This window comes from Gossypium arboreum, chromosome 8 (assembly GCF_025698485.1).
Source record: "Gossypium arboreum isolate Shixiya-1 chromosome 8, ASM2569848v2, whole genome shotgun sequence".
NCBI lineage: Eukaryota > Viridiplantae > Streptophyta > Magnoliopsida > Malvales > Malvaceae > Gossypium > Gossypium arboreum.
The window spans coordinates 11,552,317-11,624,405 of record NC_069077.1 but is presented as its reverse complement, the minus strand read 5'-3'; the positions used below and the strand labels follow the sequence as shown (position 1 = coordinate 11,624,405).

The 72,089-nt window shown below is 34.8% G+C and overlaps 3 protein-coding genes and 2 non-coding genes across 5 annotated transcripts; 1 reads left to right on the top strand and 4 right to left on the bottom strand.

The window, feature by feature from the left end:
* Positions 1-12,062: 12,062 nt before the first annotated feature.
* LOC128279709 (small nucleolar RNA R71) lies at positions 12,063-12,169 on the bottom strand. Its single transcript, XR_008269906.1, has one exon. It is a non-coding gene; the product is annotated as a small nucleolar RNA R71 (small nucleolar RNA).
* A 26,325-nt stretch (positions 12,170-38,494) lies between these two features.
* Positions 38,495-39,775, bottom strand: LOC108468317 (uncharacterized). Its single transcript, XM_017769206.1, has 3 exons — positions 39,335-39,775; positions 39,067-39,222; positions 38,495-38,953 (listed from the first exon to the last, which is right to left on the bottom strand). Exons 1-3 carry the CDS (start codon positions 39,773-39,775, stop codon positions 38,495-38,497), a joined length of 1,056 nt encoding a protein of 351 aa, XP_017624695.1.
* Positions 39,776-41,604: 1,829 nt separating this feature from the next.
* On the bottom strand, positions 41,605-42,629 carry LOC108469408 (21 kDa protein-like). The gene has a single exon (XM_017770296.2). It carries the CDS (start codon positions 42,621-42,623, stop codon positions 41,757-41,759), a length of 867 nt encoding a protein of 288 aa, XP_017625785.2. The 5' UTR covers positions 42,624-42,629; the 3' UTR covers positions 41,605-41,756.
* An 814-nt stretch (positions 42,630-43,443) lies between these two features.
* Positions 43,444-60,578, bottom strand: LOC108468316 (CENP-B homolog protein 2-like). The gene is made up of 5 exons (XM_017769205.1): positions 60,482-60,578; positions 52,596-52,740; positions 49,306-49,323; positions 47,726-47,743; positions 43,444-44,626 (listed from the first exon to the last, which is right to left on the bottom strand). The coding sequence occupies exons 1-5, from the start codon at positions 60,576-60,578 to the stop codon at positions 43,444-43,446; spliced, it is 1,461 nt and encodes a 486-aa protein (XP_017624694.1).
* Positions 60,579-70,060: 9,482 nt separating this feature from the next.
* On the top strand, positions 70,061-70,166 carry LOC128280325 (small nucleolar RNA R71). Its single transcript, XR_008270505.1, has one exon. It is a non-coding gene; the product is annotated as a small nucleolar RNA R71 (small nucleolar RNA).
* The last annotated feature ends 1,923 nt before the right edge of the window (positions 70,167-72,089 follow it).

Sequence of the window (72,089 nt, the reverse complement as noted above, 5' to 3'; positions counted from 1 at the left end):
TTCTCTCTCTTTTTCTAAGAAATCTCATTTCAATTAAAACTCCTTATTTTCACATTTGACCTCTAATTTAAAATTTGTTTCAATTTAATACCTACTAATATATATATTTACTAACCCAATTATTATTTTAATTAATTACTACGACCCTAATTTTGATATCTACCTCGAGCCCAAGACTTAATTACCGGGTTCTACTAACCTCGTTTTTGGGGTGTGAGAAAGATGGTGTCACAAACTAGCTCGACATCAACTTAGGATTGATAACACTACAATGATAAATAATTGTATTCATTTACTAATCTTTATATCATGTATCCGTATGTTTAAATTTCATTTTACTTACATTTTAATCTATTTTATGTTATTTTAATATCGTACATATTTCATGTATTATTATTAATTAGTTTCAAATCATAAATTTTATTATTTATTTTATGTTATTTTTAAATACAAATCAATATTTAAAATATGTGTTTTCTCTGAGCATATGCGTATGATGAAATTTTTAATTTTTTTATTAATCTTACTAATTTATAGAAAAGAAATCAATTCCAATAGTATGTTGTCAACGCACAAGGGGGAAGGGGTTAAAGTTTATTATAAGGTTTGGCATTGGGCTTAGAAGTTCTTTTATCTATGATAGGTGAGCCTAGGTACTACTTAAACATGATTTGTAGGATATTGAGATAACGTATTCTTGCTCTCTATTTTGTTGTTTAGTTCTTATTTTTCTTTTTTCTTTGTTCTTATCCTCTTTATAGTACTCATTGGTCATCTTCTTGTTTTGATTACATTCACAAATACCATATTTTTTGAACAAAAAAATAAATTTAATTCACAATTTGACCTCTAAAGTATACTCGTTTCCTAGTTTAGTACTTAAATTTCTTTTTCGCCCCATTTTGATACTTAAAGTATTCTTCTATTAATAGTTTTAATTTAGTCTATTTTTAACACACTTAAAATAACATTTGTTTACTTTAACCATTAAGATAGCGTCACATGAATTTTTTTTTATAAAAATATATAAAATTTCTTTGGCTGAAATACTTGGTCCTTTATCTATTCAATCTAATCGGTCTCCAAACTTGCTGATGGGCATGATAAGTGATTCTATAATCCAAACGTTCCATACCTAACACGAGTTAATATGAAGATAGTGAATCTCCACAATAAATTTTTGAAGTTGTAGAAATACAATACATGATTGTGCAAACTAGACCAAAAGTCAAATATGCATCCTCTAATAAAGAATCATAAAATTCCTATATATTTGATCATACACTTTTCTATATTTATTTTTATTGCCATTCATTAAACAACCAAGAAGTGAAAAATACCCAGGAAAGAATTCACCTAGATTTTGTTTGTCATTATCAATCTAAATTATGCAATTTCTTCACTTAGTATCTTGATCCGTAGAAATTCCTAAATTATGTTAATATCTCTATTCAAGAATAAGAGCAACTGACTCTAGGTTGATTAATTGGAATTTCTTTCTAATAAAAACCCTTATTATCGCATTAACTCGATTTATGGATTCCCCTATTAGATTTGACTCTAATCCGGTAGATTTATGAAGTCCTATTTCTAGGATTGCATGCAACTCCACTCAATTATGCTAGATCTACTATTAAATAGGGTCTATTCCTCCTCTAATTTAAACACATCAAACATGGATTAATAACCTATAAATATCAAACCAAGAATTAAGCACATATAATTGAAAATAAGATATAAGTATTTATTGCGTAAAATAAAAACCAAACGACATAATTCATTATAGGGTTCATCTCTCTAGGTATTTAGAAAATTAGTTCATGCTTGCAAATAAAAACATCCCAAAGACAGTATAACTGAAAGAAATAAAAAAAAAAAAAACTCATTATAATCTCCTGAGAAATCAACTGGGAGTTTTCAATCTTGATGGAAATCTACTTTAGAATCGACTTCAATAGTGATTTTCGAGTTGTTTTCTTGAGTATTCTATGCCGACCCACTCTTATCTTCTTATTTTTTTCATATATAGGTCTATGACTACCCAGAAACCCTAAAAATTGTGTTTTTCTACTGTTCGAAGTGTAATTCACAAAATTGATACGGCCCGGCACATGACTGTGTGGCAGCCTATGTGGAATGGTCTGCCTGTTTAGCTCCTGTAACTTGCTTTGATTTTTTAGTTTTCGATTGTTTTTTCGCTTCTTTTACTCCCAAATGCTCTTCTAGGTATTAAAAACATGAATTTAAAGTATTAGGAGCATAAAATTTATCATTAGCATCGAATAATCACCCAAAAATGCATTAAGAATAAGACTAAAACTTGTTACTTTTGGCCCTTATCAATATAATTTGCATGCCATAGGATAGGAAGAGTTCAGGGTTTTGTGAGTACGTGTCAAAGAGTGCTAGGCACCCAATTCGTCAGTTTTACTGGCCAGCACAGGGCTCAATTCTTTTCTATGGTTTATCCATCAGGCACTAGATGCCAAACTTTGGTGTGTTGGTTGGATCCACATATCCATGTCTGAGTTTGAGTCACATTAATATAAGAAGTAAACTATAAACTCAAAATAATGACTTGATATGGTAATGATTTGAAAATGGGAATGCTATTGAATAACAAATGTGATGGAATGGAATAAAATATGGAATAAAATGTGGATTGGAAACTAAAGTAGTGAATGGATATGTATTTAAGGAATGATGTTTAATTAAGCATGAAATGAATTGAACTATAATTGAGATAATATTGCATAGTATCGTTTATTTTAACTTGAGCATAAAAATATATAATATTTTACTTTTATGTTCGAATTATAGAAATACCATTGAGTTATTCTTAGTGTATCGTTTTATTTTCCATGCGTAGGTTAGGTACTTATCAGTTAGATAGTCTACTTAGCATTTTGATCGCGAGATTTCGTGATAGGTTTTAAATATTTATAATTACTCGTTCTTGAACTAACTATTATCGTGATGTAGGCAAGTGTACCTATCGAACAGTAGTATAGTTTTAGCAAGACCGGATTGTTGAACCCAAAGGAACTAAAAGTACTAGTAATGACTATCTTTTTATTATCTAGCCTAAGAATAAAAGGGGTTTTATTTGTTTTAATTAACTAATTATCTAAACTAAGAACACACAGAGAAAAAGAATTGGGGAATTGCTTTTGGGAAAATCGATTGACTTGAGATAATACCTAAGGAAAAATCGACCTAGACTTTACTTGTTATTCTAGCTTCGAACCGGACGATTTATTGATTCAACTTGTTCCATAGAGATCCCTAAGTTATGTTATTATCCCTATTCAAGACTAATAATGTCTAATCCCTAAATTGAATAATCGAGACTTTTCTCTAAAACACTCTAGGGTTGCATTAACTAGATTTATGGATCCTCTTATTAGGTTTCACCCTAATCCGGTAAAATCTTGTCACCCTATTTCTAGGCACGCAATCAGCTCCGCTTAATTATGAAAAAAGTACTCTTAGACAGGGTCTATTCCTCCTCTGAATAAGAGCATGTCTTGAATCAGTATCCTGGGATATCAAAACAAGAATTAAGAACACATAATTAAGAACAAGTTAAATATTTATCATACGATTCAGAAAATAATAACAAGATTCGTCTTAGGTTTCATTCCCCTTAGGTATTTAGGGGATTTAGTTCATAACTAAATAAGAAAACATCTCAGAAGAATAAAGAATACAAAACAAAAAGAAAACCCAAAACTCCTGAAGGGAAATTGAGGAGAGATCTTCAGTCTTGATGATGAATCCGGCTTTTGAGATGGATCAATCGGCTTCCTTGGGGTAATTCCTTACCCCCTATTCTCCATCTCCTATTTTCTCTTCTTCTAGGGTGTATTTATAGGCTTTGGAATGCCTAGAAGCTGTCAAAAGTGGCCTTTTCCGAATTGGACTTAACTTGGGCTCGGCAGGGACACGCCCGTGTGCGATTACTTCAGGCCGTGTTTAAGCCTGTTAGAATGGCACGGGCATGTGCTATGCCTGTGTGAGTAGTGCTCCAATTCTACCTGATTGACACGACCGTGTGGTCTGCCCGTGTGAGGAGGTCCAGGCCGTGTTGATTTCGTACTTTAGCCCATTTTTTCCGTTTTTGGCCTGTTTCTTGCTCCTTTCACTCTCCTATGCTCTCCTAAGTGTAAAACATGAAATTAAAGCATTAGGAGAATCGAATTCACAATTCTAATGGAACATCATCCATGAAATGTGTTAAACATGGGGGAAAAATATGTATAAAATATGGTTTATCACATTTAACAACCATTCCGAACTCAACTGTCGGTGAAATGTTCTTTTGATCTTGGTATGTACCTAGGATGTTTTATATATATATGTAATGCTTGTAACACCCCAAGAATTTGATTGTTGGCTGTAGAATTTTATCGTAATTAAGTTTTTATATTTGTGGTTAAGTTATTCATTTATGTGTTCGAGGTTAAGGGTTTGAGTCACTTTTTTGAAAGATCCTGCTATTTTATTTTGATCGAATCCCTATCCCAGATCTATCAACTTAAGTTTAATTCTGTATAAATTTATGTCAAGAATGAGCCTGTTAGTTCGATGGTTAAGCTTCTGTATTTTATTTGGTCCTGTGTTCGAGTCATGATACGTGTGATGAGAAATATTTTACTAACCGTCAGAATTTTGGTTATTGATTTTAGTAAAACATTAGTTACATTCCCCTTTCTTTTTTTTTTCCTTCTTCCTTATTCTTTTCATTTTCTTTGTTTCAATTTGTCATTTTCCTTATATTTGGATTTGATAATTTGCAGTTGTGTATGATTGGGGGTTCACGCTATCTGTCACATTGATTGGAAAGTAATGGAGTAAGTTTTGTCGTCATTACTTATTCCACCAAATTTCTGTTGGTTTTGTTAACGTGTTCAAATTGGATATTTTTCTATTGTTACACTTGAATTCTTTGTTAAGTGATCGTTGATTTTCTTTTAGGCATAGATATCGAAGGTAGAGTCCTCATGCGCATTAAGATACTAGATTACGTACTACATGTTATGCTTGTTAAATTCTGGGTTGCTTGGAAAAATTTCTAAACTAAGATTCAAAAGTTATGTTTTGAGTGATTTTTGATGTAACTCTCTAGATTTGACTTTGTTACCTAGGCCGGATATGGAGTGTTACATTTAGTGGTATCAAAGCTAAGTTTACAACACTCGATCTGTGTTTTGGGCTCCTATTTTTGTGTTAAGAAAAAAAAGATGTTTAAAAGAAAACAAGCGATCTGGGTCATTCTAGAAACTAATTTCATAAAAGACAGAGTATCCGACGCTAAACCTATAAGTATTTTTGTTTTTTTATTATGATTTGTTGAGGCACTGTAATGATTGAACTATTGTTTGGTTAAGTGTTCTGATATAAATTGGTAAGAGAACTATGATAAAGTCTCTAAACTGATCTGTGTACTTTAGATTTTGTAGATAAATTGATATTATGAGTTCGTACAGTAGTCGTGGAAATGATTCTCGTGGGCGTCATGGACGCCAATGAGGAGCTCAAGTACAGTAATCCTTTATGGGTAGTATTCCTAATTTGGAGACTAATGAGACTGTTGGTACTCCTACTGCTGAGACGGGGTCTCAGACTCCGACAGCTAGGGACGACGTACTGTCTCAGGCTATGATTCGAGCACTAGAGAGGGTCACTGGGACTTATTCTGTATCTGAAGGCCGAGGGTAATTTATTGAGCGACTCTGGTCAAACAGTGATGAGTTATTCAAAGGTGTCATTAGAGTCTCCCTTATTGTGGCCGAGTATTGGTTAAAGGCCACTGAGCATATTATGATCGATATTGATTGCACTCCAGCACAGAAATTAAAGGGTGCTGTATCTCTACTCCAGGGCAAAGCCTATCAGTGGTGGTTTACTGTTGAGCAAGATGCTCAACCCGAACAGGTTAATTGAGACTACTTTAAGAATGCCTTCCACAGTAAGTATGTAGGGATGAGGTATGTGGAGGCTCACCTAATTGAATTTATGAGTTGGTGCGGAGTGAGAGATCTATGGCCGAGTATGAGGCCAAATTTTTTAGATTGAGCAGGTATGCTTGGGCTTTGGTAGCATCTAATTATGATAAGTGTGTGAGGTTCGAAGAAGGCTTGCATTATGATCTGTGAGTTCTAATAGCTCTTCAGAGGGAGCTAGTTTTTGTAGCCTTGGTTGACAATGCTAAGATAGTGGAGGAAGTGAAGTACAATGAGTGCGAGAGGCGAGATCGAGAGAGATGTCAGTGTAAGGTTAAAAGAGATTAGGGCCCTTCTAGTTCGAGGCAGTATCCTAAGAAACAGGTGAGGTATGAAGGGCCTCTAAGGACCAAGGCACCAGCTACAACAACTAAGATTCAACTTTATAGTGATCGTGGGAGGCACCACCCTAACAAGTGCTGGAAGAAATTTGGAGCTTGCCTTCATTGTAGGTCGATGGAGCATTGTGTTCAAGATTGCCCTTGTCGACCAGCTCAAGTGCCCGTTGCAACACAAACTCCAACTCCAGGTCTCGTTTAGCCTCTAAGAGTAGCTCAACAACAACTTAGGGGCCGTGGGATGGTCAGGGGTGATAACAGTTCTGGTAGGGGTTAAAGAACACTAGGTAGAGATATGGGTCAGATTGGGGCACGATAGCTTGTACTGGTCTATGCAGTGAGATGTCGTGAGGATAGAGACTACGCCGACGTTATAGCAAGTACGTTCTTTGTTCATTCTGTTTCATATTTTACTTTGATTGGTATCAAATCTACTCACTCATACATAGCTAGTATTATTTCTATAAACCTGAATATATGTATTAAGAATACTGCTAGGGAGTTTTCTATGATTAGTCCTCTGAGTCAATTAGTTCAAGTTGATAAGGTATATAGACGGGTTTCGCTAGAGACTCAGTATGTGGTATTTTTTGCTAACTTAATGGAGTTGCCTTTTGCAAGTTTGATCTGATTCTGGGAATGGATTGGCTCGAACATTGAGTCAGTTTAGACTGTACCCCTAAGAAAGTTACTCTGAGAATTGATGAACATAGTGAGATTGTTATGATTAGTGAGCGTCGAGATTAATTCTCCAACATAATCTCTACCCTTCTATAAAGGATATTCGTACTATAAGAGACTTTTCAGATGTATTTCCTGGGGAGTTGTCAAGAGTACCTCTAGATAGGGAAGTTGAGTTTGGTATTGATCTATGGACAGATATTGCTCCTATGCCCATTGCACCCTACCACATGGCACCGAAAGAACTTGTGAAGCTAAAAGCTCAACTTCAGGAACTTTTCGATTGAAGGTTTATTGGACCGACCATATCTCTGTAAGGAGAATCGGTAATTTCTGTTAAAAAAAAGATGGTATGATGAAAATGTGTATAGATTACCGTTAGTTGAACAAGTTGATAATAAAGAATAACTATCTGCTATTGAGGATTAACGATTTATTCAATCAATTCTGTGGAGCATCTATTTTCTTTAAGATTGACCTCCATTTTGGTTACCACCAATTCAAGGTTAAAGAGACTAACGTGTACAAGATTGTCTTCAAACATTACGAGTTCTTGGTTATGCCGTTCGATTTGACAAATGCCTCAGTTACATTCATGGATTTAATAAATCTAGTATTTCAACCATATTTGGATCAGTTTGTTGTAGTTTTTATTAATGAAATCTTGATTTATTCCAAGACTGAGATTGAGCACGATGAGCATCTTCGTATAGTTTTGCAAACACTCCGAGAAAAACAACTGTATGCTAAGTTTAGCAAGTGTGAGTTTTGGTTGTAGGAAGTTTCCTTCCTGGGGCATTTTATGTCTGTCGAAGGAATTCAGGTTGATCTCAAGAAAATTGATGTTGTGGTCGAGTGGAAACAGCTGAAGAATGTGTCTAAACTTTGTAGCTTTTTAGGTCTAATAGGTTATTATTAGAGGTTTGTTAAGGGATTTTCTCTGATAGGAGACTAAGCTATTGTTTAAGAACACCTTGTTTGTATAGTCTAGCGAGCAGCAGTCAAGCTTCGAAAAGCTCAAGTCAATTTTGACACAAGCTCCTATTTTGATTTAGTTTAAATTGGATCGGGAGTTTGTGGTTTATAGTGATATGTCACATATCGATCTGGAATGTGTTCAAATGCAGGATGATAAAGTGGTAGCTTATGCATCTCGGCAACTTAAGACGCACAAGGGCAACTATCCTACATAGGATCTGGAGCTAGCTGTTGTCGTATTTACTCTAAAAATTTGGAGGCACTACCTGTATGGTGAGAGCTGTATCATTTACACCGACCACAAAAGCCTCAAATATTTGTTAACTCAAAAGGAGTTAAATTTTAGGTAGCGTAGATAGGTTGAGTTGATTAAAGATTATGATTGCACAATAGAGTATCATCCCGGCAAAACCAATGTAGTGGCCAATGCTCTCAACCATAGAGTAATGTCAGATACGAGAGCAATGTTTTCTCGCTTAAGTTTGATTGATGATGGAAGTCTTCTAGCTGATTGCAGGTTAAACCGAGTTGGGTTGATAAAAGACGTTATAAACAACTAAATGATAAGTCTCTAATTCATCACCTGCATCACATTGGCTCGAGTGAAACTTCTGTTTTAGTTTGAACAGTGACAAATTTTTGTGTTTTAGGGGTCGGATTTGTATGTCTAATGACAAATAATTGAGGCGATCGATTCTACAGGAGGTGCATAGTAGCCCTTATGCTATGTATCCTACTGGAAATAAAATGCATCGGGACCTTTGAGAACTATACTGGTGGCTTGGTCTGAAACGAGAAGTGGCTACTTTTGTGTCTCACTATCTGACATGTCCAAAGGTTAAGGTAGAGCATCTGTTTCCTTCTAGGTTGCTTCAGTCAATTCAAATTCCTCTATGAAAGTGGGAGCACGTGACGATAGACTTTGTTAGTGGATTCCCTTTAAAACCCACTAAGAAAGATTCAGTTTGGGTTATCGTTGATTGATTGACCAAGTTCACTCATCTTCTTCCTATCAAGATAGATTACTCACTATAGAAGCTTGTTAAACTATATGTTTATGAAATCGTGAGACTACTTAGAGTTTCAGTCTCAATTATTTCATACAGAGATCCGTGTTTTACTTTGCAGTTGTTGAAGAAACTTTACTATGCGCTAGGCACTCTATTAGATTTCAGTACAGTGCATCACCCTTAGACCAATGGATAGTTTGAACTAGTTATTCAGATTCTATAAGATATACTTCGGGTTATGTGATTGACTTTTGGGTAGTTGGGAGGATTATTTGTCGTTGGTTGAATTTACGTACAAGAACAACTTCCAATCTAGTATTTAGATGGCGGGCTCTGTATGGTCATAAGTGTTGTACTCCTCTGTGTTTGACTGAGTCAAGTGAATGTCAAGCTTTGGGTCCCGAGCTAGTTTATGTGGCCAAGAATACTGTGAAATTGATTCAAGATCGACTTAAGGCTACTTACAGATTTAAGGAGAAAAGATATCGAGTTTTCTATAGGTGATCGGGTGTTTCTAAAAGTGTCTCCGTGGAAGAAGGTTCTCCAATTTAGAAGTAAAGGCAAGTAGAGCCCGAGGTTCATTTGACCTTATCGTATTCTAAATTAAGTCAAACCTATTGCTCATCAGCTAGAATTACCTCTTGAGTTGGATGGAATTCATAATGTGTTCCATGTCTCGATGTTGAAGAGGTATCGGTCTGATCCATCACACATCATTCATGTTAAGGAGATTAAGGTTCAGCTGGATCTGACTTTTTAGGAGAAACTTGTTGGGATTTTAGACTGAGATGTCAATGTACTAAGGAATAAACTGTCCCTCTGGTTAAGGTACTGTGGTGAAATCACGACACCGAGGAAACCACTTGAGAACTCAAAATTCCATTCGCCTACAATATCCTTATTTGTTTGAGTTAGGTAATTTGGAGGACGAAATTTCTTTTAAGGGGAGAGAGTTGTAACGCCCTAAAAGTTTGATTGTTTGCTATAGAATTTTGTCCTAATTAAGTCTCTATATCTGATAAACCATAATTTATACATATTTTTACCCCATGTTTAATGCATTTTATGGATGATTTCCTATTACAATTGGTGAATTCGATGCTCCTAATTCTTTAATTTCATGTTTTATACTTAGGAGAGCATAGGAGAGCGAAAGGAACGAGAAACGGGCCAAAACTGGAGAAAATGGGCCAAAGTATGAAATCAACACGGCCTGGACCTTCTCACACGGACAGACCACACGGTCGTGTCAATTTAGCAGGCTCGAGCAGGGCCTGAAGTAATCGCACACGGGCGTGTTACACGGGCGTGTCCCTGCCGAGCCCAAGTTGAGTCCAATTCAAAAAAGGCTGATTTTGAGGGCTCTTAGGCATTCCAAAGCCTATAAATACACCCTAGAGGAGGAAGAAAATAGGGGTATAGAATAGGGAGTAAGGAATTACTCCGAGGAAGCTGATTGATCCATTTCAGAAGTCGGATTCACCATCAAGACTGAAGATCTCTCCTCAATTTCCCCTTCAGGAGTTTTGGGTTTTCTCTATGTTTTGTATTGTTTATTATTCTGAGATGTTTTCTTATTTAGTTATGAACTAAAACTCCTAAATACCTAAGGGGAATGAAACCTAAGATAATCTTGTTATTATTTTCTAAATTGTATGATAAATATTTAACTTGTTCTTAATTATGTGGTCTTAATTCTTGTTTTGATATCCCAGGATACTGATTCAAGATAAGCTCTTATGCAGAGGAGGAATAGACCCTGTCTAAGAGTATATTTGTCATAATTAAGCGGAGTTGATTGTGCGCTTAGACATAGGGTGACAAGATTTTCTTTGGATTACGTGAAACCTAATAAGGGATCCATAGATCGAGTTAATGCAACCCTAGGGTGTTAATTAGAAAGGTCTCAATTATTCAATCTAGGGATTAGACGTTATTAGTCTTGAATAGGGATAATAACATAACTTAGGGATCTCTACGGAACAAGTTAAATGAATAAATCATCCGATTCGGAGCCAAAATAACAAGTAAAGTCTAGGTGGATTAATCCTTAGGTATTGTCTTAATTCAATCGATTTTCCCAAAAGCAATTCCCCAATTCCATTCTCTGTGAATTCTTAGTTTAGATAATTAGTTAGTTAAAACAAAAACCTCTTTATTCTTAGGTTAAATAATAAAAAGGCAGTCATTACTAGTACTTTAAGTTCCCTTGGGTTCGACAATCCGGTCTTTCTAAAACTATACTACTGTTTGATAGGTACACTTGCCTACATCGCGATAATAGTTAGTTTCAAGAATGATTAATTATAAATATTTAAAACCTATCATGAAATCACGCGATCAAGTTTTTGGCGCCGTTGCCAAGGAACTAAAATATTAGGAACACTCAATTTTTATTACTTTGGCCATTTATTTTTCTTGCAATCTAATTTTTTTTAATTTTATTCTAATTTACTAATTTTCTTTTTCTTTCTTCTGGTAGGTTTTTATAGTTTATGACTAGAAGAAACCTGTCAGGACCACTACTTTTTGACGAAGAAATTGATCGCACAGTTCGTAGAAACCAAAGAGAAATAAGGCTAAGCCTAAGATACATAGAGAACAAGCAAGAAGACGATACTCAACACCCAACTGAAGACAATCAGCTACCTCCTGCAATTGCGGCTAATCAAAATCCTGCTCCACGCACTATGTATGATAATGCTAAACCTTCTTTAACAGGAACTGAATCAAGCATAGTTAGACTTGCTGTAGCTGCAAATACTTTTGAACTGAAACTTAACATAATTCAAATGATACAACAGTTTGTTTAGTTTGATGGTTTACAGGATGAAGATCCCAACGCTCACTTAGAAAACTTTGTAGAACTATGCGATACATTTAAAATTAATGGTGTTTCTGCTGATGCCATTCGCCTTTGGTTATTCCTTTTTTCGTTGAGGAACAAAGCTAAACAGTGGTTGAACTCATTACCACGAGGGTCAATCACTACTTGGGAACAAATGACCGAAAAATTTCTATTAAAATATTTTCTGTCAGCTAAAACGACTAAATTACGTGATAATATCTCTTCTTTTGTACAGATGGATTTAGAAACACTCTACGATGCACGTGAGAGATACAAGGACCTTTTGAGAAAGTGCCCTCACCATGGGTTACCGCTTTGGCTTCAGGTTCAAACATTCCATAATGGCCTGAATCCTTCGACTCTGTAAATGGTTGATGTAGCTACTAGCGGAACCATCAATAATAAAACACCTGAAGATGCTTATGAGTTCATAGAGGAGATGTCATTGAATAACTATCAGTGGCAAGTCATGAGGACAAAGCCAACGAAAATAGTCAGTGTTTATAACGTCGATTCGGTTACTATGCTCTCTAATCAGGTAGAACTCTTGAATAAGAAAATTGATGGTTTTCTTAGTTCTTCACAGGTTCATCCAGTAATGCAGTGTGAAGCAAGTGGAGGTGGAACAAGCCATTCGGAATACCAACCTTATGGCCACAACATGGATAACGAAAAATTAAATTACATGGGCAATAATCCTCGACCTCAAAACAATCCATATAGTAACACTTATAATGCAGGTTGGAGGAACCACCCAAATTTCTCATGGGAGGCCAAGGAAATCAGTGACCACCTATGGGCTACCAACAGCCACCCTATCAACAGGAAAAGAAACTGAACCTTGAAGAGATGCTCACAAAGTTTATCTCAGTATCAGAAACCCATTTTCAGAACATCGAGACAGCACTTAAAAATCAACAAGCGTCGATCCAAGGGCTCAAAACTCAGATAGGCCAGCTTTCCAAACTAATCTCCGAATAACCACAAAGGAGTTTGCTAAGTAATACTGAACCTAACCCAAGGGAACAGCTTAACGCGATTAATGTTCAAGATGAAGAAGGATTTGTTGAGCCTAAGCCAAAACCGAGGTAAGAAACGGTCGTAAGAAAAGGTCAAGGTGAGGTAGATCACAATAAAAACAAATCGGTGAATGTCGAATATAAACCTCGTGTGCCATACCCCAATGAGACAAGGAGAGACCGCTCAGATGAACAATTTGGTAAATTACTTAAACTTTTAAAAAAATTACATATTAACTTACCGTTTATTGAAGCTCTATCACAGATGCCAAACGCAATAAAATTTTTAAAGGAGCTTTTAGTAAATAAGCGGAAGATGGACGAGGCATCGCATGTGGAGCTAAACGCAGTTTGCTTAGCTATTCTCCAGAATAAACTACCCAGCAAACTTAAAGATCCAGGGAGTTTTACAATTCCTTGCTTAATTGGTAGTTTAGATGTTAATAATGCATTAGGTGATTTGGGGGCTAGTATTAATGTCATGCCTTACAAAATGTTCAAACAATTAGGTTTCGAGAAACCCAAACAGACTAGGATGAGCATTCAATTAGCAGATAAAATTATAAGATTTCCTAGGGGTATTATTGAAGATGTGCTAGTTAAAATCGATAAATTTATATTTCCCGTTGACTTCATTATTCTAGACATAGAGGAGGATAGCAACACTCTTGTAATTCTAGGAAGGCCCTTTTTAGCAATTGCTAAAACAATTATTGATGTTGGCACAGGTGAACTCACACTCTGTGTGGGAGACGTAACAATCACCCTTCAAGCTCGCAATTCTGGCAACACAATGAAAATTGAAGGTGATCATCTAACCCATTCTACTAAAACTGAGAATATGGTATAACCTACTTTGTAGGAAATGAGTCTAAAGGAAGCACATGAATCATTCTCAAGCAATAGTAGATGACCCATTCAGGAAGATCAAAGGCTACAAATCGAGGAACTAGATGAATGGCAGATGCATAAACCGAGAACACCTGAAAAACTGAATCTACGACAGAACAAGCTCAATCCCTTTCCAAATCAACATAAGGTTGGAGATAGAGTCTTATTAGATACCTCGGATCCCCATATTGTCACTACCACATCGAATGAAGAAAACCCTCTTATGGTACTCAGGATTTTCCCATTCGGTATGATCGAGGTGAGTCATCCCAAGTTCGGCACTTTTAAGGTAAACAACACTCATTTAAAACCTTATTTTGATGAGATTAATAGCAGGAATGAGGAGTATAAACTCCTCAAACCACCATGATCAGTCAACGGAGAGGTAAGTCGAGATTAGACTATAAATAAGTGCTTCCCGAGAGGTAACCTGAGCGCTAACTGTATTAACTTCTTTAAAATTTAGTTTTCATCTAACTTACTAACAGATCGCTTGAATACAGGTTTTCCACAGGGACACGGCCAAGAGCACGGGCGTGCTTAGGGCCGTGTGAAAACAGGACAACAAATTTTCCCAAACACGGGCTATGATAAAACACGACGGGGCTGTGCGACATGGCCATGGTCGAACCTACCAAAACAACACGGGGTTGAGACACACCCGTGTGGAAGAACCATGGGTGAACCTGTTAAAATAGCACGGCTGTTCGACACGCTTGTGTCTAGCACCCGAGGTCGAACCTGTTATATTGACACGAACGTGGGTCTTAATACACGAGCGTGGTAGAAGCGAACAAAGTTAGACACGGCCGTGCGACACGACTGTGTGCACCCACATGCCCAAGGAACACGGGCGTGTACTAAATGTCAGACGTGCTCAAATTCAAAATTAGAGAATCACACAGGCTAAAATTGTGGTATACGGGCGTGTTACCTGGCCGTGTGCCCCAAAATTTATAAATACCCTACACTATTCATTGTCTTCCCCACTTAAAAACCCTAACCCTAGCTGCTACAATTCCACACGGCCTCCTTGCCACGCCCGTGCGCCGTCTCCAACTCCATTTTTGACGCCTATTCTCCTCATTCTAGCATTTGTTCACTCTTTTCTCGTTTATTCTTACTAATTTCTAGGGCTATTTATCATAATAATATGAAATTTTTCATGTTCCTTTCTTATTTTTATCATACAAATGTTATATTTAGAATAGTTATTATCTTTCTCATGTTAAAATTCTTACTCATTATATGATTTCTCTACTTTATTTGATTGGTTAGAAGTAAATATTCATGATTAGAACAATATATATACTCATGCCTTTAGTGTTAACATTTTTCATCCGTCACACATATTGCATTCCATGAAATTCGTTGCCATTTTTATGCCATATAATTGATTACTTTGATTAACTTGTTAGTCTTAGTAGTTGCTGAAATTATGATTGTTATTTACAAATTATCTTCATTTTACTTTGATCATTCCCCAAAATGAATTAATAGTTTTCGATCGCAGGTACCATGTCGTCTTCACGAGGAAAGAAAATCGTTGTACCTACTTCGAAGAAGAGGAAGGGAGCTTCATCTTCCGCGGGTCTAGCCACGAAAATTCGTCACCCTCTCCTGCAGTTCCCTCGAGGGCCTCAAGAATAGCTTTTCCAAATACTTCGGGCCCGACCATTAATTGCGGGCCGCTGCATCAACTGGGCTACCGTAGAACAAGTTCAGTTGGCTGATGCGATTTAGGCCCTCCTAACCACTGACCCTTGGGAGCTGTTCTTTGGGATCATCGAACCAACATACCTCGAGCTCACGATAGAACTATACTCAACGTTCCATCTTCAGACCATAATGACGAATTATGATGATCCCGACACAGTCCAGTTTCGCCTAGGCGGGTTAGTCCGCCAGCTAAGCGTCCTAAAGTTTGGTGCTGCACTGGGCTTATATACGGAGGAGTTTAAGGAGGAGAATGAACTACATGCTCTCACTCGCCACATACATTTCTCTCCCTCGAAGTGCTGGCACACTTTGGCCCTTGGCACAGCCTCCTACAATCCTAGCTGCTCCGAGGCATCAATTCTCCCACCATCCCTGAGGTACCTACACGCCATTTTGGCTCATACAATTACAAGGAGGCGAGAGAGCACTGGCATCATCAACACTCACGACGCCTACTTCTTATGGTGTATGTCGCACAGCCACATCATCGACCTTGCCTATTTCATCACCCTCGCGATTCAGCACCAGACAGAGCAGCATAGGAAGGGGATCATCTCCATTGGCCCCTATGTTACTCGGTTGGCTCGACACTTCAGGGTCCCCATCATCGCGGCCCAAGAATCATCCCTTACCCTCATCGGCCAGATGTCTCCACAAGACATCTCAAGCATGCTTAGCATGAGAATGATCGAGAGGCGCTGAGGAACATACCCTTCCCAATATCGTCTCGCCCAATCTACCGAGGAGGAGGCCTACGAAGACATTTCTAATGATGTCCCTCTATAGCACGAGGACCCACCGACACAACCACCACCACCCTCTCCTCCAGTTCATGCGGCGGCTTCATATGCTGACATCTCTGAGCGTCTCACTAGATTCGAGCAGCAGTGTTTTCAATGATTTGACAACATTGATGCCGCTCTACAGCAGATTTTTCAGCACCTCCACATCTCATCGCCAGACCCACCTCGCAAACCATCCAGCAATGAAGATGTTTAAAACATTTATTTGTTATTTTATGTTTTTAATTTTTATTAAAACTACTTTTTTATTTTTATTAGATTTTAGAATTTTATTTTTAATTATCAATTTCGGTTATTTCTTTAGGAGTAATTATTCTTCCTAATATCCCCTAAAAAGTTTCTGATTTTATCACAGTTATATAGAGCTCTTAAGCTCATCATCGCACAGGAACTAACAACTCCACCGACAAAGGTTCTTTACAACTGCCATGTCCTGATCGACAATGACCATAGCTACCACTAGATATAATATTCTTTTGGCACAGGACTTATGGACTAATGAACCTCTACGACCGCCAGAGTACCCTCCTCCACTATCGAACCGATTACTCTCCAAAACTCCAGTTCGAGGAATTCATCATACAGGAAGTTTCACTTCTCTTCCTATTTTATTTTTATACTCTAATATATATCTTTGTACATTGAGGGCAATGTACATCTTAAGTGTGGGGGGTATTTATTTCATTATCAGAAAAATCCCTGAATGACTACCTTGTTCTCTTGAAAAGCTCTCATATCATATTTAGGATAAATTTTGATTGATTTATGATTTTGATTGATATATCTTGAATTAAAACATAGAAAATTATGCATTGATTGTTTAAACCTCAAGACATTAGAGAATCAAACATGATAGGTTGATTTTTAAGAATTTAAAATCTTAGGTTGTTTCCCCAAAGTTTAGGTATCACTTTGAGTTGGAATTCACAAGTTTTAAACATCAAAAAGCCATAATTTTTGTGGGATTTTTGAGCCTTTTGAGCATCTATTAATTCTTTCATGCTCACTTTTATTATTGCTTTCAGTGCATCAGTATTGAACTGTTATTCTAGAACTTGCTTGATTATGCATGTCGAGAGCACACCATTTGATATGATATGTTAAAATGATTAAGGCACTTAGGATTAACCCACTCATGCCATGAAAAGCCTACCTCCACGATTAACCCCTAGTAAACCCCTTTAAGCCTAACAAGCCATTTCTTGTATTACCCTTAATATTAACCCTTAACCCATTATTATTGAAATCCCCTAAATTAATCCTTATTTTTGTCGAGATTTGAGTTGAATAAATTGCTTAGCTATGTCTTGTTCTATGTTATTTAACTTGTTCTTAAAAAAAAAAAACTATCTATACACATTAGTAATTCCATATTCTGAGAAGAAGCTCTGTTGTACACAAGTGATGATTAACTCTTTTTTCTAGTTAGGCAATTTTTCAATTCAATCTCAATTCTAACCCTTTCTTTTAGCTTGTGACCACACCCCCTAACCAAGCCTCATTACAACCCTCTAAAGACCTTTTGATTGATGTTTCATCTCAATTTATCAGTGATGGAGATTTGATTTTCATGCAAGCCTATGGTAATAATTTTTCATTATTGACTATTGAGTGCTTCATTTATTGTCCTTAAAACACCATGAGTGATTTGAGTGAATCTTTAGTGAGAATGTGAAACTCTGTGATATTTTGAATCAAAGGTAATTACTTAAATGAGGAAAGACACCTATGTTTTCAGGAGAAAAAGCTCAACTTGGAATGTTTGAAACTTTATGTTCTTTTAGTTGAATTCTCAATGTATGAGTACCTATGAATTATTTTGAGATACTATCGATAGAACTTATAAGTTGAGAAGAATTTATTTTGGTTATGAGTTGAGAATTTTGCTTGAGGACAAGTAAATGCTTAAGTGTGGGGGTATTTGATAAACCGTAATTTATACATATTTTTACCCCATGTTTAACGCATTGTATGGATGATTTCCTATTAGAATTGGTGAATTCATTGCTCTTAATGCTTTAATTTCATGTTTTATACTTAGGAGAGCATAGGAGAGCGAAAGGAATGAGAAATGGGCCAAAAATGGAGAAAATGGGCCAAAGTACGAAATCAACACAGCCTGGACCTCCTCACACGGGCAGACCACACGGCCGTGCCAATTTGGCAGGCTCGAGCACTACTTGAAGTAATCGCACACGGGCGTGTCCTTGCTGAGCCCAAGTTGAGTCCAATTCGGAAAAAGCTAATTTTGAGGGCTCTTAGGCATTCCAAAGCCAATAAATACACCCTAGAGGAGGAAGAAAAGAGGGGCACAGAATAGCGAGTAAGGAATTACTCCAAGAAAGCCGATTGATCCATCTCAGAAGCCGGATTCACCATCAAGGCTAAAGATCTCTTTTCAATTTCCCCTTCAGGAGTTTTGGGTTTTCTTTATGTTTTGTATTCTTTATTATTCTGAGATGTTTTCTTATTTAGTTATGAACTAAAACCCCTAAATACCTAAGGGGAATGAAACCTAAGATGGATCTTGTTATTATTTTCTAAATTGTATGATAAATATTTAACTTGTTCTTAATTATATGGTCTTAATTCTTGTTTTGATATCCCAGGATACTGATTCAAGATAAACTCTTATTCAGTGGAGGAATAGACCCTGTCTAAGAGTACATTTGTCATAATTAAGCGGAGTTGATTGCGCGCCTAGACATAGGGTGACAAGATTTTTTTGGATTAGGGTGAAACCTAATAAGGGGATCCATAGATCGAGTTAATGCAACCCTAGGGTGTTAATTAGAGAAAGGTCTCAATTATTCAATCTAGGGATTAGATGTTATTAGTCTTGAATAAGGATAATAACATAACTTAGGGATCTCTACGGAACAAGTTAAATGAATAAATCATCCGATTCGGAGCCAGAATAACAAGTACATTCTAGGTGGATTTTTCCTTAGGTATTATCTTAATTCAATCAATTTTCCCAAAAGTAATTCCCCAATTCCATTCTCTTTGAATTCTTAGTTTAGATAATTAGTTAGTTAAAACAAAAACCTCTTTATTCTTAGGCTAAATAATAAAAAGACAATCATTACTAGTACTTTTAGTTCCATTGGGTTCGACAATCCGGTCTTGCTAAAACTATACTACTGTTCGATAGGTACACTTGCCTACATCGCGATAATAGTTAGTTTCAAGATTGATTAATTATAAATATTTAAAACCTATCACAAAATCACGCGATCAATATCTATGGTTAAGTGTTTTGTTTATGTGTTCGAGGTCAAGAGTTCGAGTAATTTTGTTAAAAGATCCTACTATTTTATTTTGACTAAATCCCTATCCCTGATCAATCGACTTAAGTTTAATTTTGTGTAAATTTTTTTCAAGAATAAATCTGCTAGTTTGATGGTTAAGCTTCTATATTCTATCTGGTCCTGTGTTTGAGTTGCAACACGTGCGATAAGAAATATTTTACTAATCGTCAGAATTTTGGTTATTGGTTTTAGTAAAACATTAGTTATGTTCCCTTTTCTTTTCCTTTTTCTTTTCTTCTTCCTTATTCTTTTGATTTTCTCTATTTCTAATCTTCTTTTTCCTTCCATTTGGCTCTGATAAGTTGCAACTGTGCGTGATTGGGGGTTCACATTGTCTATCGCGTCGATTGGAAAGTAATTGAGTAAGTTTCATTGTCATTCCTTTCTATTACGTGAAATGTCTGTCGGCTTTGTTCACGTGTTCAAATTGGATATTTTTCTATTATTGCATTTGAATTCTTTGTTAAGTGATCGTTGGTTTTCTTTTAGGCATAGATATTAAAGGTAAGGTTCTTCCATGCTTTAATTCGAGTTAACTCCGTTGATTCTTCGGTAAGTGTTAGTTTTCATTAGAAGTTTCTTGTTGAGGTTTTTGACTTAGTTTGTTAAGTGTGGAACGGTGTGAAGTTTGTCGATTAAATCATTTAATTGGAAATTGCATGGCCATTTTCGGTTACAGGACTTCTCTGTGTTATTTTATTGTCAAAACTATAACAAATGAGTTCCAAAAACCCAACTTTTTGCAAAATTCAGATGCCGAAAAACATGGGTTCGACGCCACACGGGCCTGTGGCAGGCTGTGTAACTCACTGTTCACAAATTAGAGACACAGGGGCTAGGGACATGAGTGTGCATCCAGACTATGTGTGGATATGTTTTGTGTAGGGTCCACATAGGCTAAGGACACAAACGTGTGTCCAGGCCATGTAACACACTGTTTGTACACTAGAGCCACACGGGCCAAGGAGACGAGGGTGTGTCCAGGCCGTGTAACACACTATTTGTACATTAAAACTACACGGGCAAGTAACAAGGGCGTGTGTCAGGCTGTGCAGAGCACACGAGCGAACACACGGCCATGTGGAACCACACGGGCCAGTTATTGAAGCCGTATGAAACCACACATGCGTATGGACCAATATTTGAAAATTTTCCCTTGGGCCACAAGCATCGTTTAGCGCAACTGCAAGCCTTTTATGAGGTCCGTATGAACTGAATTAAATTGTATAACCTGTTAATCAATGATCTAAGACTGAGTACTGAAAATCTGTATGCGTATTGTGTGTGAAAACAGTTAATGATATTGATTTATTTTGTACGAGTATGAACTATATTTGAATGGTCGTATAGGCCTCTGTATTTACTATTATTGAAATTTACATCTGCATTGGGTGGAAAATTGAGCAAATGAGAAAGTATTTTGTTCTGAAATAGTGGCTAAATCACTGGTATCTGTATTCTGATTCGGCAACCAGTCTATAATTATCAGAACGTGTCTTACCGGTACTATGTAGTGTGTAGCGTTGGATAGATTTCCAATACCCTGTATGGTGTGTTGGGTCGGTCGAAGATGTTGTGTAGTGGGTGGGAATAGAAAAATTACATCCATTCTGATATGCTTTGTATTTGAGAATAATTTGGCTTACTGCCTGTTCGAACTATTCTAATCTGTTTAACTAAATGATTCAACTTTTGGGTTTATTTTCGTTCTGAACTTGAATTTGGGACTTTACTGATTCTAGCTTAAATCTATTTGAACATATAATTATTTCATAAAAGGATCATTAATTGAATTCTTCTGTTGACTGAATTATAGGTAAACCACTGACTTGATTAAGTTGATGGATTGGGAACTTGGTCATACTGCTTTTTAACTTTATTATTATTACTATCATTGACTTTTTTCTAGTAGTTTCAAGACATATGATGTTCAAGATACTAGATTACATGCTACATGTTGTGCTTGTTAAATTCTAGGTTGCTTGGAAAGATTTCTAAACTAAGATTCGGAAGTTATGTTTTGAGTGATTTTCGATGTAACTCTCCAGATTTGGCTTTGTCGCCTAGGTTAGGTATGGGGTGTTACAATGCTCATTTTGTGTCTTAATGGCATTTGAGTTTCTAAGTTTGTAAGTATTGTGTATATTTATGTGGTTGATGGGAATAATCATTTTGAAAATGTCTTGTTAAAGTAATTTGGTGATATACATGATGATTAAACAGTTGAGGTGTTATTATGCTAGATGAGTTTTTGGTTAATGCATAGTTGTGGGAATAATAGTTAATATATGGTTTGATCTCAATAGATGATAATGTTTTGGTGTATGCTTTATAAATGAAATTAAATGCTTAGTTGTGCATGTTGAGGTACCTTAATGGCTTAATGACTGATTTTTTAGGTTGTTGATCTTAAGGATATATATTTGGTTTAGATTTTGATGTATGAATTGAGTTGTACATGCATAAGATGTTTAGATGATGATTTACATGCCTTTATTGATGTTTAGGTATGTTATTTGAATTTAGGAAAGTTTTGAGCATAAGTGCATCTTTTAAAAAGTAGTTTTTACCATTTTGGAACTCAAGTATCGATATTTTTACATTTGGTATCGATACTTAACTAAATGAAAAGTTTTAAAACAAAAAAAAAATGTCAAAATGATATCAATTTTTATTTGAGTACCAACACATCTTCATAAAATATTGATACCATAAAGTAAATATTGATACCATTGTTTTTCCAAGAAAACAAAATTGAATTTTGGTATCAATTTTTGAAAAGGTATCGATTTGGTATCGATACCAACTATGGATTTCAATATTAACCTTTAAACTTTGAAATTTCTCATTTCAATCCTTTTTCATGCTTAAATCTCTCAGTTAGGTCCATGCATATTTCAAATTTTCAATATGTTTGATTGTATGTGATTTGATGATTAAGAATTGAGATTTTGTTTTGCGAAGTGAATATATATAATGATTGTTAAAATTTGTCGTAGCATCTTATTATTCGGGTTCTACAATCGGGTCGGATAAGGGGTGTTACAAAACCTTTAATTTACTGAAATAAATTGCAACACTCATAGTCTTGATTGGCTCACAACAACCAATATTTGTTTTTATTTGTTGAATACATGGATCGTTGAAAATGAAAAAACGTTCCTATAAATCATCCCACAAAGTTTTCGCATTATCATAATTGGAAAGCATCGATCTTACCTCCTAATCAATAGTATTGAGAATCTAGGACTTAAGCATACAATGGATGGTAACCCAATCATCCTTCAAGCAAGAGGGAACAAGATATGTAATGGTACAGTCAAGAAATCCAAATCTGCACTGAGAAGACAAAGTAACATGAATAACATAAGCACAATCATCGAAATTGTTGAGCTTTAATTGAATAGGAGTAATAAAGACATCAGGTCAATCTTGAGGACCCAAGAAAAATGGACAGTTAGGTTCAATTTTAGGTGGTGGTGGTGAAGTCTCACTGCCAACCATTTAGAATGATGAAAGGAAAAAATTATGTCGAAAACCTTACTCATATATAAGGTAATCTCTTAAATTTTATGGAGAGACCTTAAAGGTGTAAATATATCTATACAATAGTAGTTACATTAGAATTAAATTTCTAAAAGATAATATCGCAATTCCCACTTTCTAATGGTGAGGATAACCCACGAATTGGATGCAGTCCCCTACATGAACCCTCCACCACTCACGACTTTTCAAAATAGGACCCAACAATTGCCTGTAGCTTAGCTTCATTATAGGACTGCCTATTATCCGTAGTTTTAGCATCAACTAAATGTAGCTCGACTATGGAAATTTTTGTGTTATGATCTACATCAATTATCCAATTTCATTTTAACTTCTGTTGTTAAGGTAGCTCGTCACAATCCAACATAGTCTCCAACTCAATTCTTAGTTTATTTCAAGTCAAATAAGGTTCTTATTCTGGTATTTCTCTAAAGCTAATTGAACTCATTTTAGCCAACCCACAAGTTGCTTTTTCTTGCCGGTTATGTTCCCATACACTTCTCTATCCCATAATCTTGCTACATTCATAAATTCCTGCACTGTATCAAATAGAACGACCACTAAATAGACCAATTAATTAGTCTCAACAAGGGAATTAAAATTCTCAAGCACTAACCAACTTGTAATGAATCAAAAGGAAAAGTCGCACGTTGGTTCTCAGGTCGATTACTCCAAACAAAAAGCGTGAGATGGTCCGAATTAACGCTGCATGTGAATGGCTGTAGTTTCAGGAAATCTAGCTTCTGTTGGGTTTTTGAACAATTTATCCGGATGAAGTATGAAGCTCAGTGTAAAAATTGAGCAATAACGTAATTAATCCGGATAAAGAATGAAGGAAGGTTGAGCTTCAAAAGGCTCGATATTTGTAGGATAAACAAATAGAATTTTACTTGGTGAAAGAAAGAAAAAATTGAGAGAGTACTTTTCTTGAATGATTTCTGTTGAAATTCATTGATTAAAAAAGATGGCAAAATACCAATACATATACCAGTCATAAGCTGGTCAGCTTTAACATATTTACTATTTTTAGACTTCATTGTAACTTGCACCGCTTGACATTACAACTTGCAAATCACAACTTGCACAATTAGGTAAGCTGATCTATCAATCTTATCAGCACCGAATGTATTAAATACACTACCTACTTAGTTCTAATTTAACTAAGTTACAAAATATTACTTAAAGTAACAAAATGAAACAGAAATTGAACAGTAGCATTAACTTCAGTAGTTGCATGTACTTCATGTGCTGTAAGTACGACTTGATCTGCTTCTTCATGCTTCATCCGCATAACTTATGTTGCATGGTCTGCTCTTTGGTTGCTTTATCTGCTGCATGCATGCCAACTTGAACACTCCTCCTTAGCTTGCATGCTGCAAACTCCCATTTTGGTTCTTAAATCTTCAAATCTTAACACACTAAGGGGCTTTGTTAGGATATCAATAAGTTGTTCTTTAGAACTGCAATGAATCAGCTTCATTTCTTGAGTTTGCTCTATCTCTCTAACAAAGTGAAATTTGACCTTGAAGTGTTTTGTTCTCCCATGGAACACTGGAATTTTTGCAATTGCAATAGCAGATTGGTTGTCACAATTGATCTCTGTTGCTTCCCTTTGGTGTTGCTTCAAATCGGCCATTATTTTTCTTAGCTAAATGGCTTGGTTGACAGCTCCTGCAGTTGCCACATACTCTGCTTCAGCATTGATTCAGCAAAAACAGTTTGCTTCTTTGAACTCCAGCAAAAAATGGCTGAACCAAGGGTGAATAGATACCCTGAGGTACTATTCATATCATCTATCGATCCAGCCTAATCACTATCAGCATAGCTAATTAATTTCATGTTTTCAACTTTGCTAAACAGAATTCCATAGTTCTTAGTACCTTTGATGTACCTGAGCACTCTTTTGGCAGCTTGGAAGTGCTTTTCATTGCAGCAACGCATGAATCTTGAAAGCAAACATAATATCTAGTCTAGTGCTAGTTAAATTGAGCAAACATCCAACTAGACTTCTATAGGTTGATTCACTAACCTTCTCAAAATCGCCTTGGCTTGATAGTTTCTCTCCAATGGAAACTGGTGTACTTTTTTCTTTGCAATTCAACATGGAGAATTTGTTTAGAATTTTTAAGGCAAAAGCCTTCTGACTTAGGAAGATCCCTTGCTGATTTTGGGATACTTTCATGCCAAGGAAGTAAGACATTTTTCCCAAATCAAACATCTCAAACACTTGTTGCATTTTACAATTGAAGTCTTTCAGCATTGCTTGGTCTCCTCTTGTTACTAACAGATAATCAACATATAGAGACACTATCAGTTGAGTTTCACTACCTTGCTTTTTCACATACAAAGTAGGTTCACTGATGCTTCTTTCAAATCCAGGGCTAGCTAGATAGCCATCGATCCTGCTATACCAGGCTCTTGGAGCCTGTTTCAAGCCATACAAGGCTTTCTTCAGTTTGTACACCTTGTCTTCTTGACCAACAATTTTGGATCTTTCAGGCTACTCAACATATACCTCTTCTTCAAGGAGACCATTGAGAAAGGCTGACTTCACATCGAGCTGATGGATTTTCTATTGCAATTGTGCTGCAAAGGCAATTAGCAGCCTTATGGTGTTAAGTCTAGCCACTGGTGCAAAGGTTTCAAAGTAGTCAATGCCATACTTTTGGTTGAACCCTTTTACAACCATCCTTGCTTTTAGTTTGTTCAAGCTTCCGTCAGCATTGTGCTTGGCTCTAAACACCCACTTCACTCCAATGACTTTTCTGTTGAGTGGTTTTTCAACTAGCTGCCAGGTTTGATTCTTCTCAATCATACTGATTTCATCAACCATTACCTATTTCCAGCCTTGACGAGCTTTAGCTTCTTCAAAGCAACTTGGTTCAATAGTAGCCACATGAGCTCTTTTGATCAGCTTTAGTCTGATTTGTCAATAGTCTAGTGCCTCTGATCGGTTCATCATCAATGTCCATTTTAGGACCATTTTGATCAGCTTTAGTCTGATTTGTCACCAAAAATTCAGCAGTAGTTTTTGGTTTATTTTTATCCCAATTTTCACTTGACTTCTCATCGAATACAACATCTCTGCTCATAGAGACCTTGTTTGTTGAAGGATCACGTATCCTAAACCCTTCTTGATACTGTTGTAGCCCACCAGAATACCAGGTTGAGCTTTCTTAGCAAGCTTGTCTCTTTTTGTTGCTGGAATTAACATGAGCATAACATACACATCCAAAGACTCTTAGGTGAGCTAGTGATGGTTTGAACCTGAACCAAGCCTCAAATAGAGTTTTCTGAGCCAAAGCCTTGGTTGGGAGCCTGTTTTAGAGGTAAACTGCAGTTTTAACTGCTTTTGCTCAAAATTTCTTAGGCAAATTTCTTTCAAACATTAGACACTTGGCCATATCCATCAAGCTTCTATTCTTTCTTTCACTTACACCATTTTGTTGAGGTGTATAAGAGTTGGTAAGCTGGTGTTTGATGCCTGCTTCATCACAAAACGTATGTAACCCGGATGAAGTATACTCAGTCCCATTATCAGACCTCAATATCTTCAACTTGCAACCTATTTCAGTCTCTACTGCAGCTTTAAACTTCAAAAATACCGAAGCCACTTCTGATTTCTGTTTCAAAAAATAAATCCAGCAATATCTTGAGTAATCATCAATGAATAAGATGAAATACTTGCTACCATTCAAAGATTGGGTCTTTATTCGACCACATACATCAGTGTGTACAAGTTCCAGTCTTTCAGAAGCTCTCCACGCTTTGTTTGTAGGAAATGCTAGTCTAGCTTGTTTTCCTAGTTGACATACTTTGTAATGACCCAAATTTTTAAGTCATCAAAAAAGTAAATTTTCGGGTCTTTGATTCTGAAAATTAGATTCATAAATATTTATTAGAAATATTTACGAAGTTAAATGAGAGGTTAATTAGATTTTAGTTAAGTAAATTTAGTTTAATTAAGGTTAATTTAGTGAAAGGATTAAATTGAATAAAGTGTGAAGGTTTAATTCTAAACTATAAGAAAGCCAAGGGACTAAATTAGCAACTAGACCATAAGGTGACAAATGTGTGGTAAGTATAAATACATATGTGTTATTTTAATTGGTACAAATGTATGTATAAATATGTATTTACTTATTATATAAGTAAATAATAATATAAAGTAAATTATATTATATTATATAATTATAATATATTAATAAAATAAAGAATGAATAAAGAAAATAAAGAAATAAAACATAAAGAAAAAGAAAAAGAAAGGCACGAATAGCAAGGAAAGAAAGAAGGAAAAAGGGAAAGAAAAAGAAAAGGAAAATTTAGGGTTTGGAGATTTCAAGCTTGATTGGTAAGTCAATTTAATCCCTTTTCTTGTAATTTTGGTGTCTATAGAATCTTAGGAAGAAATACTATTTGAGTTATATTGAAATTTAGAAAATTATTGAATTTTTAGATGTTGATTAAGTTGAATAAATGGAAGAAATTAAGTGTATTTTGATGGAAATTTAAGTTAGAAGTGGTTAAAGGATTAAATTGTAGAGAGATATAAGTTTTGTTATAGTAGGGATTAAATTGTTTAAATTGTAGAATTGATGTTTTATATTGAATATTAAGATTTGAAACTTGTTTAAAGTAGGTATAAAATGAAAACTATAAGGTTATTTGAAGAAAAAGAATGGTTATGGTGGAAGAACCTAATTGGAAATATAGTAAAAGTTATACGGAAATTAAAGAGTATGTTATTAAATAACATATATTGATAATTTTAAATGTTAAATTTTATGTAGCCAACGTAGCACCGAAAACGTCATCGAAAAATGGAAAGGAGAAAGTGAACGAGGATATCGAATAAACTTGAGAATTTTGGTTTGTATTTCTATAAACTATGCTTAATGATTTAATACAATGTAATTTTTATTTTTTTTAATAGTTAGAATGTACAATGAATGATATGATGGAAACTGTTACTACTTCTGTATTGAAATGAAACAATTTGAAAACCCTATTAATAGTGCCGGGCTAGTCGGATACAATTGGCATGCCATAGGATTGGAAGTGTTTAGGGATATTCTGACTGTGTGTCGATGAGACACTATATGTGTCGATTACTGTGAATGTTCTGTATTCGTTCTGAAGAGGTACTTCATACCTGACTATGACTATTACTGTTACTGTTACCCTACGGTGTATTCCGGTTTCGCCCGATGAAACATTGTATATTATCTCCGGTGTGTGGGTTGGATTCGAGTATATATTTAGGTCCGAGTTATGTTAATAGGGGTAAATGAAAGTACTGAAGACTGTCTGATATTGATTATTTGACTGTGACTGTTATACAATTATTGAAAGATATTGAATGATATGAAATGTATATAAAGAATTGATTAATTACATTTAAGAGCTATAAGTTAAAGGTAAATGATGAAGCTCTTAAGATTATGAAAGTAAAAAGTTTAAGTTACAATGTCTATACATAGCTTATTATTGTTTTAAGTGTTAGTTTATAGAAATACCACTGAGTGTATACTCAGCATATGATTTGTTTTCCGTGCGCAGGATTAGGTACGAAAGAAAGTTAAAGACTCAGCATCCGAGCCAATCTTGGACTCCAAGTGGTGAATACTTTTCTTTTGGTAAAATGGCATGTACCTAGGTTGTTAAGGTGTTATTTTGTACATGATAGTGTATAAACATGAAAGTTGTTGAAGCATGGTATGAAAAATATGCATATTTTGGAAGTTAAACTTACATGAGTTTGACTAGTATGATAATGTTGTATAATTTTGATATGAATTGTGGTACATAATTCTTAAGAGGTATTGAAGTGAATGAATGAATATTCGCTAAGTTTGAAATGCATAATGAATGATATTTGATTTAAGAACTATTAGTAAATGTTTGGGCATGAATTAGATGTGTTTAGCTTGTGAAAATAACTTAAAAATGGTCAAAAATCATGTTTTCACATGGCAAAGTCACATAGGCGTGTGCTCAGGCTGTGTGGTTCTCTGTTTATGTCACACGGGTAGTTCCCACGGTTGTGTGTGCAAGTCAGACCTGCCCACGGCCTGGCCCCACGGCCACGGGAACCCCACAGGCTAACCATACGGGCATGTCCCAGGCCACACGGGTGTGTGCCCCTATCTTCAAGGTAAAATTTCCAATGTTGCCGATTTAATCCCGAATTACTTCTAAAACATGTATTGGGCCCCGTAGATCCATATTAGCGACTTTATTGTGTAATTTGAGAAGTTCCAATTTGAAATGTAAATTTATGACTCGGTTTTGTATAAATGCTAGTGTATAATCTGGTAATGCCTCGTAACCCTATTCTAGTGATGGTTTAAGGTTAGGGGTGTTATATTTAGTGGTATCGGAGCTACTCAAGTTTAGTCAATTCTAGGACTAAATAGAGTTTGGAATTGAGTCTAGAGGTACATGCCATTTCTATGTTAAACTTGAGTCGGGATTGGATGCTGATTTATATATACTGATAAATTAATTCTATTTTATAGTGTGTAAAAGATGTCTGACGAAAGTATCGAGGGTATTGATCAAGAAATATATAGTAGAGATGAACATATGATGTAAATGAATTTGAATCTGCTTCTAGAAGTCGAGGATCAGGCTGAAGTGGTCCAGTTGCTAGAGGAGGTATTAGAAGAACTAGTGAAAATGCTACCCAACAATCTGAAGTAAGAGCTCCGGCCTGAGCATGTGTTGTAAGAACTTGAGACGAGGGGGATACTCATGATGTAGTGACATGTATATTCTTATTACATTCAGAACCTGCATATGCTTTAATAGATCCAAGATTGCCACATTCCTATGTTAATACAAAACTAGTTGAGACAGGAAATTTAAAATTTGAACTGTCTAGAGTAACAATAGAAGTGTCTAGTCCATTAGGGCAAACTGTGTTAGTAAATTAGATATGTCGAAGATGTCCATTAATGAATTAAGAGAAAATCTTTTCTATTGATCTGTTGATTATGCCATTTGGCAGTTTTGATATTATATTGGGCATAGACCGGCTATCAAAACATAGAGTAATTTTGGACTGTTATAAAAAGAAATTCACTGTTCAGAATGAAAGTGGTGAGCAGATTGAAGTAAATGGTATTCAGACTAGTGGGACTGTTCGTGTTATTTCAGCAATTAAATCTAGTAAGCTTTTTTATCAAGGATGTGCTGCTTTCTTAGCATATGTTATTAACTCCGATTCAACTGAGAGTTAGTGCAGTAAAATTCGAACTGTATGTGAATTTCCTGTTGTGTTTCCTGGAGAATTTCTTGGATTACCTCCTGATCGGGAAGATGAATTTGTAATTGAAGTATACCTGGGTACAGATCTAGTGTCATTATCTCCATATCGAATGTCACCTACTGAGTTGAAGGAGCTGAAGGTATAACTACAAGACTTGTTGGACCGAGGGTTTATACGACCTAGTACGTCATCGTGGGGAGCTCCAGTGTTATTCATTAAAAAGAAAAATGGTTCGATGCGGTTATGTATTGATTACCAACAGTTGAACAAGGTGATTGTTCAGAATAAATACCCGTTACCTCGTATTGATGATTTATTTGATCAATTAAAAGAAGCATCTGTATTTTCAAAAATTGATTTGAGGTCGGGATACTATCAGTTGAAGGTAAAGGAGAGTGATGTATCGAAGACAGCATTCCATACACGGTATGGACATTATGAATTTTTGGTGATGTCATTTGGGTTAACAAATGCTCCAGCTACTTTTATGGATCTTATGAATCGAATTTTTAAGCCATACTTGGATCAATTCGTCGATGATATTTTAGTATATTCGAAGTCTGAAACTGAACATGAACAGCATCTTCGAATTGTTTTGCAAATATTACGAGAGAAGCAATTATATGGGAAATTGAGTAAGTGTGAGTTTTGGTTAACGGAGGTTGTATTCCTTGGTCATGTAGTATCAGCATATGGGATAAGTGTAGATCCAAAAAAGATTGAAGCCATACTTTAGTGGAAAGTTCCCAAAAATGTGTCAGAGATACGTAGTTTCCTTGGGTTGGCCAGATATTATCAAAGGTTTGTGAATGGATTTTCAAAAATAGCTTTACTGATGACAAAGTTACTGTAAAAGAATGTTCTGTTTGTTTAGAGTGAGCAGTGTCAGAAAAGTTTTGAAATGTTGAAACAAATGTTGACAAAGGCACCAGTATTGACTTTGCCATAGTCGGGAAAAGATTTCGTCATGTACAGTGATGCTTCTTTAAATGGCCTCGGGTGTGTATTGATGCAAAATGGAAAAGTAATTGTTTATGCTTCACGACAATTGAAACCGAATGAACGCAATTATCCGAAATATGATCTAGAATTAACAGCAGTGATATTTGCCTTGAAGATTTGGATGTATTACCTATACGGTGAAAAGTGTTATAATTACACTGACCATAAAAGTCTCAAGTATCTTTTGACATAGAAGGAATTGAATTTGAGACAGTGTCGGTGGATAGAACTTTTAAAAGATTATGATTGTGTTATTGGCTATCATCCGGGTAAAGCTAATGTGGTAGCTGACGCATTAAGTAGAAAAGCTGTAACTGAATTGAGAGCAATGTTTGCACGACTTAGTATTATTGATGATGGAAGTCTTTTAGCTGAATTGAGAGTAAAACCGGTAATGTTTGATCAAATCAGAACAGCACAGTTAGAAGATGAAAAGCTAATGAAGAAGAAAAAGATGGTGTAGAATGATATGATAGAAAATTTTAGCATTGATAAACACGATTGTTTGGGGTATCAGAATCGACTTTTTATTCCAACTACTTCAGATTTGAAAGAGTTAATACTTCGAGAAGCAAATGACAGTTCTTTTGCATTACATCCCGGAGGAACGAAGATGTACCGTGATTTAAGGGAACTGTATTGGTGGTCAGGTATGAAAAGAGATATAGTGGAATATGTGGCTAAATGTTTAACATGTCAGTGAGTTAAAGCTAAACATCATGTTCCGACTGGATTACTTCAGTCTATTAATATTCCTGAATGGAAATGGGACTGTATCACGATAGACTTTGTAATTGGATTACCACTATCAGCAAGTAAGAAAAATGCTATTTGGGTGATTGTTGATCGGCTCACAAAGTCAGCTCATTTTATAGCAGTCAGAATATATTGGCCACTTTAAAAGTTGGCAGAAACTTATATCTGGGAAATTGTAAGATTACATGGTATTCTTGTATCAATAATTTCTGACCGGGATCCATAGTTTACATCAAGTTTCTGGAAACAGTTGCATGAATCTCTCGATACTCGAATTTATTTTAGTACAGCTTTTCATCCACAGACTGATGGACAGTCAGAACAAGTCATTCAGATTTTAGAAGACATGTTCCGAGCTTGTATCATTGATTTTGAATCAGTTTGGGAACGTTATCTACCATTGGTTAAGTTTGTGTATAACAATACTTACCAATCAAGTATTCAAATGGCATCGTATGAAGCTTTATATGGTCAGAGATGTCGATCACCAATGTGTTGGACGGAATTGAATGAAAGAAAAGTGGTCGATCCAGAGTTAATCCAAGAAACAGAAAGTACTGTTAAAAAGATTCAAGAAAGATTGAAGGTAGCTTTTGACAGGCAGAAATCATACGCAGATCTGAAAAGACGGGACATTGAGTACTAAGTTGGAGACGAAGTATTTCTTAAAGTTTCTCCTTGGAATAGAATCTTGAGATTTGGTCAAAAAGGTAAATTGAGTTCGCAATACATTGGACCTTATGAGGTTATAGAAAGAATTGGATCAGTGGCATATCGTTTAGCTCTGCCTCCTGAATTACAAAAGATTCATGATGTTTTCCATGTTTCTATGTTAAGCAGATACCGATCAGATCCTTCTCATGTGATTCAAATTGAAGATATAGAGATTCGACCTAATTTGTCATATGAAAAAGAACCGATTAAGATATTAGCACGTGAAATAAAAGAATTACGTAATAAACGATTTCCCTTAGTAAAAGTGTTGTGGAAAAGTCACAATATTGAAGAAGCAACATGAGAACCAGAAGATACAATGAGATCACAGTACCCCCATCTCTTTTCAGGTAAATTTCGAGGACGAAATTTATTAAGGCGGGAGAAATGTAATGACCCAAATTTTTAGGTCATCAGAAAAGTGAATTTTCGGGTCTTCGATTCTGAAAATTAGATTCGTAAATATTTCTAATAAATATTTGCGAAGTTAAATGTGAGGTTAATTAGATTTTAGTTAAGTAAATTTAGTTTAATTAAGGTTAATTTAGTGAAAGGACTGAATTGAATAAAGTGTGAAGGTTTAATTATAAACTATAGCAAAGCCAAGGGACTAAATTAGCAACTAGACCATAAGGTGAAAAATGTGTGGTAAGCATAAATACATGTGTTATTTTAATTGGTACAAATGTATGTATAAATATGTATTTACTTATTATATAAGTAAATAATAATATAAAGTAAATTATATTATATTATATTATTATAATATATTAATAAAATAAATAATGAATAAATAAAATAAAGAAATAAAACATATAGAAAAAGAAAAAGAAAGGCACGAATAGCAGGGAAAGAAAGAAGGAAAAAGGGAAAGAAAAAGAAAAGGAAAATTTAGGGTTTGGAGATTTCAAGCTTGATTGGTAAGTCAGTTTAATCCCTTTTCTTGTAATTTTGGTGTCAATGGAATCTTAGGAAGAAATACTATTTGAGTTATGTTGAAATTTAGAAAGTTATTGAATTTTTAGATGTTGATTAAGTTAAATAAATGGAAGAAATTAAGTGTATTTTGATGGAAATTTAAGTTAGAAGTGGTTAAAGGATTAAATTGTAGAGAGAGATATAAGTTTTGTTATAGTAGGGATTAAATTGTTTAAATTGTAGAATTGATGTTTTATATTGAATATTAAGAGTTGAAACTTGTTTAAAGTAGGTATAAAATGAAAACTATAAGGTTATTTGAAGAAAAATAATGGTTATGGTGGAAGGACCTAATTAGAAATATAGTAAAAGTTATACGGAAATTAAAGAGTATGTTATTAAATAACATATATTGATAATTTTAAATGTTAAATTTTATGTAGCCAACGTAGCACCGGAAACGTCATCAAAAAATGGAAAGGAGAAAGTGAAGGAGGATATCGAATAAACCCGAGAATTTCGATTTGTATTTCTATAAACTATGCTTAATGATTTAATACAATGTAATTGTTATTTTTTTTAATAGTTAGAATGTATAATTAATGATATGATGGAAATTTTTAGTACTTCTGTATTGAAATGAAAAGATTTGAATACCCTATTAATAATGTCGGGCTAGTCAGATACAATTAGCATGCCATAGGATTAGAAGTGTTTAGGGATATTCCGACTGTGTGTCGATGAGACACTATATGTGTTGACTACTGTGACTATTCTGGATTCGTTCCGAAGAGGTACATCGTACGACTATATTTATTCTTATTCTTATTCTTTGTTACCCTACTGATGTATTCCGGCCGGTGATGAAAGGCTGTATATTATCTCCGGTGTGTGGATTGGATCCGCGTATCCGTTTAGGTTCGAGTTATGTTAATAGGGGTAAATGAAAGTACTGAAGACTTTTTGATATTGATTATGTGACTGTGACTGTTATACAATTATTGAAAGATATTGAATGATATGAAATGTATATAAAGAATTGATTAATTACATTTAAGAGCTATAAGTTAAAGGTAAGTGATGAAGCTATTAAGATTATGAAAGAAAAAAGTTTATGTTACAATGTATATACATAGCTTATTATTGTTTTAAGTGTTAGTTATAGAAATACCACTGAGTGTATACTCAACGTACGGTTTGTTTTCTGTGTGCAGGATTAGGTACGAAAGAAAGTTAAAGACTCAGCATCCAAGCTAAACTCGAACTCAAAGTGGTGAATACTTTTCTTTTGGTAAATTGGCATGTACCTAGGTTGTTAAGGTGTTATTTTGTACATGATAGTGTATAAACATGAAAGCTGTTGAAGCATGGTATGAAAAATATGCATATTTTGGAAGTTAAACTTACATGAGTTTGACTAGTATGATAATGTTGTATAATTTTGATATGAATTGTGGTACATAATTCTTAAGAGGTATTGAAGTGAATGAATGAATATTCGCTAAGTTTGAATGGCATAATGAATGATATTTGATTTAAGAACTATTAGTACATGTTTGGGCATGAATTAGATGTGTTTAGCTTGTGAAAATAACTTAAAAATGGTCAAAAATCATGTTTTCACACGGCCAAGTCTCATGGGCGTATGCTTAGGCCGTATGGCTCTCTGTTTATGTCACATGGGCTATTCCCATGTCTGTGTGTGCAAGTCAGATCTACCCACGGTCTGGCCACACGGGCATGTTCCAGGCCACACGGGCGTGTGGCCTTATCTTAAAGGTAAAATTTCCAAAGTTGCCAGTTTAATCCCGAATTACTTCTTCACAAGCTTATGTTGTCGTGAAGTTTGGGGTTCCCATGGTTTGGGGTTAGGGGGTGTTACATACTTCACAAGCTTCTTCTTTTTCAACTGAGTTAGTGAAGTTTTCAACCAAATCTTCTTTGGTTAGCTGAGTCATTGAGTTGTAGTTGACGTGACCAAGTCTTTTGTGCCACAGCTTGGATTCATCCTGAGCAGCTGTGTAATGCCCCAAAAATCCCGAAACCCAAAAATCCTGAAATCCCGAACTTTCTTTGTTTTCGGTTTTGATAAAAATTATGTTTTATGTTCCTAGCCATGTGATAATTATAGTAGGTCTTAATTAAGGTTTGAGTTCGAACCTAGGAATAAATGAAATTATAGTTCAATTATTAAAAGAATCAGGGTTGGCAAGTAGGTGGGATTTTAAATAAAAGTAGGGGAAAAATAGCATCAAAAAGCCTTGTGGAAAAGTGGCTAAGTGACGCCACTTAGAGTGCAAGGAGGTGGCGTTAGTAGCTAGCAAGGAGGTCCAAGGTTCGAACCCTAGTTTTGTGTTTTAGAAGTTTAATTTTGGCCTTCTAGAAGGATGGAAGTGGTGTGAAGACGGACTCTAAGGGGGTGTTCAGAAGAGAAAATTAAGGAAAGGATCAAGGGGTTATCAGGGAGAAAAACGAGGAGATGAGAAGGGAGAAGTGGTGGAGCCAAATTGGGAATTGGGCATGGAAAATTCAGCTATAAGGGCTCTAAATAGGGGTCGAATGCAGGGTTGTCAGGCTACTGCTTAAATTCTTCTTCACCTTATTGCCAGAAACCTCTTTCTCCAAAAGCCGAAAACCCTTTTCTTTTCAAGATCCAAAAAGCCAAAAACCTTTTTGTTTTTCTTTCTTTTCTTCCTGCCGATTTCTATTCTTCTCTACACAATTTTCTTTGTTTCACTTAGCCGATTTCTACTTCTACTCTTCTTCTTTAATCTGTACCAAATAAACCTTATTCACCATACTAAGTTTGAAAAATCGAAAAGCTAAATCTCCCAAGGGCTGAATACTCTTTGACCGAATCTAGTGGAATTAGTATCGGATCTCTGATCTTAGCTCTCTTCCGAATTGCTCTTTAGGTGTTTACGGTTTTGATCTAGAAGTTGATCGTGGTTAGTGATTTAAGAAAGGGCTGATCGCGCAAGGTAAGGTTAATGTGAGGTTTCGGTTTTAGTAAGGATATGTATTAAGCATGCGATTAATGGAAAGGTGATATCATTTGTAGGTTTGGACTAAGGGAATCGCAGCACGCTTGCTTACCAGGTGTGAACATACACTGCACACACATTATGTATCGGCAAAAGCTGAAATACCGAAATGCCGAAATGCCGAAAAGTCGAAAGTTTGGCTACGATAGTCTTACGAGTGCGTGAAAACTCTTAAGGGGGAGATCGATAGGTTGCCTGAAGCCCACGAACGATTCCGTGGACTTAGGTTGTGATTTGGCCATATGGGCCAGAATGGGCTAAATGGGCCCGATGGGCTGTTGGGCCCATAGTAGGCAAAAACTGAATGTTGACGCTATGTGATAGGAACTTGTATGTAAGCATGATTATGAATGTGACTGGGCCTAACGGGCCATATAAATGAGATTTGGGCCTAATGGGCCATATTCAGGTGATTTGGGCCTAATGGGCCTTATGAATATGATTGGGCTTAATGGGCCAGATACAAGTATGTAAAATTGTTTGGGCTTTGTAAGGGGTTTTGGGCCTAGTATATGATATCCACATAAGACTTAATTAATATATTGTGATCGTGGACAAGTCAAAGGGTTAAGGTGTGTCAACGGGTATATGCATGTCTAGGATTGGATCTAGGGAGAGCTTGGTACTTAAGCGGTCTTAATGACTCACCTCCTCTTCTCTGGAATCCTACCTGGTGCATAGTGTTCGTTCATCTTAACTCACGGGACTTGTTAACGGGCCAAGGTAAGTGAAAACTGTAATTATGGAAAAATTACCGAAATGCCCCTAAGGGCAAAAATGACCAAAATACCCCTAGGTGTAGAATGTAAGTTTTATGGATGTGACATGCATACATATGATATTCTGCTTAGGTTGCATATGGGTGGGAATTATGGAACGGAGGAAGTATATGAGGATCGCATGATTGCTTGACAATCGTGGATTTACCGATAGCTTTTAAAGCCCAATATGTAAATGAAGGTAGTTCTGCAACCAGGCTACCATGGTGTGTGGGCTGGGTGGGTTGATATTCATATCCCCACATGTTGTGACGGGGGGTGGAGCTGGTGTGTAGCGGATGGATAATTTGGATGGGATTCCATTAGATGATTGATAAATAATGTTTTTTTTTTTGAATGCTTGTTTTTGCCGAGGGTTGTACACACTGAGTTTGCGAAAACTCACCCCCTATTTTATTTTATTTTTAGGTGATGCTCAGTAGAAGGTTTGATGTTTGGAGGGACTCTGGGTGGCCGGCTAGCAAGATAATTCAGACTTGTTTTTTTTAAGCATTTAAGTTTTTTATTTCTTTTTAAGTATGTTTCAGACCAGATTGTAATAAGGTTTTCATTGTGTTATTATTACTTAAATTATTATTATTATTTTCATTGTAATTATGAGAAGTTGAACATGGATTTCTTAAATTATAGTATGTTTTCTACGTTTCCGCAACTAGGTTTTTTTTTTCCAAATGTTTTAAACAAGGCTTCGTAACTGCAAGGTTTCTTTTTAAGTTAATTAGGGTTTCTTTTATTTTAAGAAGGGTTTTCAATGAAAACACGGTTTTCGCTAAAACACTTCAATGTGACACACTAGATTCGATCATAGCATCTGGGCCGGGTTTGGGGTGTTACAAGCTGTGTAGACACTATCTGCGCCCTTGTTCTAGTCCATCACAAAGCTCTTGTCAGCCATGGTCACTGTCATGAGCTTGGATCCATTTGGATCACTAATTAGGCACTTCTTGCCTTTGAACACCACAGAGTAGCCCTTTTCTAGCGACTGAGCTATACTAAGCAGGATTTTATCTATTTCAAGCACTAAAACTACATTTGAAACAAGTTTAGTAACTGTAGGAGTGTCAATCAACACATCTCCTTTGCCTTCTGCCTTGATGTAGTGTCCATTTCCAACCTTCACCCTTGTTTTGAAGCTTTTGTCTATTGACTTGAAGATAGCAGCATTAGGGGTCATGTGGTTTGTACAGCCACTGTCAATTAGCCACCCTTTTGTGGCTTTTCTTTTGGCAGCTGAGCAAGAAACTGTAAAGACTTGCTCTTCTTTGTCACTGCCTTCTTCTGCTATTCGAGCTTCAGCTATTAGCTTTTGAGGTTGATTTGGCCTCTATTTGCCTTTGTTTTTGCAAACTTTGTCTGTATGGCCCAACTTTTTACAGATTTTACACTGCACATCAGGCATAAACCAACATACTTCACCCGGATGACTTAGCCTTTTACAGTGTGGGCAATTTGGATATTTTCTTGCACCATCTGTTTTAGGCTTATCTTTTCAGGTTTTCTTTCCCTTGTAGGCAAAGGAGTTTGTGGCTGGTCTGGTTTTGGCTTGGAAGGCACCTTCTTAATGCTCCTCCAGTCTACTTGCTTTCCTTTTCTCTTAAGCATAAAGAGCATTGATCAGCTCTGTCAATGAAATGTTGGTCAGGTCCCTCGAGTCTTCAAGAGATGAGATCTTTGTCTCATACCTTTCAGGTAAGGTTGAGATCACCTTCTCCACAAATCTTACTTCACTAAATTGTTCTCCAAGTAGCCTTATGCTGTTTACTACAACCATGATTCTGTCTGAGTATTGCTTCACTGTTTCTTCCTCTTTCATCTTCAAGTTTTCAAAGTCCCTTCTTAAATTCAGTAGTTGTTGCTGCCTTGTTCGTTCAGTCCCTTGGAACTTCTCCTTTAACTTATCCCAGGCCTGCTTTGGTGACTCACAAGCCATGATTCTTGTGAAAATCACATCAGACACACTGTTCTGAATACATGACATGGCTTTGTACCTTTTGGTTCTTTCATTTGAATGTTGTCTGATCTGAGCCACTGTTGGATTGGCTCTTAGAGGTGCTGGTTTAGCTTCTGAGTTGATAATCTCCCATATGTGGTAGCCTTCTCTATTGAACACTGGTGGTGGCGCTGGTGAGAATCCTGATGAAGACATGGTTTTAAGGATTGAAATATGACAGGTCCACTAAGAATTTGGCTCAGATACCAATTGTTGGGTTTTTGAACAATTTATCCGGAGGAAGTATGAAGCTTAGTGTAAAACTTGAGCAACAACATAATTAATCTGGACAAAGAATGAAGGAAGATTGAGCTTCAAAAGGCTCGATATTTGCAGGATAAACAAACAGAATTTTACTTGGTGAAAGAAAGCAAAAATTGAGAGAGTATTTTTCTTGAATGATTTCTGTTGAAATTCATTGATTAAAAAAGATGGCATAATGCCAATACATATACCAATCATAAGCTGGTCAGCTTTAACATATTTACTATTTTTAGACTTCATTGTAACTTGCACCGCTTGACATTGCAACTTGCAAATCACAACTTGCACAATTAGGTAAGCTGATCTATCAATCTTATCAGCACCAAATGCATTAAATACACTACCTACTTAGTTCTAATTTAACTAAGTTACAAAATATTACTTAAAGTAACAAAATGAAACTGAAATTGAACAGTAGCATCAACTTCAGTAGTTGCATATACTTTATGTGCTGTAAGTGCGGCTTGATCTGCTTCTTCATACTTCATCTGCATAACTTATGTTGCATGGTCTACTCATTGGTTGCTTTATCTGCTGCATCCATGCCAACTTCAACAACTTCCCACTGAAAATTGCTCAATGCCCAATCCCAAATCCTTTTAAGTTATTATCAAACACAAAGGATTAGAATAGCTCACAAATGATAGGTAGCTTTGTCGAACCCTTTTCCTTTGTTCATTAGACAACAATATTGCATCAAGGTCACCCGTTAATAGCCACGGGTGGGATATGGTTGATGTCACAACATTCAATTCTGCAAATAATATTTTTCGTTTCACCTTCCGTGGGGTCCCATACACCGTAGTAAGAAAAAAAACTGATCTTTACCTATTGCTGAAACCTTTATATGAATTAACTGAGAATGGTTCCAGACTATTTCTATACTAATCGAGGGTTTCCATGATACCCATAGACCATCTGAGAACCTTATCACCTAAACCTGATGAGAGAATTGTAATCTCACCTTTTCAATGACTTTATCTGCCTTTTGTCCACTTATTCTCGTTTCCAATAAAATAACGATGTCTGCCTTACATTCTCTGATGTATTCCTTCAAAATATGAAAGCGTATATGTTTTTTTTCACATTTACAGTTCCAAAATAAAAATTCTAGAATCCATAAATAAACAAAATGAAATAAACCTATATATGTGACATGCCACGTGTTGCTGCCTACTTGCTTCATCAATCATGTCATCATTTTAATAGTAAAAATTAATAGAAGTTTTAAAGGAAAAAACATGTATACTCTTCGATCTAACCTATAAGACTAATTTATCCTCTCTTTTTTTTTTGTAAAGATAGCAAAATACAATTCAACTCTTAACACAAAAATCTCTATAATACTTTTGCCCCTTGTTATGATAAGATAGGATGGATTCACTTTGTTTAAATTTTCACTTTATTTAGACTTTTCTTTTCATCATCAACCACCAATCTTGCTAATGCTTTGACGCGAGACCTTCTTAGAATTATTAAAAAGATGAGTATTTGGTAAATTATTAGTATTTTTTTTATTTCACATGTATTTTTTTTAAATATATATATTTTATTTTTTTATTATATTTTTATAAAATATTTGTCAACTCTTTAATCCTGTTTGTAACGTCTAAAAACTCCACTAATAAACTACGTTAAAAATTACAAAAATGTTTAATCTAAAATAGAAAAATTAGAAAAGTAGACATAAAAATATAAAAAATATATGAACTCTAAAAATATACGAAATAGTTAAACATTTTTAAGCCAAAAATTAGAGGAAAAAAAATGTCAACAACTTCTTCATCCGATAATCATCATCATAGTTTCATCATCATGGCTTTTGACCACAAAAGTTTTCATTAAAGGAAAGTGACCCTTAACTAATTAAGACTTATGGGTGGGCAGCATAGTGATTGACAAAAGTCAAGGCAATACTTATCAGATGTGCAACTTCCACGATTTGTCTCCTCACGGTAGTTTTGAGATTCCCGTTGACGTACTTTCCAGAGAAGCCGTCCATGCAAGTGTCCTCATCAGTCAAAGCAGCGCTCACCCATGTTTGTATATCACTCATTCGAAGCTCAAAGCTTTTACCTCCACCAGAACCCATTTCATCACAAGCCCTTTTCAGCTCATCCACTGAGTCCTTTAACTCTTCCACGCAATCACGGATAGCAGCAATCTCTTTAGGCGTTAGGCCGTGGCTTTTGGAGAGTTTTGCGATGACCGTTGAAGCAGAACGCGTGGTGTTAAGCGAGACAGAAAGCGCAGTCCAGGCCAACAATTTGGGGCTAGCTTGGATTTCGGATGCATAGCCTGAGAATGTGGTCATACACAGGCCAGGGTCCGTAGTTGTACCGCATGAGGTCCTGATGAACTCGGTCTCGATGTTCATTTGAGTTCCAAGGAGCTTCCTAATTGCTAAACTCGAGTTTAGCAGAGTTGCCAAGTGAATGAGGATAAGAAGAGCTGTCATTGATATTAAGAAGTATGAGCTTCCAATTTCCTCAAATTCTCTGCAGAAGCTAGCTTGGTTGTTTTTGGTGACTCCATGGACGAGAAGGATCTCTAACTTTATAAACACCAACGACGACAGTGGATCTAGAAGATGGAGCTCAATTATTAGATTATCAAGTACTTGATCGATGTTCATTGTTTTTTTAATGTATATTTGTATTATTAAATAGTTAGTTTCAAGATCTGCCATATGTAACTTAAATAAGCATGATTTCAGTTTTCCCGAAATTCGACAGATCATTTTTGTTAAAACTATTATTATACGAAATTAATTAATAATTTTGTCAGTGTTTCGGGTTTTTTAGTGATATTTATCGGCCTACGTTTCAATTAGTGATCTCGGGAGATGATCAAATTAAGCTAAAACAAAAATTTATGATTATTTAATTAATTGCATTTCTCTTTTAATTTAATAAAAATTATAATATAATTTTTAATTAATTACGTTTTTTAGTTTAATTTCATTAACATTTATGATAAAAATATATTCTAACGGTTCTGAAATTAACATAATAAAAATTTAATTTTTAACGTTTATATATCGCATCAATTTTATCATGATTCAAAAGAAATTGACCCTCAACAATCACAATTATTTTAATTTGATCCTTACTCTTAAAATATTTTAATTTTTTTGGGGAGGATTTACTTATACCGATGTAAAACTAAAATAGTTTTGCACCCTTCCGTAATTTTTATAAGATTAATATTGTAACAATCTAATCATTGAATTTATTAAAAATTTGCACTTGTCGTGCATGTAGAATTATGAATAGATTTGGTATCTCTATCATATAAATCTAAAATATTTTCCATATTAATATATATTTAACGGTTAAATTTTTTCATAAAAGCGAATACTATAAAATCTCGATAAATCAGTATTCTATATTAATAATCTCAGTTAAATAATATTTTTTTTGGTTCCGACTTGGGCCAATGGGATAAAATAATAACTTCGCTGAACGCATAAGATAGTAATTTTTAGAAAAATCCTTAAAGGCCCAATGAAAATATAAAATAATAATTCATTAAATATACTAAAAATTTTATATACAATTTTATTCTTTGCTAAAATATGTATATATAGTTAATTGCTTCTTCTTTGCGTGTGAATCAAATACAATTTCATCTTTAACTTTTAGAAGGGCATAAATCAAATCTGGTATATTTTTCTCGTGTTGTATTAAATAATTCTTCAAGGTATCCACAGCTAGAAAAGCCTTTTTTGGAGAAACATGTGGTAAAATGCTACTGTCATCTAGATCTTGCTCATCATTAGCTGACACATCCATTACTCCTTGAATAATTTCTTCATCCATAGATGACTCTATCAAAGATTCAGTTTCACTTGGATAATTCAAAGTCTGCTCAACATCCATGGCATTTCTATAGTGTAAATAAGAAATTACTTCTTTTAATTTATGAATGCCTTCAACATCTCCAATTTCTTGTTCGAGAGGCATATCCTCCTCGAATCGAATTTTGCAATGTCGGAAACAATTTGCAATAATTGTAGGCTTCACATCAATATTCCAAGTAGCATTAATAAAATGGATTGCATCCAATACATTAATTTTTTCAGGATTTATTTCTCCTTTCTCGTAATCTTCCAAGATGCTAAAATAGAAGCGACGCTGATAATATATCTTAATTACTCTAATAATTCCAGCATCACATGGTTGAATTTTTTTATGTTGAATTTGGAGGCAAAAAAATAATTCAACGTTTCTCAAGCTTTCAATAACCTTGGGATGGGCTGGGCAATTGTCTACTATAAGCAACACATTTCTACCAGTCATTCTAGCATCAAACAGCGAACAAAATCTTGAAAAAGCAATCCAGTCATCCATGCTTTTTTTTTTGGCTCGATAATGACAGTTAAGATTGTCAATATTCACATGTTTAAAGCATCTAGCAAACTTACCAATAACCCAAAGAGACACTTTATCTGAACCATTCCCATTGTAACAAACCACAACAATAAATCTTTCCTTGTCCTTTTTTCGTCCTTCTAATTGCTTTGTAGCCAGTGAATGATCTGCTTGCAAACGATAAAATAAGCTTGTTTCATCCATATTATAGATATCCTTCCAATCAAAACTTTCCAATTTAGCTCTTATTTGAGGTAAAGTATCTTCAATATTCTCCAAATCAACTGAACCGCTTTCACCAAATATTCTATAAGACTTAATCCCACGTCTTGCCTTGAACTGTTCTAGCCAACCAATTGAGAAGTTAAATCTGGAATTTGTGATCACGATTTTCGTGACAGGTAAGTTTTATATATTTATAATTAATCATTCTTGAAACTAACTATTATCACGATGTAGGCAAGTGTACCTATCGAACAGTAGTATAGTTTTAGCAAGACCAGATTGTCGAACCCAAAGGAACTAAAAGTACTAGTAATGACTGTCTTTTTATTATCTAGCCTAAGAATAAGGGGGTTTTGTTTTAACTAACTAATTATCTAAACTAAGAATTCACAAAAAATATAATTAGGGAATTACTTTTGGAAAAACGATTGAATTAAAACAATACCTAAGGAAGAATTCACCTAGACTTCACTTGTTATTTTGACTCCGATCGTACGACTTATTCATTTAACTTGCTCCGAAGATATCCTTAAGTTATGTTATTATCCCTATTCAAGACTAATAATGTCCAATCCCTAGATTGAATAATTGAGACTTTTCTCTAATTAACACCCTAGGGTTGCATTAACTCGATCTATGGATCCCCTTATCCCCTTATTAGGTTTCACCCTAATTCGTCAAATCTTGTCACCCTATCTCTAGGTGCGCAATCAACTCCGCTTAATTATGACAAATGTACTCTTAGACATGGTCTATTCCTCCTCTGAATAAGAGCTTATCTTGAATCAGTATCCTGGGATATCAAAACAAAGAATTAAGAACACATAATTAAGAACAAGTTAAATATTTATCATACAATTTAGAAAATAATAACAAGATTCGTTTTAGGTTTCATTCCCCTTAGGTATTTAGGGGATTTAGTTCATAACTAAAAAGGAAAACATCTCAGAAGAATAATGAATACAAAACATAAAGAAAACCCAAAACTCCTGAAGGGAAATTGAGGGGAGATCTTCAGTCTTGATGGTGAATCCAACTTCTGAGATGGATCAATCGGCTTCCCTTGAGCAGTTCCCTGCCTTCTTTTCTCAGCGTCCCCTTTCCTCTTCCTTTAGGGTATATTTATAGGCTTTAGAATGCCTAAAAACCCTCGAAATTAGCCTTTTCCGAATTGGACTCAACTTGGGCTCGGTAGGGACATGCCCGTGTGCGACTACTTCAGGCCGTGCTCGAACCTGTTAGAATGGTACGGGCTTGTGTTCTACCCGTGTGAGTTGTGCTTCGATTTTGCCAAATTGACACGGCCATGTGGTCTGCCCATGTGAGGAAGTCCAGGCTGTGTTGATTTCGTACGTTGGCCCATTTTTTCCGTTTTTGGCCCGTTTCTCGTTTCTTTCGCTCTCCTATGCTCACCTAAATATAAAACATGAAATTAAAGCATTAGGAGCATCGAATTCACCAATTCTAAGGAAAAATCATCCGTAAAATGTGTTAAGCATGGGGTAAAAATATGTATAAATTACGGTTTATCAAATACCCTCACACTTAAGCATTTGCTTGTCCTCAAGCAAAATCCTCAACTCATAATCAAAATAAATCATTCTCTACTTATAATCTCTATCGAAAATATCTCAAAATAATCCACAGGTAATCATACATTGAGAATTCAACTAAAAGAACATTAGAGCTTCAAACATTCCAAGTTGAGTATTTAATCACGCAAAACTTAGGCATCTTCCTTTATCTAAGTGGTTACCTCTATTCGAAATCTCACTGAGTTTAACATCCTCACTAAATATTCACTCAAATCATTCAAAGTGTTTAAGGATAATGAAAGTAACACTCATCAGTCAATATGAAAAGTTATTACCATAAGCTTGCATGAAAATCAAATCTCCACCACTATAAATTGAGATGAGACATCAATCAAAAGGTCTTTAGAGGGTTGTAACGTGGCTTTGGTTAGGGGGTGTGGTCACAAGCTGAAAGAAACAATTAGAATCGAGATTGAATTGAAAAATCACTTAACTAGAAAAAGATTTAATCATCACTTGCATACAATAGAGCTTCTTCTCAGAATATGGAATTTAAATACTTAAGCTCAAAAATAAAAGATTACTACTAATGTGTATACACATTTTTTTTAAGAACAAGTTAAATAACATAGACTAACTATTAGGAACAAGACATAGCTGAGCAACTATTTCAATTCAAATCTCGACAAAAATAGGGATCAAATTTAATTTAGGGGATTTCAATAATAATAGGTTATGGGTTAATATTAAGGGTAACAAAAGAAATGGCTTGTTAGCTCAACGGGGTTTACTAAGGGTTAATCGTGGAGGTAGGATTTTCATGACATGAGTGGGTTAATCCTAAGTGCCTTAATCATTTTGACATATCAAATCAAATGGTGTGGTCTTGACATGCATAATCAAGTAAGTTCTAGAATAACAGTTCAATATTGACGCACTCAAAGTAACAATAAAAGTGAGCATGAAAGAATTAATAGATACTTAAAAGGCTTTAAAAAATCTCACAAAAATTATGGTTTTTTTATGTTTAAAACTTGTGAATTCCAACTCAAAGTAATACCTAAACTTTGGGGAAACAACCTAAAATTTTAAATTCTTAAAAATCAACTTATCATGCTTGATTCTCTAATGTCTTAAAGTTTAAACAATCAATGCATAAATGCCTATGTTTTAATTCAAGATATATCAATCAAAATCATAAATCAATCAAAATTTATCCTAAATATGATATGAGAGCTTTTCAAGAGAACAAGACAGTCATTCAGAGATTTTTCTGATAGAAATGAATTACCCCCACACTTAAGATGTACATTGTCCTCAATGTACAAAGATAGATGTTTTGACAAATGTAAGTGTAAGACATAAGATAGGGAGAAAAGTGAAACTTCCTGAGTGATGTATGAATTTCCTTGAACTGGAGTTTTGGAGAATAATCAGCGTGAGGGTGGAGGAGGATACTCCGGCGGTGGTAGAGGTTCATTAGTCCATAAGTCCTGTGGCAAAAGAATATTATATCTAAAGTTGGTTATGGTCGTGATCGAGCAGGACATGACAGTCGTGAAGAACCTTTCCCAGTGGAGTTTCGAGTCTCTGAGTAATAGTGAGCTTTGGAGCTTTTTAGAACTGTGATAGCATCAGAAACTCTTTTAGAAAATATATAAGGAAGAATGATTACTCGGTAGGAAATAGCCAAAATTCAAAATGATTACTCGGACAGGGCGTGTGGACTTGCAGTGGCTAGGGTTAGGGTTTTTGGGTGAAGAAGACAATGTATAGTGCAGCCTATTTATAGATTTTGGGGCACATGGCCAGGGAATACGCCCGTGTTCCCAAATTTTTGGCCGTGTGACTCGCGAATTTTGAATTTAGGCTCATCGGACATTTTTTCCACGCCCGTGTCCCTTGGGCGTGTGGATGCACACGGCCATGTCGCACGACCGTGTTTGGCTTCGTTCGCTTCTCCCACGCCCGTGTACGTAGGTCCACGCTCGTGTTAATTTAACAAGTTCGCCCACAGTTGCTTGGCACGGGTGTGTCGCATGTCCGTGTTAATTTGACAGGTTCGGCCATGGGTTCAAGGCATAGGCGTGTCGCACACCCGTGCTATTTTGGCAGGTTCGCCCACGGCCATGTTGCACGGCCGTTGCGATTTGTCGTAGCCCGTGTTGGGGAAATCTTTGCCCTGTTTCCACACGGTCATAAGCACGCCCGTGTGCTTGGCCGTGTTTGTGTGGTAAACCTGTATTCAAGAGCTCCGTTAGTAAGCTAGGTGTTAAACACTAAAATTGAAAGAAGTTAATACAGTTAGTGCTCGGGTTACTTTCTGAGAAACGCTTATTTATAGTCTAAACTCAACTTACCTCTCTATTGAATGGTCATGGTGGTTCGAGGAGTTTATACTCCTCATTCCTACTATCATTCTCATCAAAATAAGGTTTTAAATGGGTGTTGTTTACCTTAAAACTGCCGAACTTGGGATGACTTCTGAATGGGAAAATGCTAAGTACCGTAAGAGGGATTTCTTCATTCGGTTTGGTAGTGACAATGTGAGGATCTATGGCATCTAATAATACTTTATCTCCAACCTTAAGTTGATTTGGGAAGGTATTGAGCTCATTCTGGTGTAGTTTTGGTTTATCGTGTGTTCTCGGTTTATGCGTCCGCCATTCATCTAGCTCCTCAATTTGTAGCCTTCAATCTTCATGAATAGGTCCTCTGCTACTGCTTGAGAATGGCTCATGTACTTCCTTTAGACTCATTTCCTGCAAAGTAGGTTGCACCATATTGTCAGTTTTAGTAGAATGGTTTAGACGATCACCTTTAATTTCCAATGTGTTGCCAAAATTGCGAGCTTGAATAGTGATTGTTTCATCTCCCACACGAAGTGTGAGCTCACCTGTGCCAACATTAATAATCGTTTTAGCAGTTTCTAAAAGGGTCGTCCTAAAATCAAAGGAGTGTTGCTATCCTCCTCTATGTCTAGAAAAATGAAGTCAACGGGAAATATAAATTTATCTATTTTAACTAGCACATCTTTAATAATACCCCTAGGAAATCTTATAGTTTTATCTGCTAATTGAATGCTCATCCTAGTCTGTTTGGGTTTCCCAAGACCTAATTGTTTGAACATTTTGTAGGGCATGACGTTAATACTAGCCCCTAAATTAGTTAATGCATTATTAACATCTAAACTACCAATTAAGCAAGGAATCGTAAAACTCCCTAGATCTTTTAGTTTGTTGGGTAGTTTATTCTGTAGAATAGCTGAGCAAACTGTGTTTAGCTCTACATGAGACGCCTCATCCAACTTCCGTTTATTTGCTAAAAGCTTCTTTAAAAATTTCATTGCGTTTGGCATCTGCGATAGAGCTTTAATAAATGGTAAGTTAATATGTAATATTTTTAAGAGTTTAAGGAATTTACCAAATTGTTCATCTGAGCAGTCTTTCCTTGTCGCGTTGGGGTATGGCACACGAGGTTTATATTCGACATTCACTGATTTGTTTTTATTATGACCTACCTTACCTTGATCTCTACTCACCACAGTTTCTTGCTTCAGTTCTGGCTCAGGCTCAATGAATCCTTCTTCATCTTGAAAATTAATCGCGTTGAGCTGTTCCCTTGGGTTGGGTTCAGTATTGCTTGGCAAGCTACCTTGTGGTCGCTTGGAGATTAGTTTGGAAAGTTGGCCCATCTGAGTTTCGAGCCCTTGGATCTATGCTTGTTGATTTTTAAGTGCTATCTCGGTGTTCTGGAAATAGGTTTCTGACACCGAGATAAATTTAGACAGCATCTCTTCAAGGTTCGATTTCTTTTCCTGTTGATAGGGTGGTTGTGGAAAACCCGGAGGATGTTGTAGTCTTTGATTTCCTTGACCGCCCCACGAGAAATTGGGATGGTTCCTCCAACCTGCATTATAAGTGTTACTATATGGGTTATTTTGGGATCTAGAGTTATTGTTACCTATATATTGGACTTGTTCCTCCTCGATGCTAAGGTTGAAGGGTTGATACTCTGTGCATGCTCCTCCTCCATTTGTCTCGCACCTCATTACTAGATGTACCTAAGTAGAACCAAGTAAACCATCAATCTTTTTATTTAGAAGTTCTACATGGTTTGACAGCATAGTAACCGAATCGATGTTATAAACGCCTACTGTTTTAGTTGGCTTAGTCCTCATGACTTGCCACTAATAGTTATTCAGTGACATCTCTTCAATAAATTCGTAAGCCTCTTCAGGTGTTTTGATTTTGATGGTTCCCTCGGTTGCTGCATCAATCATTTGCCTTATCGAGAGGTTCACACCATTGTAAAATGTTTGAACTTGCAACCATAGAGGTAGTCCATGGTGAGGACACCTTCGTAGTAGGTCATTGTATCTCTCCCATGCATCGTAAAGAGTTTCTAAGTCCATCTACACAAACAAAGATATATCATTACGTAATTTGGCTATTTTAACCGGCGAAAAATATTTTAATAGAAATATTTCGGTCATTTGTTCCTAAGTAGTAATTGACCCTCGTGGTAACGAGTTCAACCACTGTTTAGCTTTGTTCCTCAATGAAAAAGGGAATAACCAAAGACGAATGGCATCATTAGAAACGCCATTAATTTTAAATGTATCACAGAATTCCAAGAAATTTGCCAAGTGAGTGTTTAGATCCTCATCCTGCAAACTATCAAACTGAACAAATTGCTGTATCATTTGAATAGTGTTAGGTTTTAGTTCAAAATTATTTGCAGCAATAGTAGGCCTAACTATACTTGACTCAGTTCCTGTTAAAGTAGGTTTAGCATAATCATACATACTACGAGGAGCAGGATTTTGATTTGCTAGTTCAACGGGTATCGCAGGAGGTAGCTGATTGTCTTGGTTTTCAGCCATCTCCTCGGTTGGGGTTTGAATATCATCCTCTTGCTCGTTCTCTGTGTATCTTAAGCTTCACCTTATTTCACTTTGGTTTCTGCGAGCTGTGCGATTGATTTCTTCGTCAAAAAGTAGTGGTCCTGACGGGTTTCTTCTAGTCATAAACTATAAAAACCTGCCAAGATAATGAAAAAGTAAATTAATAACTAATAATAAAAATAAAATAGAATTAACTTGCAAGAAAAGTAAATGGCTAAAGTAATAAAAATTGAGTGTTCCTAATATCTTAATTCCCCGGCAACGGCGCCAAAAACTTGATCGCGATTTTCGTGACAGGTAAGTTTTATATATTTATAATTAATCGTTCTTGAAACTAACTATTATCACGATGTAGACAAGTGTACCTATCGAACAGTAGTATCATTTTAGCAAGACCGGATTGTCAAACCCAAAGGAACTAAAAGTACTATTAATGACTGTCTTTTTATTATCTAGCCTAAGAATAAGGGGGTTTTGTTTTAACTAACTAATTATCTAAACTAAGAATTCACAAAAAATAGAATTGGGGAATTACTTTTGGAAAAATGATTGAATTAAGACAATACCTAAGGAAGAATCCACATAGACTTCACTTGTTATTCTGACTCCGAATCGGACGATTTATTCATTTAACTTGTTCCGTAGAGATCCCTAAGTTATGTTATTATCCCTATTCAAGACTAATAACGTCTAATCCCTAGATTGAATAATTGAGATTTTTCTCTAATTAACACCCTAGGGTTGCATTAACTCGATCTATGGATCCCCTTATTAGGTTTCACCCTAATCCGGTAAAATCTTGTCACCCTATCTCCAGGCGCGCAATAAACTACACTTAATTATGACAAATGTACTCTTAGACAGGGTCTATTCCTCCTCTGAATAAGAGCTTATTTTGAATCAATATCCTGGGATATCAAAACAAGAATTAAGAACACATAATTAAGAACAAGTTAAATATTTATCATACAATTCAGAAAATAATAACAAGATTCGTCTTAGGTTTCATTCCTCTTAGGTATTTAGGGGATTTAGTTCATAACTAAAAAGGAAAACATCTCAGAAGAATAATGAATACAAAACATAAAGAAAACCCAAAACTCTTGAAGGGAAATTGAGGGGAGATCTTCAGTCTTGATGGTAAATTTGACTTTTGAGATGGATCAATCAGCTTCCTTTGAGCAGTTCCTTGCCTCGTTTTCTCCGCGTCCCCTTTCCTCTTCCTTTAGGGTGTATTTATAGGCTTTAGAATGCCTAAAAACCATCGAAATTAGCCTTTTTCGAATTGGACTCAACTTGGGCTCTGCAGGGACACGCCCGTGTGCGACTACTTCAGGCCGTGGTCGAACCTGTTAGAATGGAACGGGCTTGTGTTCTATCCGTGTGAGTCGTGCTTTGATTCTGCAAAATTGACACGGTCGTGTGGTCTGCCCGTGTGAGGAAGTCTAGGTCGTGTTGATTTCGTATATTGGCCTATTTTCTCCATTTTTGGCCCGTTTCTCGTTCCTTTCGCTCTCCTATGCTCACCCAAGTGTAAAACATGAAATTAAAGCATTAGGAGCATCAAATTCACTAATTCTAAGGAAAAATCATCCATAAAATGTGTTAAGAATAGGGTAAAAGTATAAATTATTGTTTATCAATTTGCATCACCATACATTTTCTGCAAAAACTCTTTTGCTTTAGTTTGAATCATTTCTCCAGTCATGTTTACTTTCTCTTGATATAAGAGAAACCACTCATACAATACCTTTTCTAATTTGGGATATTTGGTTGATTTGTGTCTTTTAACATTGATATTCTTTATCTCTTTTGACACTTTTTAGGAGTATGTGATATTATTGATTGGCTAATAGAAAGATCAAATGTTTGTTGAACCCACTGTTGCAAATCTTTTTGACTTGAAGAGAGATGCTCATTTTTGTACTCACATAATGCATTTCTCATCTCATCTGTTAATCTAGACTTTTTTACACCTTCCAAATGGGAAGCCATGGAGGAAAAAAATTAATAGTAATATGAATTACAATAATTTGATATTTACATGTGTTTATTTATAATAAATTTTTTATCTATCCAATGAATATATACATATTGGATTTTGAAATCATTAACTCTTTATTTTTTGTTTACATAAACCAATTAATGAACTCTCTTTTTTATTATATGAACCAATTAACTTTGATTCATTGCACCTATATGCATATTGGATTTTGATTTAAAAACTCATGCACAAAGTATGAAATATTCTCTAAATTAATAAATATTAATTTATCAATAAATTAATAAAATATTCATTTATCGATAAATTAATAACCTCGATAAAATAATAATGTTTTCGAGTTTCAAGAGTATAATTTTATAGAGGATTTTGTAGTTAGAAATTTTAATTTACTCCAAACTTGAAATGAATGATCTACATTAATGGAGTATGAAATATGATGGTGGGATTGTTAAAATATTAATCACATAAAAAATTATGGAAGAATGTAAAACCACTTTAGTTTTACACTTATATGAGTGAATACCTCAAATTTTTTTTTACTCTATTTTTTTCTCTGTATCTTTTTCCTTTTTTTTTCTTCTTTTCTTCTTTCTTCTTACTTTTTTTTTTATAAAAGCTTTCGTTCGTTAAACCAGATTATAAGAGGATTTTGAGGTTATCAAGTATGGAGAAATTCCAATATAAGGGTCAAGAGCCTAACTTAGTTCACTTTACTACCCAATCAGCCACTCTTTTTCCTTATCTTAGTACATGGTTGAAACAAACAAAACCTATAGCAGCAATTTATGAAATGGTGTCACCAACAACAGTGAAAGCATCCCATGTAGTTTGGGATAAGCCTATTAACATTTAGACAGCTTTTAAGCAATCTGACTTGAGTATAACTTGTTGCCATCCATTGCAAATAACCAGCATGGAACCTAACATAATCGCTAAATTTTCAACTACAAACGTGTTCGACGACCGTGCTTGCGCATTGATTCCATCTAAGATTCCATCCTCTCAATTTCTAACAATTGCTACTAATCCTACAATGTTCGAATTACTGGAAAAAAAATCACAATTAATCTTAATGACATTGGGAGGTGGCAGTGACCAATGTGGATATGTAGATAAAGTGTTATCAACAATTCTAGAGGAAAAAAGAACATTTTCTTGGAATCTCGAAAACTCGTCCATCTTGCGGTTCTAAATCTAGATAGGATCATATTTGAACTTTCAAAAAATTCATTCATTCCTTAACTTCCATAGATTCGAGCAAAGCCAAGCCATGAGGTTAGTGCCAGGAAAGGCACAAAAAGTTAGCAAATCATCATTCACTTTCCACCCACTAGGTAACAGTTAAATTAAACATCATGAGAGCTGAAGTATAATGGAATAAGAAAGCTATCCAAGTAGCTTGTACGATGGGGAAAAAGAATAAGATGTGCTCAATCGATTCATTTGTTTCTCCACATTTCGTACATCCTTAAGTTTTAATGCACAATCTTCTACCTATATTCTCATTTGAAGCCACAGAATTATGGTACACTCTCCATATGAAAGTTTTGAATTTTTGTGGAGTTTTCAGCTTCCATATAAAGGACCAATTCAGATTATGATCAATCAGTTGATTGCTTATACCTACCAGTTATGGCACATCCGGCACATTAGACAAAATGTGATATCCCAGTTTGACATTATATCTCCCATCATCTACAAAATGCGACACCAAATTGTCTTTTTGGTTGTTACCACCTATAGGGATCAAATTAATAGCCTTGGCATCGCTTTCATTGAACAAATAATTTAGAAGATCATAATCTCATTTTCTTTTAATCTCTCAAAATAGGTGGTTGACCAATGTGGGACAAACATGAGAATGTCAAATTGAAGAGACTTTGAAAGAAGGGTTTGTAACACCCCTATTCTGTAACCGTCACCCTTTACACATTCCACCTGCATTCAATACTTTCATATACCAATATATTACAAATTTACAACCAATCCAAATCAATAACTCATATGGTAAGCTAAATTTACAACTACACTACTTATTTACATAAATTTACTATGTTGTTTCAATCATTAATCACTATTATATACTAATAAACACATACACATAAACTAACATATAAGTATGAAAGTTATTAATAACATTATTTCAAGTTTACTTTCTTTTCATCCCATCCTATACATGCTATATAAACTTTAAGTTGCAATACAAAATCTGCCAGTAAAATATATATAGTGTGGCCCGATGTGATGATCTGATTCTCTGAACTTCTATCAATCTACACAGAACATTAACACACAGAAGTAAGCTTATGAAAGCTTAGTAAGTTCATAGGTTTTAAGTTAAACCTTATCGAACATACTATTATAAATCATAAAATATGCAATTTACTACCACTTCCTGCCATTCACAATTTCAAATGATGAATTCACTTGATTGAGCTCAATATCAATAACTAGCTAAATCTCAACACTTAAATTCAAGTAACACTTACCATTACTTGTCAAATTAGGGAACGTTATGGAATTGACTACGTCATGAGCTTGATACCATACTCCACTTTGGTTTTGCACATATTTTTATCATGGCTTTACCATGATCACACACTTTATCACATTGCCATAGCTTAGCTATGGTCTTGCACTTGCACATATTTTACCATCGCCTTGCCATGATCACACACTTTATCACTTTGCCATAGCTTAGCTATGGTCTCACACTTGCACACAAATGTAACTGCCCTATTTCAATCATAGTCTTACATTCACTTTCACAATGTCATAGCTCTGCTATGGTCACACATGTCACACTTTGCCATGGTTTAACCATGGTCTTATCCGTCAATTCATCACTAATCACTAATTAAACGTACGCAATCCTACGTTTCCCTTAATTTGAACTTAAGCTTCGAATTTCATTTTATCACAATAATCATAATTTTATAACAAAAATATAAAATAATACATTATATATTCTCTAATTTTAACAATAAATTATAAAATTTAACCATATAAACTTACCTGGACCAATTTCTAGAATTTAATGGAATTCAAGGACTAATCGACAACTTTCTCTTTTCCACGTTTATCTCCGGACTCTCGACCTATAATGTAGAATTTTCCATTAATTAGCATATAATTCAATTCAAATTCACTTCACAATTTATGGCCTTAAATTTTTGAAATTACACTTTTACCCTAAATTTTATAGTTTTTACAAATTAATCCCTGCTCAATTAACCCATCAATTGAGCTAATTCTTCTTAATTAACACTTTATCTAACTATTTTAAGCTACTACATAGCCTTTAAAATTTAGAATTTCAACATCAATCCCTAATTCTCAACTTTTTCACAATTAAGTCCTAAAAATCAATTTTTACTAATATCTCTTAATAAATTCATCATATAATGAATTAAAATCTTCAAATCCATGATAATTCATTTAAACATACAACACTTATCTATGTAAGCTTCCAATTTCACTTATAGAATTAAAAACTAATGAATTCTATAGTTGGACCTAGTTGTAAAAGTCTCAAAATCACAAAAATTACAAGAAATAACCAAGAATTGAACTTACTTGTAGCAAGAATATGCAAAACCAGCTTAGAGAGACTCTTTAATGGTGTTTTTTGTTGGAGAAAGATGAAGATTTGTCTAGAATTCAATTTAGTCATCTTTTAATTTTTAACTTAATTCCAAAAATGACCATTTTGCCCTTGTTCACATTAACCTTATTAGTTTCTGCATACCCATGCCGTCCAGCCTTACATTAGGTGTATAATTGCCTATTTTATCCTCCCTTAATTATCTCTTAAGATATTTAATCATTTTAGCAAGTTTTGCACCTTTTTCAATTTAGTCCTTTTTATTGATTAACTATCAAAACGTTAAAATTTTCTAACGAAACTTTAATACTAACTCAATGACACCCTATAAATATTTCTAAAAATATTTATGGCTCGATTTTATAAATTCAAGGTCTCAATACCTCATTTTTTACTCATTTGACCTGATAAATTCTGTTAATTCACAAAATTCACTAATTCAAAAACTTTTTCTAATTTTACATTTGACTCATAATTATTGATTACTAAATTTTTAAACTTACTTGTCGGATTTAGTGATCTCGAATCACTGTTTCCTGAACCCATTGAAATTTAGGCTGTTACAAGTCTCCCCCTTTAGAAAATTTCGTTCTCGAAATTTGTTACCTGGAAATAGATTCGGATATTTTGATCTCATAGATTCCTCTATTTCCCAAGTTGCCTCCTCCATACCATGTTGATGCCACAACACTTTAACTAATGGTACTCGTTTGTTCGTAATTCTTTAACCTCACGAGCCAAAATCTTTACTAGTTCTTTTGAATAGGTCATATCTGGTTGAAGCTCAATTTCAGTGTGAGGAATCACATGTGAAGGATCTGACATATACTGACTCAACATAGATATATGAAACACATTATGAATCTTCTCAAGTTCCGGAGGTAAATCCAACCAATAAGCTACAGGGCCAATTCTTTCAACTATTTCATATGGTCCAATAAATCTTGGGATCAGTTTCCTATTTTTACCAAATCGTAACACTTTCTTCCACGGTGAAACCTTTAAGAAAACTTGATCGCCAAGTACAAACTCTATATCTATTCTTTTTAAATCTGCATATGACTTCTTACAATCTAAAGCAGCTTCCAGACTATCCCGGATTATCCAAACTTTTTCTTTAGTTTCTCGAATCAAATCCACTCCAACTAACTTAGATTCACTCAATTCAGACCAATACAATAGAGTTTTGCATTTTCTACCATAAAGAGCCTCAAATGGTGCCATTTTTATGCTAGACTGATAGCTATTTTTGTAAGCAAATTCAGCTAAAGGTAAATACCTTTCCCAACTATCACCAAACTCGAGTATACAGTACCTCAACATGCCTTCTAGAATCTGAATCACGCGTTCTGATTGCCCATCAGTCTGGGGATGAAATGCTATGCTGAAGTTTAGCTTAGTTCCCAAAGCCTTTTGTAATTTATTCCAAAATCTTGAAGTAAACCTCAGATCTCGATTTGAAATAATGGAAGTCGAAACTCTATGTTATCTTACAATCTCAAACACATACAACTCTGCTAATTTTTTAAGGGAAAAATTTGTTCTAACCGGAATAAAGTGTGCTGACTTAGTCAATCTATCAACGATAACCCATATCAAATCTTTCTTTCTCGGAGTTACAGGCAATCTAGATACAAAATCCATTGTGATATGCTCCCACTTCCATTCGGGAATCATGACAGGTTGTAACAAATCCATCAGCTCCTGATGCTCTGCTTTAATCTGCTGACAAATTAGGCATTTTGCAACAAACTCATAGATTTCCCGTTTCATACCAGGCCACCAATACATTCTTTTCAAATCACAATACATTTTCATACTACCCGGGTGAATGAAATACATACTACTATGAGCATCAGCAAGAATATCATTCTTCAAGTTAGAATTATTTGGAATGCAAATTCTATTATGATAACATAACATACCATCATCATCAATACTAAATTTTAAACTTAGCTTGTCTCGAACCATATGTTTCTTCACCACAAATCTTGGATCATCGTCTTGCAGCTCTTGAATCTATTGAAGAAACATAGGTTTTGCTTTCAATTTTTCTAATACCGAACCATCTTCATTAACAAAAAAATGGACATTCATTGCTCGAAGTGCAAAAAATGATGATTTTCAACTTAATGCATCTGCAACCACATTAGCTTTACTCGGGTGATAATCAATAACAAGATCATAATCTTTCAGCAATTCTAACCATCGTTGCTGTCTCAAATTTAGCTCCTTCTGGGTCATCAAATACTTCAAACTCTTATGATCTGAATAAACATAACACTTTTCACCGTATAAGCAGTGCCTCTAAATTTTCAAAGCAAACACAATTGCAGCCAATTCGAGGTCATGTGTAGGATAATTCCTTTCGTGTGGTTTTAACTACTGAGAAGCATAAGCCACAACCTTTCCTATTGCATCAATACACAACCTAATCCATTCAGAGACGCGTCATTATATACAACATACGGTATACCTGATTCTGGTTGAGTCAAAACCAGGGCTTCCGTCAACATTTTCTTCAATTGATCAAAACTTTGCTGGCATTCATCAGACCACTCAAATTCAACATTTTTTTTTTTTTGTAATAATCAGGTCATTGGTGAAGCAATCATTGAGAAATTCTTGAAAAAGTGACGATAATATCTTGCTAAACCCAAGAAACTTCGTACAGCTGTTACATTCTTTGGAATTTTCCAATTCACCACTATAGACACTTTGTTCGGATCTACTCGAATCCCCTTGGCTGACACAATGTGACCCATAAATCTGACCTCATGTAGCCAAAATTCACATTTGCTGAATTTCGCATACAATTGCTTTTCCTTTGAAGTCTGTAATACAATTCTTAAATGTTGTGCATGCTCAGATTTTGACTTGAAATAGATTAATATATCATCAATAAACACCACTACAAATCTATCCAAATGTGGTTGAAAAATTCGATTTATTAAATCCATAAAAGTAGTAGGAGCATCAGTTAATCCGAAAGGCATTACCAGAAATTCATAGTGACCATACCGAGTTCTGAAAGTAGTCTTTGGCACATCACATTCTTTAACTTTCAACCGGTAGTACCTGGATCTGAGATCTATCTTTGAGAACACTGCAACACCTTTTAGTTGATCGAACAAGTCATCAATGCGAGGTAAACGATATTTACTCTTGATTTTGACCTTGTTCAACTGTCTGTAATTGATACACGATCTCAAAAAAAACCGTCTTTCTTTTTCACAAACAAGACAGGTGCACCCCAAGGTGATGTACTCGATCTGATAAACACATTGTCCAACAATTCTTGTAACTGTGTCTTCAACTCTTTTAACTCAGCTGGTGCCATTCTGTACGTTGTTATTGATTTGAAGCTATTCCCAGAATCACATCAATCACAAATTCAACTTCACAATCTGGGGGTAAACCTGATAATTCTTTAGGAAGCACATCAACAAACTCATTAACAACTGGTAACTACTCCATCTTTAATTCATAACCTCGGGTATCAAGGATATAAGTTAGAAACACTTTATTACTTTTCTGTATCAACTTCTGAGCAGAAAAGGCTGAAATTACCCTAACAACACCTTTTGTATTTCCAAACTTAGCTAAAATTACTTCCCCTGTCTAACATTTTAAATCTATTCATTTTTCTCTACAGTTCACTATAGCATCATGTTTAATCAGTCAATCCATTCCAAGAATAACATCAAATTCTCAAAAAGGTAACAATATCAAATCAGCAGAGAATTCACAGCCTTGTGTTTTCAGTGGATAGTTTCGACATATTAAATTAACTAACATACTTTGTCTTAATGGATTAGTGACTTGCACATCATAATCAGTGGTTTCAACGATCAATTTCTTTTCTGACACTAATGCAGTGCAAATATATGAATGCGTAGGCCCAGGGTCAATTAAAGAATACACAGAATCATCAAAAAGATAGAAAGTACCAGCTATCACATCTGGAGTAAAAGCTTCCTCTCTTGCTTGAATCGCATAGGTACATGCAGGTGCTTTAGTTTCTGACTGAGCTGTGGAATCTCTCATTTCCGAACGAGTAGTTCCAGTAGTACTACTTTGACCCGAGTGTTTACCTTTCTGAGAAGTGGTTGACTGCTTTTCTTTTTATTCTCTCTATTCCTTAAGAAATTGAGGACAATCTCAGATAAAATGATCAGTGGTCCCACACTTGTAGCAAGCTTATGTCTTGCTTCTACATTCACCTGGGTAAGACTTGCCACAATATCTGCATCTAGGTCTGGGAATATTTTGTCTGCTAACACTAGATGTAGGTTTAATAGTTACTCCCACATCTCACTAAGTGGCTTACTTTTACTCGATCGTTCCAGAGTTGAAGTAGGTCGGTTAGAATCATCTCTAAACTTTTTAACCGAAAATGTTGAAAATGATTTGGAGGAACTTCTCTTATAAGATTCTTTATTTCTTTTTTCTCGTTGCATCTTACTATTATACACTTTTTCCATTTTCTGGGCTCCATCTGACAGAGCAACAAATTCTTATTCCATACCTCCAATCATCAATTTAATTTCATCATTTAGTCCTTCCTCAAATCAAATACACATTTCCTCCTCAGATTGTACAATATCTCGAGCATACTTACTAAGGTATACAAACTCTCTCTCATATTCGGCAATTAACCTGTTTCCTTATCGCAAATTGAGGAATTCTCTTTTCTTTTTATCCAAGTATCTCTTACCAACATATTTTTTTTAAACTCATTCTAAGAGAATTCCTAAGAAAGTTTCTCTGCAGGTACTACTGCTTCTATTGTTTCCCACCAATTATACGCTTCTTCTTTTAACAAAGAGACTACACATCTTAAGTAATCATCCGGAGAATAGGTCATTTGTTTAAAAACCCTCACCAAACTCTGTAACCAGTATTCAACTTTGACTGGATCATCATATGATCTTCCTTGAAATTCTTCGGTCCCGATCTTTCTGAGCTTTTCAATTGGAGTTTCCTTACTAGATTCAGTTGTCGTAGGAGGTAGAGGAGCAACCGGGGGTGCAACTGGTGGTGCAGTAGGGGGAGAAGGAGGTTGCTGAGACTGACTGCTTCCCTGTATCATCTCACTATACCACTGATTCATAACTTCGTAAATCATATCTTTAAGTTCCTGTTCTCGCATTAGAGAAATTGGAACATTACTACTTGTCCCTTGTTCGGAGATTTATGCTCTATTATTAACTTTTTCCTGTTCAACATGCTTAGGTCTATTTGACATTTTTACAATCTATAAGAATAAAAAAGATTAGATCGGATCATACACATCACACTATCACAAATTTATATGGCATGTATTTCTAAACACTTTACACATCGCATTCGTTTTGAGAATTGGCTAAATCATGCTCTAATACCAATAAATGTAACACCCCTATTCCATATCCGTCACCTTTTACACATTCCACCTGCACTCAATACTTTTATATACCAATATATTCCAAATTCACAACCAATCCATGTCAATAACTCATATGGTAAGCTAAATTTACAACTACACTACTTATTTACATAAATTTACTGTGTTGTTTCAATCATTAACCACTATTATATACTAATAAACGCATACAAATAAACTAACATAAAAATATGAAAGTTATTCATAACCTTATTTCAAGTTTACTTTCTTTTCATCCCATCCTATACAAGCCATATAAACCTTAAGTTGCAACACAAAATCTACCAGTGAAATCTAGATAGTGTGGCCCGATTTGATGATCTGATTCTCCTAACTTCCGTCAATCTACACAGAACATTAACACATAGAATTAAGCTTATGAAATCTTAGTAAGTTCATAGGTTTTAAGTTAAATCTTACTAAATATACTATTATAAATCATAAAATATGCAATTCACTACCACTTCCTGCCATTCAAAATTTCAAATGATGAATTCACTTAATTGAGCTCAATATCAATAACTAATTAAATCTTAAAACTTAAATTCAAGTAACACCTACCATTACTTGTCAAATTAGGGAATGTCTTACGGAATTGAGTACTTCATTAGCTTGATACCATATTCCACTTTGGTTTTGCACATATTTTTATCATGGCTTTACCATGTTCACACACTTTATTACATTGCCATAGCTTAGCTATGGTCTTGCACTTGCACATATTTTACCATGGCCTTGCCATGATCACAAACTTTACCACTTTGCCATAACTTAGCTATGGTCTCACACTTGCACACAAATGTAACTGCTATGTTTCAATCATAGTCTTACGTTCACTTTCATAATGTCATAACTCTGCTATGGTCACACATGTCACACTTTGCCATGGTTTAACCATGGTCTTATCTGTCAATTCATCACTAATCACTAATTAAACGTACTCAATCCTGCTTTTTCCTTAATTTGAACTTAAGCCTCGAATTCGTTTTATCACAATAATCATAATTTCATAAAAAATATAAAATAATACATTATATATTCTCTAATTTTAACAATAAATTATAAAATTTAACCATATGAACTTACCTAGACCAATTTGTAGAATTTATAGGAATTTAGGGACTAATCGACAACTTTCTCTCTTCCACGTTTATCTTCGGACTGTCGATCTATAATGTATAACTTTCCATTCATTAGCATCTAATTCAATTCTAATTCACTTCACAATTTCTGGCCTTAAGTTTTTGAAATTACACTTTTACCTTAAATTTTGTAGTTTTTACAAATTAATCCCTGCTCAATTAACCAATCAATTGAGCTAATTCTTCTTAATTAACACTTTATCTAACAATTTTAAGCTGCTACGCAGCCTTTGAAATTCAAAATTTCAGTATCAAACCCTAATTCTCAACTTTTTCACAATTAAGTTCTAAAAATCAATTTTTACTAAAATCTCTTAATAAATTCATCATATAATGAATTAAAATCTTCAAATACATGCTAATTCATCTTAAACATACACTTTCAATTTCACTTATAGAATCAAAAAATAATGAATTCTATAGTTGGACCTAGTTGTAAAAGTCTCAAAATCACAAAAGTTACAAGCAATACCCAAGAATTGAACTTACTTGTAGCAAGAATATGCAAAACCAGCTTAGAGAGACTCTTTAATGGTGTTTTTGGCTAGAGAAAGATGAAGATTTGTCTAGAATTCAATTTAGTCATCTTTTAATTTTGAACTTAATTCTAAAAATGACCATTTTGCCCCTTGTTCACATTAACCTTATTATTTTCTGCATAGCCATGTCGTCTAGCTTTACATTAGGCGTATAATTGCCTCTTTGATCTTCCCTTAATTATCTCTTAATCTATTTAATCATTTTAGCAAGTTTTGTAACTTTTTCAATTTAGTCCTTTTTTATTGATTAACTGTCAAAACGTTAAAGTTTTCTAACGAAACTTTAATACTAACTCAAATGACACTCTATAAATATTTCTAAGAACATTTATGGCTCGATTTTATAAAGGTCTCGATACCTCATTTTTTACTCATTTAACCTGATAAATTCTTTTAATTCACAAAATTCACTAATTCAAATTTTTTTTCTAATTTCACACTTGACTCATAATTAGTGATTACTAAATTTTCAAACTTACTTGTCAGGTTTAGTGATCTCGAGTCACTATTTCCTAACACCACTAAAATTTAGGCTATTACAGGGTTGGAGAAAATCCCTTTTGCCTTTCAAATAAAAATGTCTTTCTCATTTCCAACATTCCATCTAATGTCTTTTTAAAGGAAATCAAGGCCTTTCATATTGTTATTCCATGCACACAAACATGATTTTTCTCTTTTTGCTAGATAGATTGTAGCATTGGGAAAGTAGATGCCTTTAAGTATTGATGCACATTTTAACATTGGATTTTAAAAAAGCCTCCAACCTTGTTTGGCTAGTAAAACCACATTAAAGGTATGAAAGTCCCTAAAACTCATTCATGTTTTTTTCTCTCTTAGATAGCAATTCTCTTCCAATAGATCCAACGAATTGAGATTGATCCACCCCTAACCAGCAAAACTTTGTTAAGAGCAATGTTCAATTTATTACACACCATTGCTGGAATCTTGAAATTTTTGTTGGTTTAGTAGAGAACTAACAAAAGCATAGAAAAATAAGAATGAAAGGGATGATTGAATTCATTAACCAAGTAGCCTTTATATACATGTCTCAAGTAACAACCTCAACCAAATTTTAGTTTCCTGCTCCTAACAAGCTAACAACTCCTAGCTTCCTACTCCTACTAACAAGCTAACAAATCTGCCTAGGACTTAGTCTTATTAATAAAAAAAACTTTACAGCCCTTGAGACACTAACATTCTCCTCCTGACTCAAGTGTTGCAAACCAAGTTTATTCATAAGAAACTCAAATCAACTAACATGAAAATTTTAGTAAAACTATATTTCATCTGATCCTCTGATCTACAATAAATCAGTTTTTTCAGTATTCATCTTCTATGAATTCCTTCTTGGCTAGTGTAGCTTCAAGAGTTGCCTCCAATTGTTTCCTAACCTACTTTAGATAATCTAAATTAAAATTCCACATTTCAAAATCATCACCAGTTGCTCCAAAAAAGTCATGCGAGTGGCCAGAATGTTGCCCCTTCCTCTAAGGTCTTCTGTTGCCACTATACTTGCGATTAGCACCATTTATGGTTTGATTAACAAATCTTTTTGCAGCCAATAATTCCTTTTTCAATTTTTCATTTTGCATTGAAAGCTTGATCACCTCATTAACTAAATTCTTAAACTCAACAACAGCTATATATGCCATTTTATCGCATGTAAAGCTTTTTCAGATATTTCATGTGTAGAAGATGATAGTGTATCATCAGAGAGAGATGCCAACTGCTGCTCCAAAAAAGTTACCTTTGCATCCAATTCTTCATTCTAAGAACACTTGTTTTGTAGTTATTCTTGCAGGATACAGTTATCTGCTGATTTTATCTCAAGCTTATCACTTTTTTCATTACATTGTGTCATCAATTTCATAATTGTCTTGTAACACCCCTAACCTATCACCGTCGCCTGAATAGGGTTACGGAGTATTACCGAAATTTACAAATCAAATACAGACATTTTATATCATTTAGCATTCATGTTAGAAATCAACCATATTCAATCATATTTTCCCTTAAATGAGCCTTCGAGGCCCAAAATACACATTAGAAATAAGTCGAGACTAAACTGGGTATTCAGAGAATTTTTCATAAAATTTCAAAACTTTTCCAAAGTACAGGGGACACATGCTTGTGTTGCCAAGCCATGTGGGCATTCGAAGTAGGGCACATGGCCATGTCTCAACCCGTGTCCAAATTACGGTGCTCACTGACTGGGTCACACTGCTAAATAACACGCCCGTGTCTTAGGCCATGTGGGCATTCGATGTGGGGTACTCGACTGCATCCCACCCCGTGTTCAAATTAAGGTAGCTATTGACTTGGGTCACATGGCTAGCCACACACCCGTGTGCTAGGCTGTGTGGACAATTTAATTTTTAAAAATTAGGTGTAGGATTCACACAGCCAAGACACACGCCCGTGTGTTGGGCCGTGTATTTCACACAGCTGAGACACAGACCTCTGTCTTTACCTATGTGCCAATTCTGAGCATTCTGTTTCTCAATTTTTAAGATGCAGGGGACACACGGCCAGACTACATGCTTATGTGCTAAATCATGTGTCACACATGATTGAGACACAATCCCGTGTCTCTACCCGTGTGGACAAAAACAGGCCATTTTAAGGCCACTTTTCTCACCCTTTTTTATATCAACCTATACACAAAATTTTAATACATCAAATAACCCCAAACAAACAATCAACACAAGCCAAAATCATGTTTTTAAACCATAATATATCATCACAAACTCAACAACCTAAACTTACCAAAATAACTCCATTCATTGATTTACCAAAAGCTATTACTAAATACATGTATACTAACATATATATTTATATATATATTTATATGTGTCATTCACAACCATACTTCAATTTTAACTCTTTTCCAATCTAGCCTTATACATGCCATATAAACCATAAAGTGTATAAGAAAATCTACCGTAACAACTGTATAGTGTGACCTGACGTGTTGATCCAATCCTCTGAACTTCTTGAAATTCTACAAAGAACATTAAACGGCACAAGTAAGTTTAATGAAGCTTAGTAAGTTCGTTGGCTTTAACATAAATCTTACTGAACATACTATAATAATTCATTTCATTAACATTTCTTGCCAATCACAACTCAATTGATGAATTCATTTAATTCACATCAAAACCATCAATAACTATAAGTCCTCATATACTAATTTCAAATATCACTTATCAATCTTACCGAATCTGGAAACGACTTACGAATATGAGTACATCGTATACCTACACAGAAGCACATAAGTACTAAACGAATACCCATAAGGGTTAAACGGAAGCTTATAGGAGCTAAACAAAAACCTATAAAGGTTAATCTGAAGCTCGGAAAAACTAAATTGAAACCCAGAGGGGTTAATTTGAAAATCATATGAGTTGACTAAAGCTCATGAGAGCTAAGTGGAAAGCAAACACGAGAGTTCACAACAAATGCTGAACCTCAGTTTACTTGGGTAATTTACCGTCACTTCCTCTTTTATACTGAACGACTGTACTCAAACCTGCGTTTCATTCCCTTCAAACACATGATTGAGTTTCATAACTTTAACATATAATTTAATTTTCAACAAATGTTACGAATAAATACAAAATACCATTCATCAATTAACATATAACATTAAAATTTAACCATACGAACTTACCTGGGCTAAATTGTAAGTTTGTTGTAGTTCGAGAATTATTCGGTTGTTTTCCCTTTTTCATGTTGGTCTGCGGGATCTTGATCTAAAATGTAAAATTATTCATTCATTAGCACATGTTTCAATTCTAATGCACTTTACAGTTTATACCTCTCAATTTTCAAAATTTTACAGTTACCCCAACTTTTACAATTTTTACAATTTAGTCCCTCACTAATTAGCCCATCAAATAAGCTAATTTTTCTCAATTAAATCTAAATATTCTAAGCTATTACACAGCCTTTGATAAATATAATTTAATAGAAAACCTTAAGTTTTAATCTTTTTTCACAACTTGGTCCTAAAATCAATTTCTTTTAAAATTATTTGATAAAATCATCAAATAACAAAATTAAAGCTTCGGGAGCCGGTTACGTATGAGGAAGGGTTAGCACCCCCACTACGCCCAAAAATTGGTACCAGATTGATTAAGTGCTATCCTTATGTCTAAGATTTTTTTTAAAAAAAAAAATTGAAATATGGTACCTTTTAAAACATTCGAGTGGTTCAAGTTGGTCATCAAAATTCTCTCGTTTCAAAGGTATACAGCATCACATCCAGCACGATAAGACACGATTCTTTATAACTTTGAAAACACGATTGATTTTTGACATCCAAAAGCTCATACGTTGAAAATTACAGAAGGATGTCCAATTATTTAGTCTAACGAAAAATCGAAACCTAGCACGGTAGGGCACGATTTCTCGAATTTCCAAACATTGAACATTGCCTTATTTTTAGAATTTTTAAATAAAAAAATTGTAAACTAGCTCAAAACACATTTATTTGACTTGAAACAAGATGGGATAATTAATTTTTTTAAAAAAATTGGAAATTAAAAAGCAACATTTGTGTAAAAAAAAGGAATAATAAACATGGGATAATATGCACACATAAAGTAAAATACTTGGTGAATGAATATGACACAACCTTATCTAACCAACCAACAAAACAAACAGTTAAATATGACTAATCAAAAAATGTAACCAATTTTTTAAGTATGGATGGAGAACAATTGATATAACAATAAAAAATGAATAAATGGTATGCAACAATGATATACAGAGCATAATATAAAACAATCAAATCAAAATGTACAAAACAAAATGAAATTAGAAGCTGACGTGATATAAGACAACTTTTAAAATAATTACGAATTGATGAACACATAATATACATGACATATGAAGATGAATTGATGAATTTTGGAATAATTTATGTAAGAAGACTAGGGATATAATCATTAAAATAGATGTTATATAATGAAAACATTTGAATCAAGTAATATACAAAATGTTAAAAAACATAAATTTATTTAAAATTGACAATACACACCATAAAGGAGAATTTAAATAATATATAAAATATGAAATGATAATAAAATTCATAATAAGATATAATTCTAGGAAATAAACTATACACATAATAGATTTACAAAACATATATATATATATATATACATAAATAGATTTAAAGGCAATTATTTGTAAAAATAGCATGGAGTTAATAATGCATATAAGATTAAATTAATTTTATCATAAATTATATATGTAATAAATTTTAAAAACATAATTATGTATACAAATGGATTTTTAAAAAAAACTATATGCATAAAATAACATGGATAATGATGTATATAGATCAAACATATGTTCCAATATATATTTATATGCAATAATAATTTAACTAATACATAAGATATGTAGAATTTTCCGTTAAATAACAAAGATATATAATAAAATATGTGAATAGCTTTTAAAGAAATTATGTATAAGATAACATAAGATTAATAACATACATAGAATAAAATTAACTCCATCATGAATTATATATATAATAATGTATAAGAACATTTATATAAAATATTATACAAAATGTTTAAATGATATGATATAAAAATTACACTAATGACCTTTAAAAAAACAAAATATAATTATTAAAGTAACTCAAAATATAAAAATAAGTAAATAAGAATAAAAAATGAATGTGAAATGGATCTTTTAAAATAAAATGAAAAAAAAACTCAATTAAAATAAAACTAAAATGAAAGGAATAATTTATAAATAAAATAAACTTTTGAAATCAAAATGAGGACCAATGCGTAATGCGGGCAAATGCACAAGGACCAAAGTTAGAAATATTCCAGATCCAAAATAAACTTTGAGAGCATCTCTTCAAGGTTCAGCTTCTTTTGTTGTTGATAGGGTGGTTGTTGGTAGCCTAGAGGTGGTTGTGGTCTTCAATTTCCTTGACCGCTCCACGAGAAATTGGGATGGTTCCTCCAACCTGCATTGTAAGTCTTACTATATGGATTGTTTTGAGGTCGAGGATTATTACCCATGTAGTTTAATTGCTCGTTATCCATGTTGTGGCCATAAGGTTGGTATTCCGAATGGCTTGTTACACCTCCACTTGCTTCGCACTGCATTACTGGGTGAACCTGTAAAGAACTATGAAAACCACCAATCTTTTTATTTAAGAGTTCTACCTGATTAGAGAGCATGGTGACCGAATCGACATTATAAACGCAGGCTATTTTCGTTGGCTTTGTCCTCATCACTTGCCACTGATAGTTATTCAGTGACATCTCCTCTATAAACTCATAGGCATCTTCAGGTGTTTTATTATTGATGGTTTCGCCAGTAGCTGTGTCAACCATTTGTCGAGTCAAATGATTCAGGCCATTATGGAACGTTTGAACCTGTAGCCAAAGCGGTAACCCATGGTGAGAGCACCTTCTCAAAAGGTCCTTGTATCTCTCCCATGCATCGTAGAGTGTTTCTAAATCCATCTGCACAAAAGAAGAGATATCATTATGTAATTTAGCCATTTTAGCCAGTAGAAAATATTTTAGTGAAAATTTTTCGGTCATTTGTTCCCAAATAGTAATTGACCCTCGTGGTAACGAGTTCAACCACTGTTTATCTTTGTTCCTCAATGAAAAAGGGATAACCGAAGACGAATGGTATCATCAGAGTCACCATTAATTTTAAATGTATCGCATAGTTCTAAGAAGTTGGCTAAATTAGCGTTGGGATCTTCATCCTGTAAACCATCAAACTAAACAAATTACTGTATCATTTGAATAGTGTTAGGTTTTAATTCAAAAGTATTTGCAACTACAGCGGGTCTAATTATGCTCGATTCAGTTCCTGTTAAAGAAGGTTTAGCATAATCATACATAGTGCGTGGAGCAGGATTTTAATTAACCGCAATTGCAGGGGGTAGCTGATTGGTTGGTTTTCAGCCATCTCTTTGGTTGGGGGTTGAGTATCGTCTTCTGTCTCGTTCTCTGTGTATCTTAAGCTTCACCTTATTTCTCTTTGATTTTTGCGAACTGTACGATTGATTTCTTCGTCAAAAAGTAATAGTCCTGACGGATTTCTTCTAGTCATAAACTATAAAAACCTGCCAAGAAAAGGAAAAAGTAAATTAATAAATAATAATAATAAATTAAAGTGCAAAAAAAATAAATGGCTAAAGTAATAAAAATTGAGTGTTCCTAATATTTTAGTTCCCCGGCAACTGCACCAAAAACTTGATCGCGTGATTTCGTGATAGGTTTTAAATATTTATAATTACTCATTCTTGAACTAACTATTATCGCTATGTAGGCAAGTGTACCTATCGAACAGTAGTATAGTTTTAACAAGACCGGATTATCGAACCCAAAGGAACTAAAAGTACTAGTAATGACTGTCTTTTTATTATCTAGCGTAAGAATAAAGAGGTTTTTGTTTTAACTAACTAATTATCTAAACTAAGAACGCACAGAGAATGGAATTCGGGAATTGCTTTTGGAAAAATCGATTGAATGAAGACAATACATAAGGAAAAATCCACCTATACTGTACTTGTTATTCTGGCTCCGAATCGGACGATTTATTCATTTAACTTGTTCCGTAGAGCTCCCTAAGTTATGTTATTATCCCTATTCAAGACTAATAACGTCTAATCCCTAGATTGAATAACCGAGAATTTTCTCTAATTAACACTCTAGGGTTGCATTAACTCGATCTATGGATCCCCTTATTAGGCTTCACCCTAATCCGGAAAAATCTTGTCACCCTATGTCTAGGCGCCCAATCAACTCCGCTTAATTATGACAAATGTACTCTTAAACAGGGTCTACCTCCTCTGAATAAGAGCTTATATTGAATCAGTATCCTGGGATATCAAAACAGGAATTAAGAACACATAATTAAGAACATGTCAAATATTTATCATACAATTTAGAAAATAATAACAAGATTCGTCTTAGGTTTCATTCCCTTTAGGTATTTAGGGGATTAAGTTCATAACTAAATAAGAAAACATCTCAGAATAATAAAGAATACAAAACATAAAGAAAACCTAAAACTCCTGAAGGGGAATTAAGGAGAGATCTTCAGTATTGATGATGATTCCGGCTTCTAAGATGAATCAATCGACTTTCTTGGAGTAATTCCTTACCCCCTACTCTGTCCTCCCCTTTCTTCCTTCTCTAGGGTGTATTTATAGGCTTTGGAATGCCTAAAAGCCCTCAAAATTAGCCTTTTTCGAATTGTACTCAACTTGGGCTTGGCAAGGACACGCCCGTGTGCGATTACTTCAGGCCATGCTCAAGCCTGCCAAATTGACACGGCCGTGTGGTCTATCGATGTGAGGAGGTCCAGCCTGTGTTGATTTCGTACTTTGGCCCGTTTCTCGTTCCTTTCGCTCTCCTATGCTCTCCTAAGTGTAAAACATGAAATTAAAGCATTAGGA

Excerpts from the sequence above, each read along its gene's own strand:
- LOC108468316 (XM_017769205.1), bottom strand. The coding sequence starts at position 60,578 with ATGAGAGATTCCACAGCTCAGTCAGAAACTAAAGCACCTGCATGTACC. Across the intron at positions 52,741-60,481 it reads TACTCCAGATGTGATAGCTG|TGTCAAAAGAGATAAAGAAT; the intron begins GTACTTTCTATC and ends ACTCCTAAAAAG.
- LOC108469408 (XM_017770296.2), bottom strand. The coding sequence starts at position 42,623 with ATGATCTGTCGAATTTCGGGAAAACTGAAATCATGCTTATTTAAGTTA.
- LOC108468317 (XM_017769206.1), bottom strand. The coding sequence starts at position 39,775 with ATGTCTTCATCAGGATTCTCACCAGCGCCACCACCAGTGTTCAATAGA. Across the intron at positions 39,223-39,334 it reads AAGTAAGATTTGTGGAGAAG|AGAAAAGGAAAGCAAGTAGA; the intron begins GTGATCTCAACC and ends TTTATGCTTAAG. Across the intron at positions 38,954-39,066 it reads ATATCCAAATTGCCCACACT|AGGCCAAATCAACCTCAAAA; the intron begins GTAAAAGGCTAA and ends AAAGGCAAATAG.